General features: G+C 36.2%; 1 protein-coding gene across 1 annotated transcript; it reads right to left on the minus strand.

The window, feature by feature from the left end:
* Positions 1-38,329: 38,329 nt before the first annotated feature.
* On the minus strand, positions 38,330-43,244 carry LOC131051251 (receptor-like protein 52). The gene is made up of 3 exons (XM_057985673.2): positions 43,107-43,244; positions 42,628-43,017; positions 38,330-41,250 (listed from the first exon to the last, which is right to left on the minus strand). The coding sequence occupies exons 2-3, from the start codon at positions 42,992-42,994 to the stop codon at positions 38,414-38,416; spliced, it is 3,204 nt and encodes a 1,067-aa protein (XP_057841656.2). The 5' UTR covers positions 42,995-43,017; positions 43,107-43,244; the 3' UTR covers positions 38,330-38,413.
* Positions 43,245-72,089: the final 28,845 nt, after the last annotated feature.

The raw sequence follows: 72,089 nt of genomic DNA on the forward strand, positions 1-72,089 counted from the left end.
TTTCAGATCTAGCTAACAAAATTGGTGCAGCTTGTCTTGAAAGAAAAATCATTTTGTCGAAGGCCCCTATTTCACAAAGTCTTTTGGATCTAAAATCTACCTAACTTGTGTGCTTGCAGGAAGGGGTGATCATTTGAAACAATCCAAACTACTAACAGATCTGTGTTGCAGGACCTTGGCAAGGGTTTTTTTTAATCTTTATTGTGTGCTTTGTTTTCCTAAGACTAGCAAACACTTCAATTGGTGCACTAAAATTGAACTAGTGTCTTTTGTGTCTTGGGAAATAGGCTCCTTTTGTTTAATCTTTTATTGGGCTTGTCTCCCCGTGTGGTCATTAGGACTACTAGTAAAGAGAGAATGACCTAAGTGGTAGCGAGGAAAAGCCATCCTCTTCCAAACCACTATAAATAACTGTATCCATGGTGAAAACTCTGGATAACGTGTGTTGATTAGTTTATACCAACACTATGTCTCCCCATAAACCCATTTGATCAAATTTATTTGATCAGTTGTAGGGTGTAACCCCTACCAGCTGGGAGCCTTCTATATTTATAGAGCTGAAAGTGCCGCATGTATGCCCACATGAGCGGATGCCCTTACTATCACCTTTTTGTTTTAGAAGCCAAAATCCTTCTAGTTGTTGGGGCAGGAGGTCAGACTTCCAGTAGCAGCCCACACACATACGGTTCTTAGTAGAGATACAAAGTTCACCACGAGGAGTTTTCATGGGGACTGATGCTTGGCTGCCTTGAGAAGTGAGTTCTGAGGGTGGAGCCAGTGGGGTCAAGTATCTAAGTATCCACTCTGAATAGAGTAGCCTCATGTGGGATCAACAACTATTGTCCTGGCCAACCATAAGAATTGTGCTTGTCTTATTTTGAACAATCAAACATTCAAGACCAAACATCAAAACATTGTGTCTTTTGTGTCTTTTGTGTCTTCAAGTGTATGAAAAACAATTTCACAACAAACAACACACTTTTCTTTGAGACATTTTGAGTCTAAACACTTGCAAGCATTGAGTCTTCATCAACACTGTGTCCTCTTGTCACGGAAAATAGTCAAACATTCAAATTTGGTCACAACAAAACAACTTTACAGATTGGAAAAATTGCACTCAATTTTCAAAAATGTGTTTGTGTCATTTAATCGCATCTATGTCTGACAGAGTTGCATCTGTGTCATATAACCATGTTTGTGAGGGGCAGAAATGCATCTGTGTTCTCCTGAGAGACATATGTCCTTATCCATTTGATAAGAGCATTCCAATGCCTCCATTTCCTACATACTTTGTGACACCTAAGTTTGATAAGTACAGAGGAAAAGGGGATCCTAAGGCACATATAAGACATTTTTTCACAGCTTGCATTGAAGTGGCAACAGAAGAGACATATTTGATGAGATTATTCCCATAGAGCTTAGGTGATCAAGCTATGGAATGGTTCTCCCACCTCCCACCTAGAATTAAGTCATGGGGTGACTTAGCAAAGGCATTTATTCAACATTTCTCATACAACATAGAGACAGACATATTAGTCACTACTTTTTGCAACACCAAGCAAAATGGTGGAGAGTCTTTTTCATCATTTTTACAAAGATGGAGGAATCTAGCCAGTAGATGCTCTTGTCAAATCCCACAGAAACAAATGGTAGAGATGTTCACCCAAAATGTTAACAAAGACATTGGTTATGATCTAAGAAAAACTTGTTTGTCCACTTTTAAGGACGTCATTGAGAAAGGCTTAGCGACAAAGAAGGTCCTAATTGAGCAAGGCATTATCAAAATATTCAAAGAAAACAAAGAGGACTATAAAGTAAAAGACAAGACAAGATTTTGGAGCAAAAACAAGAACACAGTCAATGATGGTGTTGTTGATGCTAATACAGTACAACCCAAAATCATTTTTTCTAGATCAAGCTCTACAAACAATCAGGTGAATACTCAAACAACTTCCAAATCATGAAGGAAGTACACTCCATTGGGAGAACCAATAGAGTCCATTTTCAAAAAGCTAGTGGCAAACAAGATAATCACAATTCCAGATTTACCTCCATATGAGCCAAAGGTTAAACCAAATTGGTGGAATGATAATGAGTATTGTGAATTTTGTAAGAGCAAAGGTCATAAAATAGGAAATTGCCATCGACTGAAGAAAATCATACAAGATCTCATTGATAGAGGTGACATTGAGATTGAGGGACACTCATCTAATCAAGAACATGAGATGTTTAAGGAACCATTCCCGAAACATGATAAAGGAAAAGCTAAAGCTATAGATGACTAGACCAACTATACCAGAGCATCTTATAACTATGATTCAACTATCAATCACATTTCGATGGACAATTTTGTCTCTACCATTATCATCATGGACAAAATGCTTAAGAATTCTACCCAAAGACCTAAGATTGTCCTAAAAGGCATCGGATCTTCTTCTGAACCAACCTCAGAATGTAATGTTACAACCCATCAAGGTAAATTCACCTTGCAAGGTGCTCCAGCCAAAAATACCACTTCCTCATCAACCAAACTTGAGTATGACCTTGTAGAACAGCTAGGGAAGACACCCGCACTTATCTCAATCCTTGAGATCTTACGCATATCCCCTGCACATAAAGCCATTCTTGACAAAATATTGAGAGACACTTCTATCCCTACTGATCTGAATGTGGACCAGTTTTTAGCCATGGTGTGATACCTTTCTGTTCCACACTTCGTTACATTCATAGAAGCTGACGATGCCTCCGTGAGCCAACCACATAATGTACCTTTACACATTGAAGCCTTCCTACACAAACATCAAATAAAACAAGTCCTGATAGATGGAGGAGTTGGTCTAAACATTTGTACATTGAGCACTATCAAACAATTGGGATATTCAGATAAGGCTGTGAATTCTACTAACAAAATTACCATCAAGGCATATGATGACGAAGAGCATTCATCCAAAGGCATAGTCACCTTGCCTCTCAGAGTTGGGCCAGTTACAAAGGATGTGGTTTGTCAAGTCCTAGACTTGGATCTCACATACAATATATTGCTAGGATGTCATTGGATTCATGAAATGAGGGCAGTCCCTTCTACGTATCACCAATGCATTAAGTTTCCCCACAATGGAGTTGAAATAACAGTTAATGGTGATCCTAATCCATTCATATATTACAATAACTTAAGACCAAAAACTGAGATGATCATTCCAAGTAATAGGGAGGTTGTCCCTTCTTCTGTATATGTTGATCCTGTGTCATTAAAACCTTTGACATCAAAACAAGGTGAGCTTAAAGGGAAATATCAGGACAAGGGCATGGGTGAATATACTTTGAATCAAACCATGTGCTTACAACAAGTTATAAATTCACCAAAGGAATATGGATGACCACATCCTTCTAAACAGGTAACTGTCATTACACTCAAATGGGATCCTACTATCTTCCAAAGGTGGGGTGAAGTGGAAGAAGAGGACTTATACAAAATGCTTTACAAAGACCCTGAAAATGGTACACAAGATCACATTAGCATACCATGTGAGAAATATGGCAAAGGATTCAAGATTTTACAAAAAATTGGGCATGATGGCAAAAGTCCTCTTGGCTTAAGAAAGGAAGGCATCATGGAACCTTTACAACCTGAATTGACATTCAAAAAGGAATGCTCGAAAGGACTTGGTTTCATGTCTTCCAAGGAAAATACTCAAAAGACAAGAGAATCATTACAAATCAAAACTACCAAAATTCAACAAGAGAACCGTTATTCCACTGACTCCAATGAATGGGAATGGGGTTCAGACAGATCCTCCAGTGACTATGAACTCACCGAGACATTCAGAGAACCAAGTGAACCCACAGAAGAAGAGGAATTTTATAAAAAAATCAAAATTGGTCAAGAAACAACCCTTGAGGATCCCACACAGTCCTTACCTTTAGGTTCTAGGTCGAAATCACATAGAATGAGGACACCTGTCCTAGAATGCGCTACTAGTGATGATAATTTGGATTCGTTCATGAGCAAGATAGATGAGGAGAGTGTCGACGAAGACCTCGATAATTACCTCGACATACCTAAATATAACTGCATTTTCACTCTTAGCCCCGTTAACTTTGAGGACATCAAAGGTCTTCCCCTTGTTCACCACCAAATTATTGACTGGGACCATGAAGGACCCACACAGTTAGACACATTCCAAAATGATGAAGCCTTTATTGACTATCTAGGCATATGAGATGATCTCCCCCTTGGGGACCATAAGGTAGGATACACTATAGAACTCAATAGTGTGGCATATTATGGTGAGGGCGTTGGGCCTTCTAGTTGCAAAAACATAAAAATAAAAATAAATCAAGGGTCTTATGGTGAAAACCACATTATGGCATTGTCTGACCCTAAAAAAGTAAAAAGAAAGGACGTATCTGAGGGTGAAAACCTCTCTGAGGCACTCGAAGATGGAAGGATCGACATTCTCCTAGCATCATATGAAGAAAAATCATCTATGTTAGTAGAGGAGACCATCAAAATAAACATTGGTATGGAAGAAGTTCCACATAACATATTTTTGGCACAATCTCTCATAGAGACAGAAAGATCAAAGTTCATAAGTTTCTTCACAAAGCGATAAATCAATTTTGCCTAGTCATATGCTGATATGCCTGGATTGGATCCGGATTTGGTAATGCATCATTTGACAGTCAAACCGGGTGCAAAACTAGTCAAACAGAAGTTAAGAAAGATGCATCCACAAGTGGCATTATTAGTCAAAGCAGAGCTAGAGAAATTATTGGATGTCAGATTCATATGCCCAATTGATTATCCTGAATGGATCTCTAGCCTAGTACCTATTAGTAAGCCAGATCGTAGCATCAGAATATGCACAGATTTCAGAAACATCAACAAAGCTTTTCCTAAGGATGACTTTCCATTACCAGATATTGACTTGATCGTATATCTCACAGCAGGTCATGCGATGTTATCTTTGATGGATGGATTCTCTGGTTATAATCAAATAAAAATTGCATTTGACGATCAACACAAAACAACATTTACTTGTCCTTGGGGAACGTTTTGCTTGAATGTCATGCCCTTCGAGCAAAAAAATGCTAGTGCTACATATCAAAGAGAAATGACTACTATCTTTCATGATCTCATGCATGTTACTATGGAAGATTATGTTGACAACCTCTTGGGAAAATCAATAGATAGAGACACACATTTGGACATACTTTTAGTCATTTTTGATCAGTTGGAAAAATACAAAGTAAGACTAAATCCCAAGAAATGTGTCTTTGGAGTAACCTCCGAGAAGCTCTTGGGATACATTGTCTCAAAAAGAGGAATCGAAGCTGATACAACCAAGGTCAAGGCCATACTTGAGATGCAACCACCAAGAAATATTAGTCAACTTTGATCTTTGCAAGGGAGACTCTAGTCCATACGAAGATTCATAGCACAACTTGTAGACAAATGTCATCCTTTTTAGTACTTGTTACACAAAAACATCAAATTCAAATGGGATGATGATTGCCAACAAGCTTTCCAGATACTCAAAGACTATATTCTGAATCCACCAGTCTTAATGCCACCAATTCTAGATCACCCCTTATTACTATACATATCCACTACTTCAATAGCATTGGGGGCACTCTTAGCACAACAAGATGTTGAGGGCAAAGAAAAGGTAGTTTACTACATCAGTTGCACATTGGTAGGATATGAACTAAACTACACCCTAATTGAGAAGGCATGTCTCGTTGTGGTCTTTGCTTCGCAGAAATTACGACACTACATGATAACTCATAAAACTAAGTTGGTTGCAAGGATTGATCCATTGAAATACCTTCTCAATAAAGCAACACTTACTGGTTGACTCACCAAATGGGTGATGCTCCTGAGTGAATTCGACATTGAATATGTGGACAGAAAAGCAATAAAAGGACAAGATATCATAGATCAATTAGAAAATGCTCCCATGATAGATGATGCTCCTTTAACTTCAGAATTTCTAGATGAATCCATCTTAACAGTGCCACACACAAAGCCTTGGCATCTATACTTTGACGGCTCATACACACAACATGGTGGAGGAGCTGACATCCTCTTCATCACACCTCAAGGAGGTTCCATACAAAAATCATATCGATTATCATTTCCTTGTAGTAATAACATAGCAGAATACAAGGCATTAACAACTCAATTACGGATTGCAGTTCAGTGGAAAATCCAGGAACTTCATGTTTTTGGGGACTCTCAACTTGTAATTCGTCAAGCAATTGATAACTACCAACCAAAGGATGAAAAATTAATGCCTTACAAAAGAATGGTGGATGACCTGAAACAACATTTCATGAAGTTAGACTTTGAGAAAATACCAAGAGAGCAGAATCGAGCCTTGGATGCCATGGCTATGATTACTTCACTAATCGATCTACCACAGAATGAAACTCACTATGAGTTCTTGGTGGATAACCTTTTGGTTCCCTCGTATGAGATCACTCCTACTGAGATGATATGTGTTGTTGGTCTTGATTCCCAGTTATATGGTTCCATTTTCACATACCTTTGTGACAATACTCTTCCTCCTGACCTATCAAACAATCAACATTGCACTTTCATTCGTCAATCTTTTCGATATGCCATTTTAGCCAATATCCTATACCGTCGAGGTCTAGATGACACTCTTCTTAGATGTTTAGAAAGGGACGAAGCTCAGGTTGCGTTACATGAAGTTCATGAAGGGATATGTGGTCCACATTCTAGTGGTCCTACCTTAGCCAAGAAACTCATCAGGACTAGATATTACTAGCCCAATATAGAAAAAGACTCATATCAGTTTGTCAAGAAATGTAAACAGTGTCAACTTCATGGAGACCTAATTCATGCACCAACACAAGAACTTCAACCAATTGCGACTCCTTGGCCCTTTTGTTAGTGGGGACTCAATCTCATAGGAAAGATTCACCCTCCTTCTTCCAATGGTTATAAATTCATCATCACTGCCACAGAGTATTTCACAAAATGGATCGAAGTCATTCCTCTTACACAAGTTACTAAAAAACAAATTGCTACATTCATTCTCAACTATATCATTTGTCGATACGGTATTCCTGTTTCCATCATCATTGATAACGGGTGTCCCTTCAAAAATCAGGATGTTCATGAACTCTGTGATCAGTTCCATATTACTCATTGTTTCTCCACACCTTATTATCCCTAAGGTAATGGTCAAGCTGAGGCATCTAATAAAACAATCCTTAAAATCTTAAAAAAGACAGTCGATGACGCTGGCCGCAATTAGCATATCCAACTCAATCCCTCACTTTGGGCTTATCGTACAAGCATCCGCACACCTACAAGAGCTACTCCTTATTCACTTGTCTATGGCGCTGAATCTATCTTGCCTATTGAGATCGAGTTGCCCTCTTTATGAGTCTCTTTGCACAACATTATCAGTAATGAAGACTACAGGGTCTCTCGCTTACAAGAACTGGAACTATTGGATGAATGAAGACAAACTGCTCTTAATCATCTCAAGGCTTATCAACAATGAATGAGTCGTAGCTACAATCATAAACTCAAGCCTCACACATTTGAGGTAGGTGACTTAGTTCTCAAAGAAAATCCTAAAAATCAGCAAGACAGAGAGAAGAAGGGCAAGTTTGAACCAAATTGGCTTGGTCCTTACATCATTACAACAACCTATGGATCCAGTGCATATCAACTCTCAACCACAGAGGGTGAACCTTTGGAGGATCCTATCAACAACATGCACCTTCACAGGTTTCACACATAGCTCTTCAGAGTATCCCAATTCAAAAATACAAAAAAATAAAAAAAATTCAAAAATACAAAAAAATAAAAAAAATTCAAAAATACAAAAAAATCATGAAACATAAAAAATCGTTACTTGCTGAAAACCTGGCAAATAGGTGCCTTGTGACACAAAAAAAATTGAAAAATAAAAAAATAAAGAAAACATTTCATCCAACGGTGAAAACCACTTCAGTGACGCCCTGGGCAAGTACCGTGGTGAAAATTGGGTCACCAATGCCATGCGTAGAGACATTGCTCCTCCCTCCTTCAGAATTCCATTTCATCCTTCACTTTCCAGACACTTACAACCTCTTCATCCATAATAAAATTTACACATTCCCATCATGGCTTGTTATTGATCTACCTAAGATTGGTTAGTCATTCATAATAAACCTCCCTTTTCACACCTTTCCATCCATAATAAATCAGCTCCTATCTATGGTTAAGGCAAATCCTACATTTAGTAATGGGTGTGGAACTGAGAACATCACATGTTGCAAGGAGAACAGTTTCTTCCAATTTTTTCAGTCTATCCGCACACAATTCACAATAAAGTAGCATTTGCATCACAATCCGCAATAAAGTTTCGCTTTCTCCACAATAAAGTATCAGTTTCATGGATTTAGTCAGTTTCAGATGAGACATAAGCAACAATGGGCTTCAACAAATTAAATCTTTCAATAGACTCAGACAACATTATGGTTCAGTGCTATCCTTCCTTTTTGTGAAAGTAAACATTGTGACCACAATCAAATAAGACTTATATAAGTGACAAGAGACATTAACCTTGAGGACTACAGTGGATGTTGGTGTCGAGTCTTGGTTTTCTTTTGATTTTATCTTTTTGGTGACATGTCTTTTAGCTTTTCCAGGATGTCTCTAACTAGAGATTCTATCTCTAGGATGTCTTTGACTAGAAAGGCGAGGATGGGGTATCATAACTTATTTTTTATTTGCTGTCTGTGGATTGTCTCTTAGTAATGCTATGACTTGTCCAAGGATATGAGGACACTATGAGTCTAGTATGAACTGGGGCATTCCTTGTTTGCAACTATCTTATCTCCATGCAAACGGGTACAATGATTTTCTGGGTCGAGCATATGCCTAGACTGTCATAACCTATTTTTCCATAATAAAGCTCAATGCTGATAACGCACAAGAAGCTCTTTTCACTTTCATATCTTCTATATTCCATCCCCCTTTCTTGATTGACCTCCATCATCCTTCTTGAGTCCATGTAGCCCACTATCACATGACTGAGTATAATGACACACCAAAAATATTTGCATCTCATATAGTCTACACCTGCATTACCACATATTAGCACTCCATACATACATATAGATATGATAATTGCATCACATCCTGCACACAACACTTGTTAACACATTTTACATTCTCATGACTTGCATTATCATATTTATATGCATTTCATACATTAACATTTGCATTTGCATAACATATATAAAACATAAAAGAACAAAAATATTGCATTTCATCATGTACATATTTTCATCCATATCATAAGACACATAGAAACATCTCATCACATAGGTACACATGCATATAGCTGCCACAAAAATAAATCATCTCGTATATATAATCATAAGTGTCATGATATAATGATGTCAAAATCATGTGGCTATAATCATCTGAAGGTGTCTACATCATCATACAAAATGGTACAAAACTGATACATAGGGAGCCCTCTAAGGCTATGATGAACTCCCTCCCTCGAAGCTGCCTGGCCTCAACGGAGTCTGAGCCCTGAAAGGCCCCGCCTTAGGATCATCTCTCTTGTCCCCTCTGTCTGGTGGTGGTGGAGGACCCATGACCCCACCGCTAGATGCCTATCTCCTGTGGCTCCCTCCAATGGTCGTCACTGTCCGCGATGGTCAATGGAAGCTCCTAGCACTTTGATCTGGTGGCATAGCCCCGTAGTATAGGTCTCGCCAGTAGCCTATCTCCTCTCCTACCCACAGAACATAGGCATATCCAGCCCCTATGTCCTTTGTCACTTGCCTCCTGGCCCTTAGTGCTATCTCACCCTCAGTGTAATGATAGATAGCCTAATCTCTCTCCCACTCAGTCTCCCTAAGTTGTCTCCTTAGTCGATCCCTCTCCCGCTTGAGATCCGGGATCTCATCTGCCTATCCTTAGCAAATCTCCCTCAGCTCTAGTATCTCCTCTTGCTTTTCCTCCTCTCCCCTCTATACCTGTGGCTCTACCTATGCCTATACCTATGGCTGCTCATGTGGCTGCCCCTATACCTATCCCTGCACCTGTCTGAGACCCTGTGCTACTGGCACCTATAATGGCAACCCATCTCAGACTCTCTCCACCTGAGCCTATCTCTCCTCCCCACCCTCCCTCCATGGAGCCACTCTCCTCTCTCCTACTACACCCCGCCTCCTCCATCGGCCTCTACCTCCGCCATCCCCATCATAATCCTCATCCCCTCCACCATCTCCATCCATCAGCTCTGCTAGATTTGTCAACCGTGGAAATGGATGCTCTGCCTAATATGCAGTATACTCTGCATCCATCCCTCCATCCTTGATCTCTGGCCACATATCCCAAGGCAAGGGAATCATCTCTACCAGCTGTATCACAGCCTGATCATATGACAACAATGACCCAAAGTGTGCTTGATCCCTCACTGTCCGAGCATACATCCTGGAACCCCATGGCATCCGCTGAATCCTATCGAACTGCCTGCCCACTCTATCTACCAACTACCTCTCTAGCACATAGGGTGTCCACCTAATCAAATACCTTCTCCTAAAAGTATATGGCAGCTCAATTGCGTCATCCTCCCACTCCTCGCACTCTCGGTATGGTCTCCATACCATAGTGTCTATCTTATTGATGACTTGATGCCAATACTCCAACCTGCCAATCTGTGATTGTGATGTAATCATGTCATACAAGTGAACAAAACTGCGCCCATGCCCTCTACCTTTGAAGTGTATCGGTCATGTCACAAGCAGATGCTCATAAGCCCATACTTGTAACAATGTCACTCTGCAGCCCAATCCTATGGATCCATGGTATACAAACTGATGGAGCTCATAATACAAATGCGCTAGCACACACGATACCCAGGCATATCTGGTATGTTGTGTCACCAATGTCTCCAATGTAATCCCCTAGCCCACAACCAACCCTTGTGTCACCCTATCCAGACACAAGAACTCACTGATCACTCCTCCCAATACCGCTCATAGCACCAATCCTGTCATTGTCATAGTATCCCAAGCCACATGTCCAGCCCTCATCTCCAGTCCTAGATCTTGGAACACTTGTCTCAAGGCATCCCTGTCTCCTTCTCGATTGTAGGGTACTAACTCACTATCAATCAGTATCCGAAGTATCCTATACACATCCTCTAAGGTGACTATCATCTCACCCAACACCAAATGAAAACTACAAGTCTCTGAGTGCCATCTCTCAGCAAGTGCAGTCAACAACCCCATATTTGCCCAAAACTTAGGCCCGTAGCTTGAACCACTGCTCTCTCCTCAACTGTTAGCTCTGCTCGCAAGCTTTGAGTCGATGGGAATCTCTCTCGGGACTCTAGCATAGGTAGGTACTCTTGCAGTCAAGCAAATCAGCTATGTCAGTCAAAGTGGTATTCACTGTTCATCACAAAATGCTGCTTATTATCCTAAGTGTTTATGATACTCTATCCTAGTGACACTCACTGTTCATCACAATGTGTTGCTATTTATTCTAGTGGTACTCACTGTTCATCACAAAGTACTATGTTGTTGCACTTCCTATTCATCACAAAGTGCTGCTCATATTTTGCACTCACTGTTCATCATAAAGTGCTACTAATATTAGTACTCCCTATTCATCACAAAGTGCTGCTCATATTTTGCACTCACTGTTCATCACAAAGTGCTGCTCATATTAGTACTCCTTGTTCATTACAAAGTACTATGTCTTAGTATTCCCTATTCATCACAAAGTGCCTTAATTTATTCTGGTCTTCCCTAGAGGACCTACTTGAGTAAATCCAATTGACAATGTATCTTCATCACAGAACTGTCGATTTGTCCTTGAAGACACAAACACACTTTCATGACATACACGTGCTTACATACTACATAAATGCACCTACTCTACATAGATGCGCCTAAAATACATAAACGTGCCTCTGTTCTGCACAGACGCATCCACATAGCACAAACGTGCCCACATAGCACAAATGCGTCTGCATAATACAAACGCGCTTGCATTTGACAGATACATCTTTTCCAGCATAGACATGCTTGGCACAAACACAGACGTGCCTAGCCAACCTAGACATGCCTTGCACCAACGCAAACGTGCCTCGACATTTTTTTGCATATTGTTTGACATACCTAATGCACATTTATTGCACTACCTAAGATGCATTAATGACAATATTTATTGTGACAAAGTACAAGGAGGTTTTGCGGCACTTACCAGGTCTCTTGCATCTACTAGCCTTTGAAATCGGTGAACATGATCGTATCTATGCACCATTGCCATCGCTGCTGACTGCTACTATCATATTCTCTCTCTGCACTCTGATCTCTTGGATGTGTGGATGACAATGAGGATTTATCCCCCTCATGGTCTATCTTATAGACTGCTCTAGCCCTAGCCCTAACCCTCGTTTCCTGAGTCAGTCTTCTTTATCCCGTGACTCTGTCATTCTTTCTGGTCAATCCATTTTAGCCTTTCTTTCTTATCGAGAGATTGTCTATGATCTTTCCAAACATTTTCAGCCAATCTCTCAAGGGGGCATGTCATTCCCATCTTGAGGGAACTTTGTATCAGTTCATATTATCTTCTTTGAAATAACGTGACAAGCTGCATTGTCTCAAAGAGGTGCAAAATGTAGACACCTAAAATTGTCATGTCTAATTAAATAAATATCTTTATTTATTTAACTATTTTAGCCTAATTCTTCTATTATTTAAATAAATATTTATTTATTTAATTAATTCATTTATCCTCTTCTAGCCTTATTTCTCATTTAAATAAATACATTTATTTATTTAAATTACCTTTTCCTAAATTAAATAAATATCTTATTTATTTAATTGATCCCACTTCTTCTATTAATTAAATGAATCTTTATTTATTTAATTAATTCAATAACCTTTTCTACCCATGACACGTGTCATTCATCTCTTAATTCCTACACTACCTACCCCTTTCATTATTTTATTATTTTCTTTACCTACCCTCTAATCATAGCTGACCTCTTTTACACCTCTCAATCTTATCCCTAGGAGATTCTTCCTTCATTATCAAACCGTCATGAATGCATTCTAACCATTCGACTACACTTTCAAACATACATATGCGATCCTACTTGCAAGCACATTTCCATTCTTTGTTGAGCTCTTGTGCACACATAAAATTTGAGAGCAAATATATCAAGCAAGATCAATGGAGATAGGAAGAATGGAGATCCAAACCCTATTGGACTTGTGATGGTATAATCTTTGTGATTTTATTTTATTTGCATTGTCTTAGGTAATATTCATATATTATGGTGGATCTTTATTAATTGTTAGGCTAGGGTTTTGTGGTTGAATCTATTTAGTCTTTCAATAATGTTGTTTCCACTTTTCACCATATACAATAGGTACAGAGGCAAAGGAGATCCTAAGGCACATATAAGATAGTTTTTTACAGCTTGCATTGAGATAGTAGCAAAAGAGACATATTTAATGAGATTATTCCCAAAGAGCTTAGGTTATCAAGCTATGGAATGCTTTTCCCAACTCCCACGTAGAATTCAGTCTTGGGGTGACTTAGCAGAGGCATTTATCCAATATTTCTCATACAACATAGAGACAAACATATCAGTCACCACTCTATGCAACACCATGAAAAAGGATAGAGAGTCTTTTTCATCATTCTTACAAAGATGGAGGAATCTAGCCAGCAGATGCTCTTGTGAAATTCCACAATAACAAATGGTAGAAATGTTCACCCAAAATGTTAACAAAAACATTGGTTATGACCTAAGAAAATCTTGTTTGTGCACCTTCAAGGATGTCATTGAGAAAGGCTTAGCGATAGAAAAGGTCCTAATTGAGCAAGGCATCGTTAAAATATTCAAAGAAAACAAAGAGGACTTTAAAGGAAAAGACAAGCCATGATTTTGGAATAAAAACAAGAACACAGTCAATGATGGTGTTGTTGATGCCAATACAGTACGACCCAAAATCATTTTTTTGGGATCAAGCTCTACAAATAATCAAGTGAATACTCAAACAACCTCAAAATCATGAAGGAATTACACCCCATTGGGAGAACCACTAGAGTCACTTTTCAAAAAGCTAGTGGCAGACAAAATAATAACAATTCCAGATCTACCTCCATATGAGCCAAAGGTTAAACCAAATTGGTGGAATGATGATGAGTATTGTGAATTTCACAAGAGCAAGGGTCATAAAATAGGAAATTGTAATCAACTGAAGAACATCATACAAGATCTCATTGATTGAGATGACATTGAGATTGAAGGACACTCATCCAATCAAGAACATGAAATATTTAAAGAACCATTCCCAAAACATGACAAGGGAAAAGCTAAAGGCACAGATGAGAAGACCAACTATACCAGAGCATCCTATAACTGTGATTCAACTATCAATCACATTTTGATGGACAATTATGTCTCTACCATTATCATCAAGGAAAAAATGCCAGAAAATTCTACCCAAAGACCCAAAATTGTCCTAAAAGGAATTGGATCTTCTTCTAAACATACCTCTAAATGTAATGTTACAACTCATCGAGGTAAATTCACTTTGCAAGGTGTTCTAGCTAAAAACATTGCTTCCTCATTAACCAAACCTGAGTATGACCTTGTAGAATAGTTCGGGAAGACACCCGCACTTATCTCAATCCTTGAGATTTTACGCATATCCCCTGCACATAAAGCCATTCTTGATAAAAATTTGAGAGACACTTCCATCCCCACTGATCTGAACGTGGACCGGTTTCAAGCCATGGTGGGATACCTTTCCGTTCCACACTCCCTTACATTTACAAATGTTGACGATGCCTCCATGAGCCAAGCACATAATGCACCTTTACACATTGAAGCCTTCCTACACAAACATCAAATAAAATGATTCCTGATAGATGGAGGAGATAGTCTTAACATATGTACTTTGAACACAATAATACAATTGGGATATTCAGATAAAGTTGTGAATTATACAAACAAAATTACCATCAAGGCATATGATGATGAAGAGCATTCATCCAAGGGCACAATCACCTTGCCCCTCAAAGTTGGTCCGGTGACAAAGGATGTGGTTTGTCAAGTCCTTGATTTAGATCTCACATACAACATACTTTTGGGACATCCATGGATTCATAAAATGAGAGTCATTCCTTTTACATATCATCGATGTATCAAGTTCCCACACAATGGAGTTGAAGTGACTGTCAAAGCTGACCCAAATCCATTCATATATTGCAATAATTTGCGACCTAGATCAGAAATAACAATCCCAGTCAATCGATAGGCTGTTCCTTCATCATCATATGTTGATCCGGAATCCTTGAAAGATTCTACATCAAAACAAGTAGAGATCAAAGAAAAGTTCAAGATTAAAGACTTGGGATGTGGTATATCTTTCATGTTGATCAACTCCCACTATCTCCTAAGGTATTCAGTCAACAGGAACAATATATAAACAATTTGTAAGGAATTGGGTATGAACCACCTAATGTTGTGGCTACTAAGTCTGAATGAAAATCTCCTCTAGTGGTGGAAGTGTCTCTTGATATCAATAGTCCTAAGAGTGGTTCCAGTGAAGAATCTATTAAGTGTATCACCAACCCTCTTGAGAAATCACATAGCTTTACCAATTCATTCACTCATTCTATTTCCACTCTGGTCCTAGACTTGGATCAACAAGAATTACAAAATCCCTTAGTCATTAGGGATCAAAAATCAAGCTTTGAAAAGAAAAATATTAAAGTCAAAAATAAAGAGAAGTCCTTTAGTCCAAATCAAAATCAGAAGCTATTGGACTCTGAAAAAATAAAGGTCAAGGATAAAAATCCTATGAAAGAAAAAGAACAAGAGTTGATCTCCCCTAATACCAAAATAACTGGGGGCAAAAGTTCTACAATTTTAAGTCAAAACGCATACTTGTTGATCCTAAGTCTCCATCATGCCATCTTAGTTTCACTTCTTTTCACAATCATAAGCCTTCATAACTCATCCATTTGTTCTACACATCCTTTCCCTTTTGGTGATACATCATGGACCTTTAATGGAGCTTCCTCAAGAGAATTTGTTATTAGGGATGCCCAAACTTCTTTAGGTGACACGCATATGGGCCTACGTAGTCCGCACACTAGTAATTCTATCTTAGTTCCTTTATCAAGGAAGACAGTCACTCAAGCAACATATCATTTAGTCAAGGAACAATGCAACTACAATAATAAGGTAAAGCCTTATACATTTGAGGTGGGTGACTTAGTTCTCAAAGAAAATCCTAAAAATCAGCAAGACAGAGAGAAGAAGGGAAAATTTGAACCAAATTGGCTTGGTCCTTACATCATTATAGCAGCCTATGGATCTAGTGCATATCAACTCTCAACTCTAGATGGTGAACCTTTGGAGGATCCTATCAACATCATGCACCTTCATAGGTTTTATACATAACTCTTTAGAGTATCCTAATTCAAAAATACAAAAAAATAAAAAAATATCAAAAATACAAAAAAAATCATAAACATAAAAAATCGTTACTTGGTGAAATCCTGGCAAATAGGCACCTTGTGACACAAATAAAAATTGAAAAATAAAAAAAGTAAAGAAAAAAAAGCATTTCATCTAATGGTGAAAACAACTTCGGTGGCACCCTCGGCAAGTACCATGGTGAAAATCGGGTCACCAACGCCATGTGTAGAGACATTGCTCCTCCCTCCTTCAAGATTCAATCTCATTCTTTCACTTTTGCACACATTCACAACCTATTTATCCATAATAAAACTTATCCAACCCCATCATGGCTTGTTATTGATCAACCTAAGATTGGTTAGCCATTCATAATAATCCCTCCTTTTCACCCTTTCCATCCATAATAAATCAGCTCTTATCTGTGGCTAAGGCAAATCCTAAGTCTAGTAATGGGTGTCGAACTGAGAACATCACATGTTTTGAGGAGTACAATTTCTTCCAATTTTCTTCAGTCTATTCATGCACAATCCACAATAAAGCAGCATTTGCATCGCCATCTGTAATAAAGTTTCATTTTCTCCGCAATAAAGTATCAGTTGCATGGATTCAATCATTTTCAGATGAGACACATCAACAACAATGGGCTTCAATAAATCAAATCTTTCAATAGACTCAAACAACATTATGGTTTAGTGCTATCTATCCTTTTGTGAAAGTAAACATTGTGACCACAATCAAATAGACTTATACAAGTGACAAGAGACACTAAACTTGAGGACTATAGTGGATGTTGGTGTTGAATCTTGGTTTTCTTTTTGATTTTATCTTTTTTGGTGACATGTCTTTTATCTTTTCCAGGATGTCTCTAACTAGAGATTTCATCTCTAGGATGTCATTGACTAAAAGGGCAAGGATGGGGTATCGTCGCCTATTTTTCTCTGCCATCTGTGGATTGTCTCTTAGTAATGCTATGACTTGTCCAAGGCTATGAGGACACTGTGAGTCTAGTGTGAACTGGGGCATTCCTTGTTTGTGACTATTTTATCTCCATGCAAACAGGTACAATGACTTTCTGGGTCGAACATATGCCTTGATTGTCATAACCTATTTTTCCATAATAAAGCTTAATGATGATAATGCACAAGAAGCTCTTTCACTTTCATATCTTCTATCTTTCATCCCCCTTTCTTGATTGACCTCCATCGTCCTTCCCGAGTCCGTGTAGCCTGCTATCACATGATTGAGTATAATGACACACCAAAAATATTTGCATTTCATGTAGTTGCACCTGCATTACCACATATTAGCATTTCATACATACATATAGATATTACAATTGCATCACATCCTGCATACAACACATGTTAGCACATTCTACATTTTCATCATATAAATAGTTATTTGCATTATCATATTCATCTGCATTTCATACATTCACATTGGCATAACATATTAAAAACATAATAGAACACAAATATTGCATTTCATCATGTACATATTTGCATCCATATCATAAGCATCATATAGAAACATGCATCCCATAGAAGCATCACATAGGTAGACATGCATATAGATGCTACAAGGATGAATCATCTCATATATATATAATCATAAGTGTCATGATACAATGATGTCAAAATCATATGGCTACAATCACCTGAAGGTGTCATCATACAAAATGGTACAAAACTGATACATAGGGAGCCCTCTAAGACTATGATGAACTCCCTCCCTCGGAGTTGGCTAGCCTCAATGGAGTCTGAGCCCTAGAAAGACCTACCCTAAGATCATCTCTCCCTCCAATGGTTGTTGCAGTCCATGATGGTCTATGGAAGCTCCTAGCCCGCTGCTCTAGTGGCACCACTCCATAGTATAGGTCTCTCTAGTAGACTATCTCCTCCTCGGTCTGCAGAACATAGGTGTATCCAGCTCCTGTGTCCTCTGTTTCTTACCTTCCTACCCTCAGTTCTATCTCAACCTCTGTATAGCGCTGAATAACCTGATCCCTCTTCTGCTCAGTATCCCTCAGCTGTCTCTTGAGCCTAGTTGTCTCCCTCTCCAGATCCTGGATCTCATCTGCCTGTTCCTGGGAGATCTCCCTCAAATCTAGTAACTCATCCTCCTCCTCTCCCCCCGCACCCTATCCTTGTCCTTGTGGCTTCTCTTGTGGCTACTCCTGTCCCTGTCCCTATCCCTATACTTGTGTTGTTGGTACTTGTAACACAATCCACCTCTGTCCCTCACTACATGAGCCTGTCTCTCCTCTCCGCCCTCTCTCCTCGGAGCCACTCTCCTCTCTCCTACTGTGCCCCATATCCTCCATCGGCCTCTACCTTTGCCATCTCCATCATCATCTCAATCACCTCCACCATCTCCATCTACCGGCTCCCCTAGATCCATCAGCCGTGGAAACGGATGCTCTGCCCAATATGTAGTATACTCTACACCCATCCCTGCATCCTCTATATCTACCCACATATCCCAAGGTAAGGGAATCATCTCTACTAGCTATGTCACTACCTAATCATAAGAAAATAATGGACCCAAGTGCATCGGATCTCTCACTATCTGTGCATACATCCCTGACCCCCGTGGCTCTGATGTATCCTAGCGAACTGCCTGCCCACCCTATCTACCAACTGCTACTCAAGAACATAAGGTGTCCAACCAACCTGATACCTGCTCCTGAATACATATGACAGATCCACTATGTCATCCTCCCACTCCTCACAGTCCTGGTATGACATCCATACCACATTGTCTATCTCGTCAATCACCTGACACCAGTACTTCAGTCTCCCAATCCGTGGCTGTGAGGTAATCATATCATATAAGTGAACATAGTTGCGCCCATTTCCTCTGCCTCTAAAGTGGATTGGTCATGTAACTGATAGATGCTCATATGCCCATACCTGCAGTAATGTCACCCCGCATCCCAATCCTACTGACCCATGATACACAAACTGATGCATCTCATAATACAGGTGTGCCAGTAGACATGGTCTCCATGCAAACCTGGTGTGCTCTGTCACCAATGTCTCCAGTGTACTCCCCTATCCCAAATCCAACCCTCATGTCACCCTATCCAGATAGAGGAATCCACTGATCACTCTTGCCAACACTGGTGGTAGTGCTAATCCAGTCTGTGTCATGGTATCCCAAGCCATGTGTCTAGCCCTCATCTCCAATCCTGGATCCTGAAAAACTCATCTCAGTGCATCCTTGTCTCCCTCTCGATCGTAAGGAACTAATTCCCCATCGATCAGTATCCTATATACATCCTGTAAGGTGACTATCATCTCACCCATTGACAAATGAAAAGTACAAGTCTCTGAGTGCCATCTCTCAGCTAGCACAATCAGCAATCCCATGTTCACTCGAAACTCAGACACATACAAAATATGTCACAAGCCCATAGCCTCAATCGCCACTCTATCCTCGATTGTCAGCTCTGGTCATAAACTTTGAGTCGATGGGAATCTCTCTCGTGACTCCAGCATAGGTAGTCCTGCAGTCAAGCAAATCGACTATGTCAATCCTAGTAGCATTGCTTGTTCATCACAAAGTGCTGCTCTTTTTAACACTCCCTGTTCATCATCAAGTGTTGCTTTCTATCCTAGTGGTACTCCCTATTCATAAAAAACTACTGCTCTCTATCCTAGTAGCATTCCCTGTTCATCACAAAGTGCTACTCTTTTTAGTACTCCCTGTTCATCACAAAGTACTACGTTTTGGCATTCCCTATTCATCACAAAGTGCTACTCTTTTTTTTTGGTACTCCCTGTTTATCACAAAGTACTTCTTTTTTATCCTAGTAGCATTCCTTGTTCATCACAAAGTGCTACTTTGATCCTATCCTAGGGCCTCTTCTTGAGTATATCCTCTTGAGTAGTTTCCTGATTGGCAACGTATGTTCTATCACAAAATTGTCAATCCTAGTCCTATTTGCTCTTCTAGTCTTCCCTAGAGGACCTACTTGAGGGTATCCTCTTAGCAACTTATCCAATCAACATCGTATGTTCATCACAGAACTATTGATTTGGCCTTGAAGACATAAACGTGCTTACATACTTCACATACTCATCTGCTCTACACAGATGCGCCTGAATCACACAGATGCACCCCTACTCTGCGCAGATGTGCTTGTCTTGTACAAATGCGCCTGTACAACACAGATGTGCTTGCGTTGAACATAGACATTGTTGCATTCATAGATGCACCTGACACAAACACAGACATGCCTAGCCTACCTAGATGCACCTGGTACCAATGTAGACATGCCTTACCATTTTTACCCCGCTTGACATTTTTCTAAGACATACCTAATGCACATTTATTTCTCTACCTAATATACATTTATGATAACAATTAATGCACCAAGGTACAAGGAGTTTTTGTGGTACTCACTTGCTCTCCTGCATCTACTAGCCTTTGAAATCGGCAAACGCGATCGAATCTATGCACAAATGCCATCATTTTAGACTTCTCTCTGCTCTCTCTGCATTTTGATCTCTTGGATGTGTGGATGACAATGAGAATATTTTCCCCTCATAGTCTCTCTTATAGACTACCCTATCCCTACCCCTAGCACTACCCCTAGCCCGAGTTAGTCTTCTTTATCCCATGACTCTGTCACTCTATCCCATCCAGTTAGTCCATTCTACACTTTCTTTCATATTGAGAGATTGTCTGGGATCTTTTCAGACATTTTAATTTAATCTCTCGAGGGGGCATATCATTCCCATCTTCGGGCAACTTTGTATCAGTTCATCTTATCTTCTTTGAAATAACACGACAAGCTGCATTGTCTCAAAGAGGGGCAAAATGTAGATACCTAAAATTGTCCAGTCTAATTAAATAAATATTTTATTTATTAAATTATTTTAGCCTAATTCTTCTATTAATTGAATAAATCTTTATTTATTTAATTAATTCATCTATCCTCTTCTAGCCTTATTTCTCATTTAAAATAATAAATTTATTTATTGAAATTCCCCTTTTTCCTAAATTAAATAAATACTCTTATTTATTTAATTGATCCCACTTCCTCTGTTAATTAAATAAATATTTATTTATTTACTTTTTTCATTAGCTTTTTCCACCTATGACACATGTCATTCATCTCTTAATTCCTATACTACCTACCCTCTCATTATTTTCTTATTTTCTCTACCTACCCTCTAATCATAGCCAACCATTTATCTTTACATTGCTTAATCTTATCCATCCATTTCTTATAGTGTCTTCTATATAAGGAGATGCTTGCTTCATTATCAACCCTAATCATTCTAATCAGCTAATCAACCTGACTACTCTAGCATTTGAACTTTCATATGCGATCAAGCCTACTTGCAACCACATTTTCTTTCTTTGTTGACCTCTTGTGCACACATAAAATCTGAGAGCAAATATATCAAGCAAGATAAATGGAGATAAGAAGAATGGAGATCCAAACCCTATTGGACATATGATGGTATAATCTTTGTGATTTTATTTGATTTGCATTGTCTTGGGTAATCTTCATATGTTATGGTGGATCTTTGTTGTTGTTAGGCTAGGGTTTTGTGGTTGAATCTATTTAGTCTTTCAATATTGTTTCCACTTTCACCATAAAAATTTTGGCACGCCCGGTGGGACTCTTTTCCCTTTTGAATTTAACATCTTTTGTTGTATATTTTGTGTTTTTGAAGTTGCAGATCTGACATTTCTGACAAACTTTCGACATTTTCGCGTCTGTCCATCCTGGAACCACGTTTTTGCTTTCCTACCGCATCTGTGACCTTTGAAATCACATCTGTGTTCGCCATTATTTATCCTATTTTGCAGATTGTAGGATTGTGTCTCTGTTGGCAAATCTCGTCTATGCAGCTTTTGGATGCGTCTGTGTTCGAGAGTCACGTCTATGTTTAGAAGTTCTGTGATGAGTTGAGGTGCGTTTGTGTCTTAGATTTTGGCATTTCAATTTTTGATCCAATTTTGAGGCTTTATTTCGTCATTTGGATTTTAGATCTGGTTTATTTTGAGCTAACAGCTTGTGATCTAGCTAACATAATTGGTACAGCTTGTCTTGAAAGCAAAATCATTTTATCGAAGGCCCCTATTTCACAGTCTTTTTGGATCTAAAATTTACCTAACTTGTGTGCTTGTAGGAAGGGGTGATCATTTGAAACAATCCAAACTACTAACAAATCTTCGTTACAAGACCTTGACAAGGGTTTTCTTTTGATCTTTATTGTGTGCCTTGTTTTCATAGATTATCAAACACTTCAATTGGTGCACTAAAATTGAACCAGTGTCTTTTGTGTCTTGAGCAATAGACTCTTTTTGTTTAATCTCTAGAGGGCATGTCTCCCTTTGTGGTCATTAGGACTACTATTGAGGAGAGAATGACCCAAGTGGTAGCAAGGAAAACCCACCTCTTCTGAACCACTATAAACAACTGTATCCATGGTGAAAACCATGGGTAATGTGTGTTGATTAGTTCATACCGACACTTTGTCTCCCCATAAACCTGTTTGATTAAATTTATTTGATCATTTGTAGGGCGTAACCCCTACTGACTGGGAGCCTTCTATATTTATAGTGCTGCATTTATGGCCACACGAGTGGAAGCCCTTACTAGCACCGTTTGGTTTTAGAAAGCCAAAATCCTTCTAGTTGTTGGCACAGGAGGTCGGACCTCTAGAGCGACCCACACACATACGGTTCTTAGTAGAGATACAAAGTTTTCCATGGGAAGTTTTCATGGGGACTGATGCTTGGCTACCCCAGTGAAGTGAGTGCTGAGGGTGGAGCCAGTGGGGTCAAGCATCTAAGTATCTGCTCTGAATAGCATATCCTCGGGGGAAACCCCATGTGGGATCAAAAACTATTGTCCTGGCCAACCCTCTGTTTCCTACCTCCCTCACTCATACTATCTCTTTTGTTTATTCCTCTTTCCCTCCCCATATTTATCTCCTTTCCCTCTCCCTCTATCTCCCTCTCTACCTCCCTCCCTCTCTTAGGTCTCTATCCCTCTTTCACATATCCCTCACCCCCTCTCTCTCTCTCTCTCTCTCTCCCTCTCTCCCTCAGGTATATTTATCTCCTAGTATTTTCCTCCCTATATCAAGTCACTTTTTTTCATTATTTCCATCCCTATATTCTCCCCTCTCTCTTTCATGTATCTCTCTCACTTTACTCCCTGGTGTCTACCTCTCTTTTCCTCCCTTTCTCAAGTATCTCTCTCTCTGTTTCTCTCTTTCACTTGGGCTCTTTCTTTCTATCATTCTCTCAAGTATCTCTCTCTCCCCATCTCTCAAGTGTCTCTCTCCCATTATGTTTGTCCCCCTCACTCTCCATTTTTCTTTCTCTCTTAAGTCTCTCTATCTCATGTCATTTTATATCTTCCCCTCTCCCTTTCTCTCTCTCCCATTATTTCTCTCTCTCTCACATTATGTCATCTTTCTCCTTCTCTTTGCATCTCTTTCTCTCCATCTCTTTCCTAACTCCCTCATCCACTCTCTCTCTTTGATCTCTCTCTCTCTCTCTCTCTCTCTCTCTCTCTCTCTCTCCCTCTAACTCTCCTTCCCTCTTCATCCTACTCCCTTTGTCTTTCTCTCTCAAGTCTCTCTCTCCCTCTCTCTCTCTCACTCTCAAGTCTCTCTATTAGGCCTCTCTCTCTTGAACTCATATCTCTATCTCCCATCCTTTCCCTCCCTATCTCATGTCTCTTTCTCCAATTCTTTCCCTCCTTACCTTCTCCTCTCTCTCCCTTTCTCTCTCTCTCTCTCTCTCTCTCTCTCTCTCTCTCTCTTAGGTATCTCTTTATCTTACCCCAAGTGTCAGCCTCTCTTTTCCTCCCTATCTATAGTATCTCTCTCTCTCTTTCCCTCTTTCACTTCTGATCTCTCTCTCTCTCTCTCTCTCTCTCTCTCCAACCCTCTCTCCACCTCTCATGTCCCTCTATACCTCACTCTCTTCCTCCCTCTCTCTCTCTCTCTCTCTCTCTCTCTCTCTCTCTCTCTCTCTGGTCTTTCTATATGTACCTCTATCCCTTTATCTCTCTTAGGTCTATGATGTAGGAGCATCCTCAATTCTTGGCAATCTTGTATCAACCAAAAAAAATTATTTTCTGTTTTCTAGTTTCAACATTCCTTTCTACATTTTCCTTGCATTTGCTCATCGGATCTTGCAGAGATGGATTTTTCTTGTGAACATGATCATCTTCCTTAGTCCTAAATCACAGAGCATTTGGATCATTTATCGGCATGCTATCGCTTTTGGATTCCAAGATAGTTTCTGGCACTGAAAAAGATTAGACCCATTTGCTATTGGTGAATCTTGTGGATCCTTTCCATGGCTTGCGAAGCTTCAGTTTGTTGATTCCAATGTTTCTTGGCATGTGGCCGACCTTCCCTTTGACCCACACTTCTTCCTTTGGATTTTTATAGAGGAATCTCTTTGGCGGAGGTCAACCTAGTGTTTTACACGTTTGATCTTGTTCTTCTATATTTGACCCCTCTTGGGCCGACCAGATCCTTCTAGACCATATAAATCAATATAATTAAGCATCATAATTTAGTTAGGTAGAACATAGAAGATATATCGTAAGATTTAGAGGTCTGAATTTGATCGATTCTATATTGAGCATGTATGTAGCAGGCCAGTGAGCCAAATCTTTTAACGCGGATGTTACCAGTTATTTGTAATCAATTTTCAAGATCTAATTCATTCAGTTCTACATTGCCTCCATCATAGCCTCTTGTTTCCATTGTGTTTACTCTTGCTGCCTCGTCCAAATTGATCTCTTTGAGGTCCCTCCTAACTGGTGACAGCACCAAGTGGTATCAAAGCCAGATTTTTTTTTGGAGATTGTTTTGTCCTGAAAATTTTTTCGTGGGGTGGCGGATTGTGGATCCGACTTGTAACTACAGAGGACTGGCATGAAGATGGTGCAAAGAGGAATTAGGAATGGTCAAACGTGTGGGAATGCAGACCCTGTTGTGATGGAAATGTTGAGAGGAATTTCAGCCCGGTTGGAGGCTATTGAGAGAGCCTAGGGAAGAGGTAGACATATTGAAGATGTAAGTGAAGATGATGAAGAAGAAGCAATAGTAGAACAAGTATCAAACCCGCCAGTGATAGATCTAGATGAAGAGAGGTTCTTGAAGGTTTTGAGTAGGGTGAACACTAAACCATATTTTACCACATCAGAGTATGATGGTAAGTTTGATTCAGATGAACTAATGGATTGTATCTCAGAGATAAAAAAGTATTTTGATTTTGAGAACACCGCAGAGGAAAGAAAGGTGAAATATGCTTGTACCCAGTTGAAAGGTCACACATCTCTTTGGTGGGATCATTTGCAAGTTGATCGACAAAGAAGAGGTAAAGAGAAGATCAAATTATGGGAGTAGATGGTTGCCAAATAAAAATTGAATTTTATGTCGATTGATTATCAAGTAAATCTGTTCTGGAAGTTGCAGAACTTGAAGCGGAAGGAACTAGGGTTAAGGAGTATACTGAAGCATTTTACAAGTTGAATATTAGATCTATACATGTTGATGATAAGGTTAAATAAGTTGTGAGATATTTGAATGGATTACAGGTGTCTATACAAGATGAACTCAGTTTGATCAAATTGCAGAGTATTGAAGAAGCTTACCAATATGCCTTGAAAGCCGAAGATAAGTTGAACAAAAGACATGAGGAGAGACAAAGAGGTAGAGGTGAAAGGTTTTCCGGAGGAAGATTTCAAGGAGGTAGAGGATTTTTGGGAGGAAAAGGAACCTGTATAGATCAGAATAAGGATAAGGAAGTAAGAAAAGATGGTATTTCATACTAGAAGGATGATAATAATTTCTACTAGAGGAGAGAACCTAATAGTTATCAAAATGAAAGTATGAGAAAAGATGACAAAAGACAAGATAAGAGAGTGTTTAGAGGTACTTACTTTAAGTGTGGAGGAGAAGGACATCATGCTTTCGAATGTAAGAAGATAGAGAACACTAAGAGAAAAACATTGGTAGAAGAAAGCCCCACTGGATCATCTAACAAACTAGAAGATGGAGAACTATTGATGATGAGGAGAGCTTTGTGTTATCCCAGACAGGACGAAGAGCCCTTGCAAAGGAGAAATTTGTTCACGACTAGATGTAAGGTATCCAATAAGTGTTTTATAATAGTTATTAATAGTGTTAGTTCAAATAATCTTGTTTCAGAAGAAATGGTGAATAAATTGAAGTTGGAAAGATTGAAACACCCTAAGCCTTATTAGATAGCATGGATTCGGGACGATCATAAGCTGTTTGTAAGAGAGAAATACTTGGTGAAATTGAAAATTAAGAATTATCAAGATGAAGTTTTGTGTGATATCATGCCTATGGATATTTTTCACCTTTTGTTGGGTAGACTATGGCAATTTGATAGATAGGAAATACATGATGGAAGAAAGAACATATACACATTATAGAAAATGAGATGAAACAAACCTTGTTACCATTGGATGAGTCCCCGAAGAGTGAAGTCTATATGAATGCTAGAATCTATTTGGTGGATGGAAGGAAATTCTTGGATTGAAGGATACATGAAAATGTGTGTTTTGCCTTAGTTCCTAAGAAGACTAAGAATCTGGAGCATAAAGAAGAACAACTGGAGGAGATAAAAGAATTGCTAAAAGAGTATGAAGACATCATTTTAGATAATGTGCCTGAAGGATTACCACCTATGAAGAGTATCAGTCATTGCATGGACCTGATTCTTGGAGCTAGTTTTCCGAACAAATCTGCACACCAGATGACACTAATAGAGAATGAAGAGTTCAATAGATAAGTGCATGAATTATTAAAGAAATATTTGATCACAAAAAGTTTGAGTCCTTGTGTAGTACCAGCATTGTTAGCACCTAATAAGAATGGAGAATGGAGGATGTGTACCAATTAGATAGAGAAATAAACAAGATCATAGTGAAGTACTGGTCTCCTTTACTGAGGATGGATGACATAATAGATTGTTTGAGTGGAGCCAAATACTACACAAAGATAGACCTGAAGAGTGGATATCATCAGGTTAGAATTAGAGGAGATGAATGGAAGACAACATTCAAGACAAATGAGGGATTGTATGAATGGTTGGTGATGCCTTTTGGGTTGACTAATGCACCGAGTACTTTCATGAGATTGATGAATGATGTATTGAATAAATTATTGGTTAAGTTTTTTATTGTATATTTGGATGACATTTTGATTTTCAATAAGAAAAAAAGGCTCATTTTTTGCATTTAAGACAAGTTTTGCATTGGTTGAGAGAAGAGAAGTTACTAATAAATCTAAAGAAGTGCAATTTTATGAAATAAGAGTTAGTCTATTTAGGATTTGTGATATATGCGGATGGATTCAAGATGGAACCTACGAAGGTAAGATAAATTGTTGAATGGCCTACACCGGAAAGCATCAGAGAGGTAAGATCATTTCATGGATTGGCTAGTTTCTCCCAAAAGTATCAGAAATTTCAGTTCACTTTGTAGCCCTATGATGAAGACAATGAAAGGAGACAGGAAATAATTCAAGTGGACAACTAGAGAAAATAAAAGTTTTGAATTTCTGAAGCAGTTGGTCATTGAGTAGCCTATGTTAGCTTTACCAAATTTCTGCAAAGTATTCCAAGTGGACTGTGATGCAAGTGGGAATGCAATTGGAGCCATGTTAAGTTAGGAAGGGAGAGCAGTAGCTTATTTTAGTGAAAAGTTGAATGATTCCAAGAGGAGATATTTAGTGTATGGTCTGAAATTTTATGCCATAGTTGAAGCCTTGAATAAGTGGAGACATTACCCATTGCTTTGAAGTGAGTAGGTTGAATATGAGACATATGAGATGGGTAGAGTTCTTGTAGAGTTACACCTTTGTGTTGAAGCATAGAAATGGAAAGTCAAACAAATTTATTGATGCATTAAGTCGGAGGAATCTGCTGACAAAGATGAGAGTGAAAGTATTAGGATTTGAAGAGTTGAATACCTTGTATGATGATGACCAAGATTTTGTAGATGCTTAGAAAGCCTGTAGAGAACCGGTTATGGTGGACAGAAGTCAATAATTGGATTATTTCATTCAGGATGGGATGTTATTCAAAGGAGTTCAGTTGTGTATACCTAAGAGTTCTATGAGGGAGAATCTGATAAAGGAGAAGCATAGTGGAGGATTAGTCAGACACTTTGGTGTTGATAAAACAGTAGCATTGGTGAGTGAACATTACTTTTGGGCCCAGATTCATAAGGATGTCAGGAAATTTGTGTAGAGCTATAGAGTTTGTCAAGTTGCAAAGGGTAATAGTCAGAATGTGGGATTATATAAGCCTTTGATAGTACTAAAGATACCTCGGGAGGACATAAGCATGGATTTCATACTTGGATTACCTAAGACATAGAGAGGAAATGATTCTATATTTGTGGTGGTGGATGGATTCTCAAAGATGACTCATTTCATACCTTGTAAGAAGACATCACATGTAGTACATGTAGCTGACCTATTTTCATGGATTGCCTAAGAGCATAGTTTCAGATAGAGACACTAATTTTGTTGGTTATTTTTGGAGAACGTTTTGGAAGAAGATGAAGACAGATTTGAAATTCAGTTCTACTTTTCAGCCACAGACTGATGGACAGACAAAGGTAGTAAACCAGAGTTTGGGAAATTTGTTGAGATTCTTAGTTGGAGAGAAAATCGAAAGTTGGGACTTGATTCTTGCACAAGCAGAGCTTTCCTACAATAATTCAATGAATAGGAGTACCGTAAGAACACCTTTTGAGATTGTTACCTGAGCACGCCCTAGAGTTATATTAGAATTGAGAGATATCAGTAATGAAGACAAGCAAAGTGCAGAAGTAGAAGAGTTTGCAAATCACATGGAAACCTTACATATTTAGTTTAAGTAACATTTGGAGGATATGAACAACAAGTATAAGGAGAAAGAAAATGAGAAGAGGAGACATAAGGAATTTGAATTTGGCAATGAAGTGATGGTATATCTAAGAAAATAAATATTTCTAGTTGGAACCTATAACAAGTTGCACATGAGGATGTTTGGACCTTGCAGGATCTTGAGGAAGTTTAGTTTTGGAAATGCATATGAAGTCGAGTTACCAGATAGTTTGAGTATTTCACCTATATTCAACATTGCATATCTACATCAGTATCATGAATCAGAATTCAGAAAAGAGAGTATTGCAAACTTAGAGAAAAAGCTACCCTAGATGGAGCCAAATCATATTGAAGACATTTTGGTAGTAGGATTGGGTGTAGTACCCGGAGCAGTCAATACAAGGAGTATCTTGTGAAATGGAAGAATAGAACAGTTGAAGATTCATCTTGAATTTCTCAGGCAGAGGTGGACCACCTTGGTTTTCCTCTAACCCTAGCAAAGTGAGGGACTCACTTTTTCAACAACCTCAAATGTCTGATGAAAGAGAATCCTCAGTTCTTGGAAATCTTACATCAACCAAAAACATTTCTTTTCAGTTTGTTTTATGTTTTATAGTTTCAACATTCCTTTCTGCATTTCCCTTGCATTTTCTCATTGGATCTTGCGGAGGTGGATTTTTCTTGTGAACATGATCATCTTCTTAGTCCTAAAGTGTGCATCATTTGGATCATTTACTAATAAGTTATCGCTTTTGGATTCTGAGATAGTTTCTAGCACCAGAACCACTTGGACCTATTTGCTATTAGCAAATCTTGCAAATCTTTTCCATAGCCTGTGGAGCTTCAGTTTGTTGATTCTAATATTCCTTGGCGTATGCACGACCTTTCCTCTAACCCACACTTCTTCCTTTGGATTTTCTAGAAGAAACTCTTTGCCGGAGTCCGAATTGGTGTTGTACACGTCTGATCTTGTTCTTCAACATTTGATCCCTATTGGACCGACATGATTCATCTAGACCATATAAATCAATGTAATTAAGCATCATAATTTGGTTAGGAAGAACATAGAAGATATATCCTAATATTTAGAGGTCCAGAGTTGACCAATTCTATAATTGAGCATGTATGTAGAAAGCCAATGAGCCAAATCTTGTAACTCGAATCTTACCAGTTATCTGTAATTAGTTTTCATGATCTAATTCATTCAGTTTTGTATTACCTCCATTATATCCTTTTGTTTCCATTATGTTTACTCTTTCTGGCCAGTCCAGATTGATCTCCTTGAGGTCCCTCCTAACCAGTGACTCTCTCTCATATTCTACTCCCTCTCTTCAAAGGATTCCCCTTAACTCTCTCTCTCCCTCTCTTTTCATAGTTAAACCCTCTCTCTCTCATTCTCTCTTCCCTCTCCCTCTCTCCCCCTCTCTACTTCCCTCCATCATTGAGGTCTATGTCTCCCTCTCTTTCCCATCTTCCTCACCCACTTTCTCTCTTTGGCTTATTCCTCTCTTTCCCTCCCCAATATATCTATGTATGTTCCCTCTCCGCCTCTCTTCCACTCTACCTGCCTCCCTCTCTTAATTATATCTCCCTTTGTTTCCCATTTCGCTCACCCTCTCTCTCTTTGGTTTATCCCTCTCTTTCCCTTCCCTATATATATCTCTCTCTCTCACTCACTCTCTCTCTCTCAAGTATCTCCATCTCCCAGTCTTTCCCTCCATGTCCTAGGTCTCTTTCTTCCATTATTTCCCTCCCTACCTTCTCCCATCTCTCTCTTTCCCTAGGTATTTTCCACTCTTTTCCTCCTTCTCTTAGGTATCTCTCTCTCTCTTTCAATTTTTCACTCGGGATCTCTTTTTCTATCCCTCTCTCAAGTATCTCTCTCTCTCCCACTCTCTCGCCCTCTCTTAAATTTGTGTGTGTCTCTCTCTCCCATTTTGTCCCTCTATGTCTCACTCCCTTTCTCTCTCTCTCAAGTCTCCCTTTCTTTCCTCATCTCTCTCTTAGGTCATTTTATATCTCCCCCTCCCCCCCTCTCTCTCTCCCATTCTTTCTTTATCATGTCTCTCTCAAATTCCACTATCTCTCTTCACATGCTTCCCCTTAACTCGTTCTCTCCCTCTCATTGCATACTTCCATTTAACTCTCTTTAGAGGGCTCTCTCTCTCTCTCTCTCTTCCCTCTCCCTCTCTCTCCCACTCTACCTTCCTTCCCTCTTTGAAGTTTCTCTATCCCTCTCTTTACCACCACCTTGACCTTCTCTCTCTCTCTCTCTCTTTGATGTATTCCTATCTTTCCCTCCCCCATATCTCTCTCTCTTCCCTTTCCCTATTTCTCCTTCTCTATCTCCCTCCCTCTCTTTCCCATATCCCTCACCCACTCTCTATCTTTGGTGTATCTCTCTCTTTCCCTCCCCCATCTCTCTCTCTCTCAAGCATCTCTATCTCCCAATATTTCCCTCCCTATCTCAAGTCTTTTTCTCCCATTCTTTCCATCCCTACCTTCTCCTCCCTCTCTCTCAAGTATTTCTTTCTCTTTCCCCCTAGGTTCTTCCTTCTCTTTTCCTCCCTCACTTAGGTATCTCTCCTACTCTTTCCCTCTTTCACTTGGGGTCTATCTTTTTGTCCCTCTCAAGTATCTCTCTCTCACTCTCTCCTGCTCTCAAGCAATTCTCTCTCTCTCACTCTCTCTTACTCTCAAGCAATTCTCTCTCTCTCACTCTCTCATGCTCTCAAGCAATTCTCTCTCTCTCACTCTCTCTTACTCTCGAGCAATTCTCTCTCTCTCACTCTCTCTTGCTCTCAAGCAATTCTCTCTCTCTCTCTCTCTCTCTCTCTCTCTCTCTATCTCTTCTCCCTCCCTCTCACCCTCTATATCTCTATCTCTCTCCCATTCTTTCTCTCCTTCTCTCCCTCTCTTCCTCCCACTACGTTCTTCTTTTATCTAAAGTCTCTCTCTTTCCCTCTCTCCCTCATACTCCCTTTCTCTTCCCCCCCCTCTCTCTCTCCCATTTATTATTTGTTAAGTCTCTCTCCCTCTCAACCTTTATCTCTCTATCTCTATCTCCTTCTCTCTTAGGTGTATCCCTTTCCCATTCTCTCCCTCTCCATCCCCCTTCCTTTTTTTTCTCAACTATCTCTCTCTTTCTCTCTAGCTCTCTTTCCCTCTCTCCCTCTCACTCACTTTCTATTTCTCTCTCTATTCTCTCTCCCTCTCACCCTCTATCTAGATCTCTCTTGGATGTCTCTCTCTCCCACACTCTCCCTCTCTTTCCATCTTTCCCTCCCCCTCTCTCCTACAAATTTTTTCCCTCCCTCCCCCTCTCTTAGGTCTCTCTCTCTCTCATTATCTCCCTCTCTCTCTCCCCTCCCTTTCTCTTTCTCTCTCTCCCTCCCAGTCCCTTTCTCTTTCTCTCTCAAGTATCTCTTCCTCTCACCCTCTATCTCTCTCCATCTCTATCCACCTCTCTCATATTCTCTCCCTCTCTTTCCCTCTTTGACTCTCTCCCTCCTGTATCCTCTCTCTTCCCTTTCCCTCTCTCCCTCCCATTATTTCCCTCTCTAGGACCTCTCTGTCCCCTTCTCACAAGTGTCTTTCTTGCATTATCTCTCTCTCTCTCTCTCTCTCTCTCTAAACACTCTTTCTTTCTATGTCTTGCTCCCTTTCTCTGTCTCCCTCTCTCCCTCTCTTTCCCTCTCTCCTTCCCCCATAATCTCTCTTCCCTGTCCCTCTCTCCCTCCTAATCCTACCCTAAGAGAGAGAGACCTAAGAGAGAGATATAGAGCTTGAGTGGGAGGGAGGAAGGGATGGAAATGAGTAAGAGACTAGATAGAGATCAAGTGAGAGAGAGAGGTTGATGGAAAGAGAGGAAGAGACAAGAGATAGAGATAGAGAGAGCCCATGTGAGAGAGGAGGATGGAAGTGATGGGTTGAGAGAGAGATAGCTGAAGTGAAAGAGAGACACACAAAGGAAGGGAGGGGTTGAGGGAGGGAGAGGGAGAGAGAGAGAGAGAGAAAGTGAGAGAGAGGGAGGTAGGAAGTTAGGGATATCTCTCTCTCAAGTCTCTCCCTCTCTTTTTCTCAATGCCTACCTTCCCCCCTTCTCTCTCTCTCCCTCTCTCACTTACGCTCTCTTTGATCTTTCTTCCTAGTATATCTCTCTTTCCATCAACCCCTCTCTTCCTCCCTCCATCTCTCTCACTTGATCTCTCTCTTAGAGGTCTCTCCCTCTCTTTCCATCACCCCTCTCTCACTCAACCCATTCCTCTCTCTCTCTCAACCCCTACCTTCTTCCATCTCTCTCTCTTACTTGGGCTCTCTCTTCCTTGGGCTCTCTCTTTGGTCTCTCCCTCTCTTTTCACCAAACCCCCTTCCTTTCACTCTCTCTCTCCCTCTTTTTTCATGAACCCCCTACCTCCCTCCCTCCATCTCTCTCATTTGTGCTCTCGTTTCCTTAACCCCTCCCTCCCTCTCTCACTTAATCTCTCTCTCCCTTTCATATCTCTCTCTCTCTCTCTCTCTCTCTCTCTCTCTCTCTCTCTCTCTCTCTCTCTCTCTCTCTCTCTCTCTCTCTCTCTCTCTCTCTCTCTCTCTCTCTCTCTCTCTCTCGCAACCCATTCCTTTCTCCCTCCCTCTCTATTTCACTTTGACTATCTTTCTCTCATGCTTGGGATCTCTCTATCCTTGGTATTTTCCTTTCTTTCCATCAACCACTCCATTCTTCCCTCCAACTCTCTCACTTTCTCTCTCTAGTCTAGTCTCTCTCTCTCTCTCTCTCCTGATATTTGCATTTATTTTCATCAATCATAGAGAGGGAGAGAAAGGTGAAGAGAGAGATAAGGAGTGAAAGAGAGGGAGACACTTGAGAGGGAGAGAAAGAGAGGGGGGAATGCAAGGAAAGAGAGGGAGAGACTAAGAGAGAGAATGTTGATATCAGCATGTTGATTACTAAAATTCGACTATTTGAAATTTATATGAATACTCTAAAAACTAGAATCTACATTATAACTCCTAGAATATAAAACCATTCTCAAACATCCTGCTAATATATACATAAAATGTAACTTTAAGAAATAAATTATACTTAAATTCTATATTTTATGTATATATTTGGAGAGAGAGAAAGTGAAAGAGAAAGACAATTTACAATTTTCAAAATGGAACTACACTTGGCAAAATGAAATTCCATTTGGCACACACCAAATTTGGTGCTTTCCTTATTTGGTGTTTTCCTTATTTAGCACACGCCAAATAGTTTTGGCATGACCAAACCTTAGGTTCAACATGCCAAGCCTATTTGGCGCATACCAAATAGGGCATGCACCTTATTTGGTGTACACCAAAGGGCCTAATGGGGGCCCAAAAAGTTTTTGGCACCTTTCTGGTCCCCCATCTTTGTGCACTCGCCCATAGGTAAGTATCGTTGCTTGCAATATCTATGTCCAAATCTATCATGGTTCCCAAGCATTGCCCAATTTTTTCTAATGCCTCTTTTGACCGGTATTCCATGAGGAGATTATTTAACCTTATCCATACTGGTAGATTGTATGGGTCTGTTTTTAGTAGATTAAAATTTTGTTGGCACTTATGCATGTATAGGGGATGTGTATCTAGTATCCGTAAACCTCCTTCTGATATACTTTTCCTCCCTTCTTTTCTCATTAATATTACAATGGAGAAACATCTTGGAAGAAATTTGGGAATTTGTTGTATTTTGAACCATTTTTCTTCAATTCACTTATGAATTTTAGATCACTAAAGCCTAGGACCGATAAACCTATACATAACAACAAGATTCTTTAGGAACCCTAGGAATGCTTCTATTTCCTCTTTTAGATCAATAGTTTGAAGATCAATGAATCCAATTTCATCTTCCTTCTCTTTTTTGATCTAATGTGGATTTTCATCTTTGCTTCGAGGGTTTCTTTTGAGTGAATTCTACTATTTTTTCTCAGTCATGGCCTTTTGCTTTTCTCCATGGTTTTTAATAAGTTTAAAGTTAATTTGACTAATATTTTGTACATCTTGGAATATTATATTTTTTCTCATTGGATTAATAAGGAGCAAGTATTTTGTCTTATATTTTTTTGTGTTGTTGAACATGCATTTTTGTTGGGTGGAGTAGCCCTTCACCAAGTTTTATTCATTGATTTTGTTGTCATTGACTCACAATGTAATAAATTTAAATTATTTTGGGTTTTTAGGTTCATAATTATCCTTTAGCACAATATATCTATATGTTTTATTTATTGAAGGGGTTTTCAATCTCCTTGTGAATGTCATTACTCAAAAAAAAATTTTTGACATCTTCCCCACAAGTGGTAATTCTCCCCATCTTGTTGATTTTCATTTTATTGATGATTATTCCTCACTATGATTGATGAATAATATAATATCAAAAAATCCTTGAAGTGATTTCACACTCCTTCAGCTTTAATTTCTATTTTTTAATGCCAGAAGACATGATATTATAAAACATATATTTCATTCCTTCCAAGATAGTTATTTGATTTTACTTGAATTGGAAATGGGAAATTTAAATTCTAGGATTGCATTATACTTTATAATATTCTTATTCCTCCTTATGAAAATTTATTATTGATAGTTTAAAAGACCTATCATATTAGATCACATGAAGTCCTCATTAAATTTAAAAATATAAGATTTATTGGTCAAAATTTTCTTTATTCTATAGCATACTATCAAACGTTATATAAACTTATTTGAGATTTACTTTGGGAGATAGTTTTGAGAAAGGTAAGAATTTTCACTAGGTATCTTGACTTTCACTTCCTCCTCAATGAATTAAATAGTTTAGGTTTATTGATAGGTAGTAGTACAAAATTTCTCTTTGTTCCAAATTAGTTGTAGTAACCATTTAAGATAATAGTAGATGGGTGATTCCTTTCAAGAAATATACTTTATCTACCAACACTTTAGTCTTTCTCATGGTCACAACACTTGGGAGGACCTATGATTTTACACCCTTCACATCACTTCACTACCAATTAAGATTACAATTTTTTGGGATAAATGTATAAATAAATCTTGTGAATAAATTAAGCCTTGACTCATCTATAATGGTATGATTTCATGTGATGGGCATAATACTAATCAACATCCATGTTCCATTGGTCAAGATTACTTGGACATAATCTCTTTACCTTTCTAGAAAGGGAATCATGACTACATAGGAACTTTGTCATAAATATGCTTTCCTTTTATTTTTCTTTTCATGGGTGAAAAAAAAAAATAGTCTGAAAAAGTAAGATAAAAAGTTATTTTGCAAAATTCTAATGGGTATGTCAATTTATATTCAAACAAATACTATCATCTAGTAATATTTGTTATGGTCTATTTTGTAGATATTCTCCCAAAAAAGGTTATAGTTAGATTTCTCCTAATTTTCCTATGCTTCACAAGTTGAGCAATACATAGTATTTTCATTGTTTAATACACGATTGAAGCAAGATATTTATACGATTTTAAAAATTATTATGAATCCTAATCTTGCTCATATTGATTTAAGAATTTTAAACAACATTCTTCCTATTAGCAATCAACTTGTGCCCCTAAGAGTTTATAATCCCAAGTACCCTTTCTATGAATAATTTGATACTTTTGAGTTATTTGTTTTTCTTTCTTCTAGCATTGAAATAGGTTATCCATTGATACACAAATTATCTAATCCATTTCAATCATAATTCTTGGCTTCATACAAAGTCATTTTGGAGGAAATCACTAAAATTCTAGCTATATTTGCTAGATATAACACACTTTTAGAATCTAAATGAATTCACTATTTGGAAAGATGGAAATCTTATTAGTTAGTTAACAATTTAGTCAAAAAATAGTTTTCTATATTATCTAGTCTTTGGTGACACCAAATGTGCTCATGTAGATTTTGGTGTAGACTAACAATGTGAATTTAGGGGTGGCCCACATTTAATATCAATTAAAAAATTGGCATAATTCATCCTTTACATTGGATGTTATGACTCATTTACTAGCTTATATGGGAATTTCCCATGTCAATGCCAAAGATAAGGATACAAAAATGTATAACAAAACTCTGGAACTCACTATGATTGCTATACACTTGTTTCGGTTAATCAATAAACTAGGTGTTCTCCCCAATAATGTGTTCCATACTCTTCTTTAGTGTCCTCTCAATGAATTGGATGGGATTTTGTATTAGCCAATGCTTTAAATGGTCTATCTTAGCACTTTCGATTTATTTCAAGCATGAAATTCCAAATGGATTTTCATTCAAATATGAGAAAAAGAAGGTATGGAAGTACTTCACATGTAATGAATCCCTTGTACAGTCTTTAAGTTGGCATTATAAAAAATAAATTTACTATTGTTTCCAAATGTTTTGATCATCATCAATGCACCAATTATCTACAAAAAATAAAATACAAATGGAATATCAACTCACACATTGAATGCATAGAAAATGGTGTGTGATCTTTAATTTGAGTTAAATAAGAATTATATAAATAATAAGATTTTATGTAACAATAGATCCATAGAAAGGAAAATATGATAGATCTTGAATTGTTAATTTAAATTTTGATATCTTAAACAAAAACTATATATTATTATATTTTATATATCAATAACTAAAATTTATTATCAAATTATATAAAACATTTTTTATCTTTTAAAAAATAAAAAATAAAAAATATATTTAAACTTTAAATTTAAATATATCATTTAGAACATAAAGAATAAAATTCTAATATTTTGTTGATACAATACTTTAAACTTGTTAATTATCATAATAAAAATTATATAGTAAAAATAATTTACTATCACAAAAATTCAAATTGCATGATACTTAATCAAACGTGAAACCAATAAAGTATATATATACATGCTAAGATTTATTTACTATCACAAGAGTTCAAATTGCATGATACTTTCTCAATCAAACATGAAAGCAAGAAAGTATATATATTAAGTAAAAGGGAAATACAATATAATCACATTAATGTGATGATTTTACATCTACACTTAATATCTAGTTGTGAATCTACTTAATAAAGAAATTGCCATCTCATCCAACATTAGAACAAATCTTTTCCTCCAATGCCTTTTTACAGCCAAGATTCCAAATACTCCCCAAAATCCAACCCCAACACTTGAAATCCACTCTACATACCAATGCCATGGAATTTGTTCTCTCTCATATTCATCTTTCCTTGGAAGAGGAGCTGATATTCTAGAATTTGATTTCTCTCCACATCTACATGATCTATTGTTAATTGGAAATCCACAAAGATTAGGGTTCCCTGAAAAATAAGCAGAACTAAAGGTATTAAATTGACGTCCTGCTGGTATCTTTCCACAAAGCATGTTATTAGATACAATGAAAAAACTCAAAGAGAAAACTTGTAGTATTTCATCTGGAATCTTGCCATGCAACTTGTTGTTTGAAAGATCAATTGACTCTAGCTCCTGTAGCATTCCAAAACTGATTGGAATCTCCCCAGTAAGACTATTCTCTGATAAGTTCAATACATGGAGACCTTTAAGATTTCCAATTACTGGAGGAATGTAACCTGATAGATTATTTGCAGATAGATCAATGCAAGTTATAAGTAACAAAACTGATTTGGCATACTCCAGCTCGGATCCTTTGTTAAAAACTTTGATCTCTTCTTTGTAATAATAGAAGCTACGGATATTGACATTTGAGCTTTCCACTTGGGGATTCCTCATGCCTTCCAACATGGCAAACTGTTGTGGGATGGCTCCAATCAAACTATTGTGTGAAATATCTAAAACATGGAGATTTGATAGATTGCACACTTGATGTGGAATGTGTCCATAAAACTTATTTGATCTCAAAACAAGTATCATCAACTCAGATAATTGACCCAACCAAATGGGTATGTTTCCAGAAAAGATATTACTAGTTAGGTCTAAAATTTGTATGCTGGAACAATTCTGAAGACTTGATGGCAATTTTCCCTTCAACAAATTGTGATTGAGGTGAAGTGACAGAAGTTGGCTTAGCATTCCTATCTGGGATGGAATCTCTCCTGCTAAACCATTATTTGCTAGATTTAATCTTGTCAATGAAGAGCAATTAGCTAGGCTTGATGGTATTTTACCAGATAATTTGTTCTTTGACAGGTCTAGAACCTCCATCCGCTGTAAAAGGCCAATTGAAGAAGGCACATCACCACTTAGATTGTTTGCCGAAAATGATAAAAACTTTATGAACGGTAGAAAATTACCGACATCCACTGCAAGAAAACCTGTAAATCCATTCTGGGACAAGTCCAACAGTTCCAAAGCTGATGCCGACATTGAAAGAATTGGAAGGGAACCCTGTAATGCATTACTATGTAGGTCTAAAGCTGATAAAGAGCTTACATTCAAGCTAGAGGGAATAGGACCCTGCAAGTTATTGTATGACAAGTTCAGATATCTTAGATGATGGAGCATCCCTATCCAATCTGGAATATTTCCAAACAAATTAGTATTGGAGAGATCTAGATACTCCAATCTATACTGTGTTGAAAGAAATGGTGGAATGATTCCCCCAATACTACACGAAGCTAAAAAGAGTCTTTCAAAGAAAATTGTGGGTATCCAATCTGATCCAATGATAATAGTCAATCGATTGTAAGACAGATCAAGACTAACCAGTCTAGTTGCATTTTCTAAGTAGATGAGAGAAAGGTTGCCTCGAAGGTTGTTGGAAGATAGGTCAATAGCTGTAATGCTTGAAAGACTTCCAATTGAATTGGGAATGATACCGCTTAGCAGATTGTCACTAAGATAGAGACCCTGTAGATATGTTAGTTTCCCTAGCTCAAATGGTATACTTCCGCTCAGCAGATTTGAGGAAAGTTGTAAGTAAGTCAAAGAAGAAAGGTTTCCAAGCTCGGAAGGTATATTGCCGCTCAGCAGATTAGAGGAAAGTTGTAAAGAAGCTAAGGAAAGAGCATTACCCAATTCAGAAGGTATATTTCCACTCAATAGATTGGAAGAAATATCCAAAGACGTCAAAGATGAAATTTGACCAAGTGACCATGGAATCTCTCCGCTCAAAGAGTTGCTACTAAGATCCAGGTGTTGAAGAGCCAAGAGATTGCCAATGGAACGAGGAATATGCCCTTCCAGATTTATTGATCCCAAGTCAAGATAGATGAGGGTGGAAATATTTACAATACAAGATGGTATACTTCCTGCCATACTTGTATCGAATAGAGAAAATACGGTGAGCTGGGACCATTCACCGCATAATATTTGACTTAGATTTCCATTCAATAACTCGTTCTCCCCCAACTTGAGCTCCTTTAAGGTAGGCAGACGAGAGAGACTTAAGGGGAATGAACCACTTAATTGACACACTTCCAATGAAAGAGAGACTAAACTAGTCATATTTGCTAACCATAAAGGCACTGACCCTTCAAGGGCGTTCAGACCCAGTTGGACGTGGGAGAGACGAGATAGGTTTTGGATAGCATTGGGAATGTGCCCTGAAAGCATGCAATTTTCAAGGTCGAGATGTTGGAGATTGTGAAGATGAGAAAGGGGTGCTTCCAATTGCTTTCCTGTCATACTCAGCAGTGCTCCATTAAGGGACAAGTATTTTAAGGCCCATAGCTTCTCTATCCACTCTAAACTCTTACTATATAAGAGAGAGTCAGAAGATAGGTCCAGAAATTGCAGCTGAGAAAGATTCCCCACTTGCCAAGGAATTATACCACTGAAGCCGGCCAAAGACAAATTGAGATAAGCTAACTTGTGCAAGTAGGCAAGATCCTTTGGTATTTCACCTTCAAAATAGTTGTAGCTCAAATCTAGATGTTTCAATTCTCGCAAGTCAAACAGACCTGCACATCAAACCACGAAAAAATATTTATTATCATAAGAGTAAGAGTAAGAATTGAATGAAATATACAATTGAAAAACAAATAAACTATTTTATTGATTGAAGAGATTACAAGAGCTTCTTTATCGTTTGATCAAAGATCGGACTAACTGATAGAGAATGAATTACAATTGGCACATTATATAGAGGTCTTAGATACATCTAGATATTGGAAAATTTGTATTATTGAAAATAAAGCAAAAAACTAAAATTAAAAAACTAAAACAGTTTTTGTTGTAGTCATCCCAAATAAAGATAAAAAATAAAAAACATAAAACTATGCAAGTGGGAGGAATTACTAATCAATATTCCAACTATCTCCCCCTTAATTTCAACCACTAATCAATGTAAAACAAAGAACAATTGTATTTTCCTTTGGCTTCAATGGGCTCAACTCCTACCACAATCCATCATGTGGCGATCTCTGTTTAGACTACAAATTTTTGACTTTTAACTCCTTCAAGCCTTTTCTAAGACTTGGATTTGACTTTCTCACATGATTGCATATCGGTGGCTTAAAATAATTTCTCAAGTTTTCACAAAACTTGTGATCTTCTCTCCTCTTGTAGAAGGCTTCTCTCCTTCCTTTTACAAAAAACACTATGACCTCTTCAAACACCATGATCGGGCTTCTTCAGAAATTTAGGGCTTCACCATGCATAGGTGGTTTTAAACTTATAGTCTATGCCAAACTACAATCTCCTCTTTCAAGGGTTGACTTCACCTCGTTGAGGAGGTGGCTTCTCCATTAAAAGCAGGCTTTGATATTGCTGGCTTAAAAATACTTCACCATTTGAACATGGGTGGCCTTCTAATGGAAAAATATCATGAAAATGGTTTGTGATCGTGGCCGGTCTCTTCTGGTGGCTTCCTACAGATAGCTTATTTTGTCTTCAGCTATGACTGGATTTAATAATTTATTCAGTGCTTGACTGATTCTTCAACCCATATTCTCTTGCTTCTTTCATGAACTTAGAAAACTTTGTTGAACCTCTTCTAATATCAAATGAATGAAATATAAAATTGAAACACAAATAAACTATTCTATTGATTGAAAAGATTACAAGAACTTCTTGATCAACTGATCAAGGATCAGACTAATTGATAGAGACCACCTCATTATATAAATGTCTTAGATAGATCTAGATATTGGAAAACTTGTATTATTGAAAATAAAACAAAAAACTAAAACTAAAAAACTAAATCAATTTTTGCTGTAATCATGCCAAATAAAGCTAAAAATAAAAAAACATAAAACTATACAAGTAAGAAGAATTACTAAACAAGATTCCAACAAGAATAAATCAGAAAACTGAAAATATTGCTTTGTAAAAAATACCTTTACGTAGAACACCACTCAAAAAATTGTAGCTTAGATCTAAATACTGCAGCTGTTTTAATTGAAACAAAGCTCCAGAAAGTTCCCCGTTTCTCTCTTCCATCATGTAATCACGGAACCGGAACCGTGAGTGATTGGGAAGATCGAGTTTGATAACATGTGAGTTCTGCGAGCTACATTCCACTCCCCTCCACACACAGCAATTAAAGCCGTTCCATGAATTCAATTGAAGTGCAGGATGTAATTGATCTTTGATAGTAAGAAGAGCATCTCTTTCATGAGGCAGACATGTTATATTACAATTTATCATCTGGAAACAAGATGCGAGTGCAAACAAGCAGCATATCGTAGACGAGAATTGATCCATGAAAAGCAATCGAATTATTTGATCTGCAAAATCATTAGAGATTAGAGTTTTCTAGATTAAATAATTATATATATACTTTTAAAAAAGCAGCAGCAGGTAAGAAAGAAGGTACCTGAGCTTGAAGTGATAGATTCACTAATGGCGAGAAGAATGAGTAATGGTGCGTGTGAGAGAGGAAGGGCAAGTGAGGTGGTATAAGTAGGGATAACGTGTGTATTACGTTTTCAACACAGAAGAAAGTCTTGTGAAATGATGGATTGGTAAAGGGAAAATGTGAATTCCTATGTGGGCGAACAATGGGTATAAGTAGGGGTAACGTGTGCATTACGTTTTCAACACGGAAGAAAGTCTTGTGAAATGATGGATTGGGTAAGGGAGAATGTGAATTGATGGATTCGGTAGTGGAGAACGTGGATTCGGCAGTGGGCGAACAATGGGTAGTACGGGTCAAGTCTTATGAATTGATCGACTCGGTAGTGGAGAACGTGGATTCATATGTGGGCGAACAATGGGTATTACGGGTCAAGCACGAAAAGGAATTTTTCCGTCCACTGAATATGGTCATTCATTATGTATTCCATGTTTTTCTATTATTTTGTTGGTAAAAATTGAAATAGAATTTAAGAAAGTCTCACTAAATATGATTATATGAATATGTTTAGTCAAAATAATTTTAGATAATTGCGTTTCAATCTCGTAATTTTTTGATGAAAATTGAAATACAATTTAAAGAATGCTTTCTAAAATTAGTACAGAATGATAGTCTTGCATTCTTATTGATATGATTATGTGAATATGTTTAGTTAGAGGAAACATTTGTATTCTCATGTATTCTGTTATGTGTTCTATCTTTTTCTTGTCACTTTGCCCACAAAAAATGAAAACTAAATTTAAGGACACTCTCTAATTTTAAATTAGTTAGAAAATTTCCCTAATTTAAAAAATTTCCTAACCCAAAAAGAAAATGTTATATTCTCATTGAATATGAAAGCATCTACTTTATGTGTTCTGTCCTAATCCAAAAAGAAAATGTTATATTCTCATTGAATATGAAGACATTTACTTTTTGCTCAGTGCTTTATGATAGACCCAATAAACTTTTTATATGAATCTTCCTGGGAACATATTTATAAATCACAACAAAAAAGCCACGTGGAATTCAATAGTATGAAAAGAATGAAACATACTTTTTCTATTGAGCTCTAAAGTGAAGGTCTCTATCTCCCTCCAATGTTTGTTAATCAGTAGACAAATTTGAGTCGAATTTTTTCCTAAATCTTTTTGACATCCATTGGCATCATATACAATATTCGTTTGTGGCATGGAATGTATAATAGAAACGATAGTTTATTTTCATTCTTTCTATTATCAGGTGTAATGGTTAGGTGGATAGTGAGATGTATTTTGAGTTGGGTATTAGAGGGTTGAAGAGTCGTAAGAATTGAATATTGGTCAAGAAAAGTAGCACTAAATTGATTACATTTTTGTGTATTGTCTTTCTAGTTAACTTACTATGGGCCACTTGACACGGGGCAAGTATATCCCCTCTAGCATATTATCGATCCAAGCATAAGTTCACAATACCTAATAATGTGCACTTACTTCTTTGAATGCTAGATAAATGTTATGCCTAATATATAATAATTTTTAAACTTTCTATTAACTACCCTCTTCTTTGTATTAAATAAAATTAATTTTATTTTATTTAATATTATAATTATATTGTTATACTAATTTATTTGAAAATAATTATTTTTAATATTTTTGATCTTTTTCATAAACATCTTTAATTAATTTTACAAAGCTAATCTAAAATGAGATGATACCATTATTAATCAAAATACAATAATGTAAACCCAAATTGCTCTCCATAATAAAAAATAGTTTATGGCACCACTGCCATGTTACTAAATCAAATCAAAACCAATGGTGGATTAAAAAAATACAACATTATTATTCAAAATATTATTTCCTTTCACTAGAGTTTAACATTACACATGAGATTTAAAACCATTTTTCATCTAAAATTGGAATGCTTCTAAACTAAGGTAAAGGCTGAATTTCCAAATTTGAAAGGTGTAAATTCACACCACAAAGCTTGGAGTTCATGTACAGTACTAGGTAAACTATCTTGGCCACACAGTTTTCTCCACTTTAGGGATTTCTTTCTAATATTTCGTACAATATGCAGTTTGGTAGTTTTTGGCTTGCCTTTAATGGAAGCAGATGTAATTTTATTTAGTAAAAGGGAATTAAACATTTTTTTTGTTTCTTTGTTTGATAAAATGCTACAAATTTCTCAGATAAGATTAAAACTTAAAATCAATACAAAAGCACAAATTATTGAGTGCAATTTTGGAAAAAGGAATCGAAAAAGGGCAGGACAATTACAAAGAAAATGCATATAAAATAGTATACCCGAAGACAACTAGATTATGAAGAAATTAGTGATATAATCCACGGTTTGAATAATGGTGGAAAGACTCAACCTACATTGATTTATGATCTATAGGAACTAAGAAAAATGGAAAATAATGAATGCAACTTAAAAAGATTCAGTGCAATGAGTTTATGCATTTATAGTGCCCAGTGGTTATAGAAATAGTTGGTATTGAATGAAGCAAACTGCAAAAGATTAGGGTGATCTTATTGCTCAAAAAAATGTCTTTCACCCCCTCTATTTTAAATAATCAAGGAGGGGTAAAATTTATTCAAAGCAGAAGAATAACAAAGGAAGGGCATCAAACAACCCTGTCAAGATCCACTAAGTGATCCAACTGATGAGACAAATCTAAGGGTAATTGACCCTTATCTAGGATATACCAATTATGCATGTGCTCAGAGGCCCATTTGGCCACGAAATCGGTGTTTATGGTGAAAATGGATACAACAATATTGAAAGACTAAATAGATTCAACCACAAAACCCTAGCCTAACAACAACAAAGATCCACCATAACATATGAAGATTACCTAAGACAATGCAAATCAAATGAAATCACAAAGATTATACCATCACATGTCCAATAGGGTTTGGATCTCCATTCTTCCTATCTCCATTGATCTTGCTTGATATATTTGCTCTCAGATTTTATGTGCACAAGAGCTCAACAAAGAACAGAATGTGGTTGCAAGTAGGATCGCCTATGTTCAAAAGCGTAGTGTAGTCAAGTAGTCAATGAGGGGTTTGATAATGAAGGAAGCATCTCCTTATATAGAAGACACTATATGAAATGGAGGGATAAGATTGAGAGGTGTAAAAGAGGTCGGCTATGATTAGAGGGTAGGCAAAAGAAATAATAAAATAATGAGAGGGGTAGGTAGTGTAGGAATTAAGAGATGAATGACATGTGTCATGGGTAGAAAAGGTTAATGAATTAATTAAATAAATAAAGATTTATTTAATTAATAGAAGAAGTGGGATCAATTAAATAAATAAGATATTTTTTTAATTTAGGAAAAGGATAATTTAAATAAATAAATGTATTTATTTAAATGAGAAATAAGGCTAGAAGAGGATAAATGAATTCATTAAATAAATAAATATTTATTTAATTAATAGAAGAATTGGGCTAAAGTAATTAGATAAATAAAATATTTATTTAATTAGACTGGACAATTTTAGGTGTCTACATTTTGCCCCTCTTTGAGACAATGCGGCTTGTCACGTTGTTTCAAAGAAAATAATATGAACTGATACAAAGTTGCCCCAAGATGGGAATGATATACCCCCTTGAGAGATTGGATGAAAATGTGTGAAAAGACCACAAACAATCTCTCGATAAGAAAGACGGGATAGAATGAACTGACTGGATAAACTGACAGAGTCACGGGATAATGAATACTAACTCGGAAAATGAGGGCTAGGGCAGTCTATAAGATAGACCACGAGGGAAATACATCCTCATTGTCATCTACACCTCCAAGAGATTAGAGTGCAGAGAGAGAAAAGAGTAGCAGCAGTCAGCAGCGATGGCTTTGGTTCACAGATTCGACCGCGTTCACCGATTCCAAAGTTTAGTAGAGGCAGGAGAGCCAGTAAGTACCACAAAACCTCTTTTCACTTTGATGCATTTATTGTTCTCATTAATGCATGCTAGGTAATGTAATAAATGCGTGTTTATGTAAGGAAAGCGCGTTTGTGTCCAAAAATGTGAATTTGTGTCTTCTAGGTCAAATCGGCAGTTCTGTGATGAACATACGCTGTCGATTGGATAAGCTGTTGAGAGGATACACTCAAGCAGGTCCTCTAGGGAAGACTAGGATAACAAATAGGGCTAGGATTGACAATTCTGTGATAGAACATACACTGCCAATTAGGAAACTTCTCAAGAGGATTCACTCAAGCAGAGGCCCTAGGATAGGATAGATCAAGGCACTTTGTGATGAACAGTGAGTACCAAGATATAGTACTTTGTGATGAATAGGGAGTACCAAATGCGAGCAGCACTTTGTGATGAACAGTGAGTGCAAATGTGAGCAACACTTTGTGATGAACAGGGAGTGCCAAACACATAGTACTTTGTGATGAATAGGGAGTACCACTAGGATAGAAGCAACACTTTGTGATGAACAGTGAATGTCACTAGGACTGAGATGATTGATTTGTGTGACTGTAGGAGTATTTGCCTATGCTGGAGTCACGGGAGAGATTCCCATCAACTCAGAGGTTGCGACCTGAGTTGACAGCCGAGGACCGAGCTCCGATCGAGGTTATGGGCTTGCGCCATATTCTGTATGTGCTTGAGTTTCAGGTGAACATGGGGTTGCTGACTGCGTTCGCTGAGAGATGGCACTCAGATACTTGTAGTTTTCATTTGTCGATGGGTGAGATGATAATCACCTTAGAGGATGTATATAGGATTTTGAGGATACCAATCAATGGGGAGTTGATACCCTATGATCGAGATGGAGACAAGGATGCACTGAGACAAGTGTTCTAGGATCCGGGGCTGGAGATGAGGGCAAGACATGTGGCTTGGGACACCATGACAGCTACAGGATTAGCGCTGCTAGCAGTGCTAGGGGGAGTGATCGGTGGGTTCTTGTGTCTGGATAGGGCGACATGAGTCGTGGCTACAGAGGACATAGGGGCTAGGAGAGATGATCTTGGGGCGAGTCCTTTTAGGGCTCAGACTCCATCGAAGCCAACCGGCTCTGAGGGAGGGAATTCATCATAGCCGTAGAGGGCTCCCTATGTATCAGTATTGTACCATTTTTGTATGATGATGTAGACACCTGCGGGTGATTGTAGCCATATGATTTTGACATCATTGTATCATGAAATTTTATATATATATATATATGAGATGATTCATCTTTGTAGCAGCTATATGCATGTGTACCTATGTGATGAGATGTTCCTATGTGATGCTTATAATATGGATGCAAATATGTATATGATGCAATGCAATATTTTATTTTATTTTGTTCTTTTATGTTTTATATGTGTATGCATGATCCAAATGTGAATGTATGTAATGCAGATGAATATGATAATGCAAATGTAAATTGTGCTAATAGGTGTTGTGTGCAAGATGTGATGCAGTTGTGATATCTATATGTATGTATGAAATGCTTATATGTGGTAATGCAAGTGCAACTGCATGAAATGCAAATGTTTTTGGTGTGTCATTATACTCAATCATGTGATAATGGGCTATGCAGACTCGAGAAGGATGATGGAAGTCAATCAAGAAAGGGGGATGGAAGACATAAGATATGAAAGTGAAAGAGCTTCTTGTGCATTATCATCATTGAGCTTTATTATGGCAAGTAGGTTATGACAATCGAGGCATATGTTCGACCCAAAAAGTCATTGTACCTATTTGCATGGAGATGAGACAGTCATAAACAAGGAATGCCCTAGTTCACACTAGACTCACAGTGTCCTCATATCCTTGGACAAGTCATAGCATTACTAAGAGACAATCCACAGACAACAAAAGAAAAATAGGTGACGATACCCCATCCTCACCTTTCTAGTCAAAGACATCCTGGAGATAGAATCTCTAGTCAGAGACATCCTGGAAAAGCTAAAAGACATGTCACCAAAAGATAAAATCAAAAGAAAACCAAGACTCGACACCAACATCCACTGTAGTCCTCAAGTTTAGTGTCTCTTGTCACTTGTATAAGTCTTATTTGATTGTGGTCACAATGTTTACTTTCACAAAAAGGATAGATAGCACGGAACCATATGTTGTCTGAGTCTGTTGAAAGATTTGATTTTGTTGAAGCCCATTGTTGCTGCTGTCTCATTTGAAACTGACTGAATCCATGAAACTGATACTTTATTCTGAAGAAGATGAAACTTTATTGCGGATTGACGATGCAGATGCTGCTTTATTGCGAATTGGGCGTGGATAAACTGAAGAAAGATGGAAGAAACTATACTCCTTGAAGCATGTGATGTTCTCAGTTCCACACCCATCACTAGACGTAGGATTTTCCTTAGCCACAGATAGGATATGATTTATTATGGATGGAAAGGGCGTGAAAAGGGAGGTTTATTATGAATGGCAAACTAATCTTGGGTAGAACAATAACAAGCCATGATGGGAATGTGTAAGTTTATTATGGATGAATTGGTCATGAGTATGTGCAAAGTGAAGTGATGAAAGAGAATCCTGAAGGAGGGAGGAGCAATGTCTCTACACATGGCGCTGGTGACCCAGTTTTCACCATGGTACTTGCCCAGGGTGCCACCGAAGTGGTTTTCACCATTGGACGGATTTATTTCTCTTTACTTTTTTCGATTTCTCAATGCTTTTTTTTTTTTTTGTGTCACAAGGCGCCTGTTGTCAGGTTTTCACCAAGTAACGATTTTTTTGTTTTATAATTTTTTTTTTTGTATTTTTGAAATTTTTGAATTTTTTTGTATTTTTTGAATTAGGATACTCTAAAGAGCTATGTGTAAAACCTGCGAAGGTGCATGCTGTTGATAGGATCCTCCAAAGGTTCACCTTCTGTAGTTGAGAGCTGATATGCCTGAAATCCATATGCTGCTGTAATGATGTAAGGACCAAGCCAATTTGGTTCAAACTTGCCCTTCTTCTCTCTGTCTTGTTGATTTTTGGGATTTTCTCTGAGAACTAAGTCACCTACCTCAAATGTGTGAGGCTTGACTTTATGATTGTAGCTGCATTGTTCCTTGATTGAATGATGTGTATCTCGAGTGACTGTCTTCCTTGATGAAGGAACTGAGATAGAATTACTAGTGTGTGGACTACACAGGCCCATATGCATGTCACCTAAAGAAGTTTGGGCATCCTTGACAACAAAGTCCTTCGAGGAAGCTCCATTAAAGGTCCATGATGTATCGCTAGAAGGGAAAGGATGTGAGGAACAAGTGGATGAGTGATGAAGGCCTATGATTGTGAAAAGAAGTGAAAGTAGGATAGCATGATGGAGACTTAGGATCAACAAGTATGCTTTTTGGCTTGAAATTTTAGAACTTTTGCCCCCAGTTATTTTGATATTAGGGGAGATCAGCTCTTGCTCTTTCTACTTCATAGGATTTTTATCCTTGACCTTGATTTTTTCAAAGTCCAATAGCTTTTGATTTTGATTTGGACTAAAGGACTTCTCTTTATTTTTAACTTTTAGATTTTTCTTTTCAAAGCTTGATTTTTGATCCCCAATGAGTAAGGGATTTTGTAATTGTTGTTGATCCAAGTCTGGGAGCGGAGAGGAAATGGAATGAATGGATGAAATGGTAAGGCTATGTGAGCTCTCAAGAGGGCTAGCGATACACTCAATAGATTCTTTGTTGGAACCACTCTTAGGACTATTGATATCAAGAGTTGCTTGCACCGCTAGAGGAGATTTGCATTCAAACTTAGTAACCACAACACTAGGTGGTTCACACCCAATTCCTTGATATTGCAACTTGTTTGTAGGTTGTTTCTGTTGACTGAATATCTTAGTAGATAGTGGGAGTTGATCAACATGAAAGATATACTCACCACATCCCAGGTCTTTAAACTTGAATTTTTCTTTGATCTCTGCTTGTGTTGACATAGAAGCTTTCAAGGATTCTAGATCCACATATGGTGAAGATGGAATAGCCTCTCAATTGATTGGTATTGTTATTTCTAATCTAGGTCTCATATTGTTGCAATATATGAATGGATTTGGGTCAGCTTTGACGGTCACTTCAACTCCATTGTGTGGAAACTTGATGCATCGATAATATGTAGATGGGACTGTGCTCATTTCATGAATCCATGGGTGTCCCAAGAGTATGTTGTATGTGAGATCGAGGTCTAGGACTTGACAAACCACATCCTTTGTAACTGGCCCAACTCTGAGAGGTAAAGTGACTGTACCTTTGGATGAACGTTCCTCATCATCATATGCTTTGATGGTAATTTTGTTTGTAGAAATCACAGCTTTATCAGAATATCCCAATTGTCCATGATGATAATGGTAGAGACAAAATTGTCCATCGAGATGTGATTGATAGTTGAATCATAGTTATAGGATGCTCTGGTATAGTTGGTTTGATCATCTATGGCTTTAGCTTTTCCCTTGTCATGTTTTGGGAATGGTTCCTTAAACATTTCATGTTCTTGATTGGATGAGTGTCCTTCAATCTCAATGTCACCTCTATCAATGAGATCTTGTATGATGTTCTTCAGTCGATGACAATTTCCTGTCTTATGACCCTTGCTCTTATGAAATTCACAATACTCATCATCATTCCACCAATTTGGTTTAACCTTTGGTTCATATGGAGGAAAATCTGGAATAGTGATTATTTTGTTTGCCACTATCTTTTTGAAAATTGACTCAAGTGGTTCTCCCAATGGGGTGTACTTCCTTCATGATTTGGAAGTTGTTTGAGTATTCACTTGATTGTTTGTAAAACTTGATCCCAAAAAAATGATTTTTGGTCATACTGTGTTGGCATCAACAACACCATCATTGATTGTGTTCTTGTTTTTATTCCAAAATCTTGGCTTATCTTTTCCTTTAAAGTTGTCCTTGTTTTCTTTGAATATCTTAATGACTCCTTGTTCAATTAGGACCTTTTTTGTCGCTAAGCCTTTTTCAATGACGTCCTTGAAGGTGGACAAACAAGCTTTCCTTAGATCATAGCCAATGTCTTTGTTAACATTCTGGGTGAACATTTCTACCATTTGTTTTTGTGGAATTTCACAAGAGCATTTGCTAGCTAGATTCCTCCATCTTTGTAAAAATGATGAAAAAGACTCTCCATCTTTTTGCTTGGTGTTGCACAAAGTAGTGACTAATATCTCTGTCTCTATGTTGTATGAGAAATGTTGGATAAATGCCTCTGCTAAATCACCCCATGACTTAATTCTAGGTGGAAGTTGGGAGAACTATTCCATAGCTTGATCACCTAAGCTCTATGGGAATAATCTCATCAAATATGTCTCTTCTGAAGCTACCTCAATGCAAGCTGTGAAAAACTGTCTTATGTGTGCCTTAGGATCCCCTTTGCCTTTGTACTTATCAAACTTAGGTGTCACAAAGTGTGTAGGAAATGGAGGCATTGGAATGCTCTTGTCAAATGGATAAGGACATATGTCTCTCATTGTGTATGTTGGCTTCAGTGTATTTATGTCCTCCATTTTCTTTTTTAAGTCCCTGATTTGTTGCTCCAAATTGTTCTTAGGTGGAGATCGACTTCTTGGACCATACCCTATGCTTGAGGGACCAATTGGAGGAGGAGCATGTTGCATATATGGATGATATTGATCATACACATGTTCATATGGAGGAGGTCTATAGTGATGCTGCATATATGGACCACTTGGTATAGATTCATGTTGAGGAACGAAATATCTATTTTGTCCATGTATACCATACTCTACAGGCATGTCATGTTCTAATGTGTTGCCCCCAAATTTGACACGGGGTTTCCTTGTGTCCAAATTTTGAGCATGCCTTTGAATATCCAATTGCTTTGGTGGTTGATCCGTAGCATTGATATGTGATTGAGCATATTTCTCTGCATAAGACTTCCATAATGGTTGGCGAAGGTGAGTATCATATGCTTGACCATGTGTATGTGGGACCTCTAGTTTTTGAAACAAAGATGATGGTGATTCAGGCACAAGATGTGGTCTTCTATTGCCTCCACTATTAGGCCTCCTTTGATCCATGTTGGAGTGAGGTTGTTGCAAAGGTCAATTTTCCATTATTTGAGACATGTCAAAATCATGAGGTATCTTGGCTCCACTTTGTGCCATCATTTGTAAGAAGTATTGTCTATCCCTCATTATTTCCTCAACCAATCGATTGAAACGGGGATCCATAATGGATTCTTCCACATTTGCTAAATGTACTGAAAAGTTGTCCATATCATCATTGTGTGTATCATTGTTGTTTGTAGTGTCCATGTTCTCAACATTTGGAATGTTTCTATAGGCATCCATGTCAGGTAATGTAGTATGATCAGAATTGAAAAGGATATCATTGTCATACTCATAAGAACTCATGTTTGCGGACTTTTGAGCCTCTTTAGTTTCTCTCCTAGATTTTTGAGGACGAGTTTCAACCATGAACTAGGTATTGACTGAGATGTGTGAGACTAGATGAAAATGGAAAAAGTATGGAAGACCAAGGGTTGGATGGAATGTAAATGAATCTGAAGTGTACTTGCAATGTCCAAAGTGTAAGACCAAGTATGTAGGTAGTAGAGTAGGTGCGACTTCCAAAGAAAGGATAGTTTCTCTTGATGAGGTAAGTTGACCTTGACTCTAAGTAACACCAAATGAGACCCAAAGGTGATAGACCTTGATGAGGGACCACTTAGCAAAATGTTGTTGTATGTAGTGTGTTGACAAAGTATGATCAGGACAAGCAAGTGACCTTTTGACTCAAGTTTAGACAAATGTAAATTTAATGCAAGATGTAAAGCAATGATGGACTTTGTGAGACCCAAAGACAAGTTGAATGCTAGATGAAAACCTGGAGAAACAACCTAGGAAGCTCAAGAATTTCGAAACTGATTGCTCTTGTTTGCTGGACTATAAAATTTTTTCAATTTGTGAAGTTGTTGGTTGTGACCAAATCTGAATGTTTGACTGTTTTTCGTGACAAGAGGTCACAATGTTGATGAGGACTCAATGTTTGCAAGTGTTTAGACTCAAAATGACTCCAAGAAAAGTGTGTTGTTTGATGTAAAAATGTTTTGCATACACTTGAAGACACAAAAGACACAATGTTTTGCTGTTTGGTCTTGAATGTTTTGAATGTTTAAAATAAGTCAAGCACAATTCTTATGGTTGGCCATGACAATAGTTGTTGATCCCACATGAGGTTTTACCCCCGAGGCTATGCTATTCAGAGTGGATACTTAGATGCTTGATCTCACTGGCTCCACTCTCGACACTCACTTCTCAGGTCAGCCAAGCATCAGTCCCCATGAAAACTCCCCGTGGCGAACTTTGCATCTCTACTAAGAACCGTATGTGTGTGGGCCGCTACCAGAGGTCCTACCTCCTACCTCAACAACTAGAAGGATTTTGGTTTCTAAAACAAAAAGGTGCTAGTAAGGGCATCCACTCATGTGGCCATACATGCAGCACTTTCAGCTCTGTAAATACAGAAGGCTTCCAGCTGGTAGGGGTTACGCCCTACAACTAATCAAATAAATTTGATCAAACGGGTTTATGGGGAGACATAGTGTCAGTATGAACTAATCAGCACACGTTATCCATAGTTTTCACCATGAATATAGTTGTTTATAGTGGTTCGGAAGAGATGGGTTTTCCTCGCTACCACTTGGGTCGTTCTCTTCTCACTAGCAGTCCTAATGACCACACGGAAAGACAGACCCTCTAAAGATTAAACAAAAAGAGCCTATTGCTCAAGACACAAAAGACAATGATTCAATTTTAGTGCACCAATTGAAGTGTTTGCTAGTCTATGAAAATAAGGCACACAATAAAAATCCAAAAACCCTTGCCAAGGACCTGCAACAAAGATTTATTAGTAGTTTGGATTGTTTCAAATGATCACCTCTTCTTGCAAGCACACAAGTTAGGTAAATTTTAGATCCAAAAGACTTTGTGAAATAGGGGCCTTCAACAATGTGTTTTGTTGACCAATTCAAAGATCTGATTCATCATAAAAAAAGACCACCTGTAAAATTTTAAGAGATTTCTAGAAATGTATGAAAATCCAAAAAATTTGCTAATTTGCTCCAAAAATTAATTTTTTATGAAAAATTATAAAAAATTCATATAAAATGCAAAATCGATCCAAAAAATCTGAAATTGTTACTGGAGAGTCTTGATGGTCTTCCAAACTTGCGTAAAAAAATTTCTGCAACAAATCCAAGCAATTTGTGAGATATGAGTAAAATAATGCAAAACCCTAATTTTCAAAGATCCAATTTTTGAGGAATTATTTTGCATCAAATTTAATATAAAAAAGAATAGAACCTATGTATAATTCTAGGAGATTTCCAAAAATGTAAGAAAATCCATAAAATTCGCTAATTTCCTCTCAAAATTAATTTTTTATGAAAAAACATAAAAAGCTCATATAAATTGAAAACGTGATCCAAAATATCTGAAATTTTTACCAAATCCTTATGAGACTTTTCCTGACTTGCACGAAAAATTTGATGTCAAAATTCGAAGCCGTTTGTGAGATCTGATCAAAATAAGAAAAAACCCTAATTTTTAAAGATCCAATTTTTAGGGAAATATTTTGCATCAAAAATTAAAATCACAAAGAACAGATCCTATGTATAATTTTGAGTGATTTCCAAAAATGTAAGAAAATCTGAAAAATTCTCTCATTTTCTCTCAAAAATAATTTTTCATGAAAAATCATAAATAATTCATAGAAAATGAAAATGTGCTCCAAAAATTTTGAATTTTGTATTGAGAGCTCCTGATATTTTCTTCAACCTGTGAAAAAAATTTGGTGCAAAATTTCCAAGTCGTTTGTAAGATATGGTCAAATCTCTCCAAGATCTAGATTTTGTGTCCAAAACAATAATTGCACAAGGTTATTCTCCAAATTGTTTTACAAAACAACAATATAGGGTTAGAAAAATCTTCAAAAAACACAGATCTAACAAAACTTCATATCCCATGTGGTGTGCCAAAATGTATATGGTGAAAATGGATACAACAATATTGAAAGACTAAATAGATTCAACCACAAAACCCTAGCCTACCAACAACAGAGATCCACCATAACATATGAAGATTACCTAAGACAATGCAAATCAAATGAAATCACAAATATTATACCATCACATGTCCAATAGCGTTTGGATCTCCATTCTTCCTATCTCCATTGATCTTGCTTGATATATTTGCTCTCAGATTTTATGTGCACAAGAGCTCAACAAAGAATGGAATGTGGTTGCAAGTAGGATCGCCTATGTTCAAAAGCGTAGTGTAGTCAAGTAGTCAATGGGGGGTTTGATAATGAAGGAAGCATCTCCTTATATAGAAGACACTATATGAAATGGAGAGATAAGATTGAGAGGTGTAAAAGAGGTCGGCTATGATTAGAGGGTAGGTAAAAGAAATAATAAAATAATGAGAGGGGTGGGTAGTGTAGGAATTAAGAGATGAATGACATATGTCATGGGTAGAAAAGGTTGATGAATTAATTAAATAATTAAAGATTTATTTAATTAATAGAAGAAGTGGGATCAATTAAATAAATGAGATATTTATTTAATTTAGGAAAAGGATAATTTAAATAAATAAATGTATTTATTTAAATGATAAATAAGGCCAGAAGAGGATAAATGAATTAATTAAATAAATAAAGATTTATTTAATTAATAGAAGAATTAGGCTAAAGTAATTAAATAAATAAAATATTTATTTAATTAGACTGGACAATTTTAGGTGTCTACAATCGGCAACACCATTCCAGTCCCTAGGGATATGCATGAAAGAAACAGAAATCAAAGAATCAAGCAAATGAAGAATCTGGTTAACAACTGAACTCAACTGCCAACTAACATCTGTAGATTGTTGCCGAGTCAACAAATTCACCACCACCTCAGAATTTGATTTGCAAATGAGCCTGCTCCATCCAAGAGCACAAGCACTCTCCACAAAAACCCAAGGCATCAATTGAGTATTCCATTTTATCTCTACAAACCATAAAATAATCTCATGAACTACTAAAAATAAATCTCAAATTAAACATTCTTAATATAAAGACTACCTTGAGCATCTGGATAAAGATCATAAACCTAGATGAGATATTGAAATTACTAATTCAGGAAGTGAGACTTTGATCATAATGAATTGTTAGTGATCACTAGGTTTCAGTCTTGGGTTCGATCCCCATAGGTTCACCCGACAAGCCTCATTTGGGTAAAAACAGAGCCAATGAAGTGTTCAGGTTTTCTAGCAAAAAGGGAGTCAATGGAGAAGTTCAAACAGATATATGAACACATCCTTGCAGAAGAATGACAATTCAAAAATTGTCACAAAGATTTTTTTTTATAAAACAAAGAGTTAGCAATTTAGATAATCTTCATATACATAAACCCCAAGACATAATATTAGTAATTCAAATAGGTACTGCACACACATCATTGTAGTTGTTGCGATGTGAAGCCTAACTCTTCATTTCATCTTCCTCATCTTTGTCCTTTTGTCTTTTGTTGAAGATTATTGTATAAATATGAGGGCAATGCCCTATGTATGTAAGTTGCAATATTAATAAAGATCTTTGCTCTTTTTTCTAGTGGATGTAGCCAAATTGGTGAACCACGTTAAATATTGTAATGTGTATAATTTGTGTATTCCAAATTTGTCTTTTGTTTTAACATTTGGTATCAAAGCTTAGGAGAAACAAGAGAGCAAGTTAGAGAGGGAAAAAAGATTAAGTACATGTTAGACAATAGTCACATCCAAGGCAGAGAAGCCAATTGAAAAGAAGGTTGCAGAGGGAGAGGAAAACAGTGGGACAAGAGACTCCCATAGTCGTGGCCGAAGTGAAACCCTAGTCATCCTAGAGATAAATGAAGCTAAAAATAGAAGCAAAGTAGATCTATAACGAAGGGGAATGATGTATGGAGGTGCGATTGTCTCACAGTTTATACCCACAAATTGGTGAGCCACAATCAAGGATTTATGGCTCAATTTTGATAAACTTGGAGACCATGTCAATGCAAAAGATGGAACAACAAGTTCCTTCAATGATGTCGATAGATATGGCGATGATTAAAAGATGGAATTTGAAGATTATTAAGTAAGATTGGTGGATTCAATTCTTGTCACCAAAATTTATGGATTATAAACCAAAAAGTCAGATATTCAATATGGTATATGAATTATTTGATAAAATGTCTTTGAAATTTTAATATTTTAGGGGAAACATAGCTGGTGAACATGTCTGAGAATGAGATAAGGTTGCGCATCACATGCGGTAAAAAACAAGTTGCCACCAATATTAGAGGGGTTTTGTTTTTAGCCCAAGCCTTTTGTCAACCCTGTGAGGTGCGGTTATTGGCAACAAGATTGGGATGGTGCATATTATACCGTGTGAGGTCATGGGCAATAATAGATCCAAGATTGTCAGGATGGCTCTGAATTGTGGCCACCTATGTGCCTATGACTTTGCATATAGAGAATGCACACAATTTGTTTGCCAAAATGCCTAAGTGAGATGTATTGTTGGTTATGTGCAGGAAGGGGATGCTAACAAAGATTAATTTCAAGGATGTTGGGTGTCAGGAGATGGGCCAATGATGGCAAGGAGATGTATCAAGATCTTCTTGAGGCTAATCATGGAGTTGCTAAAACAATTGTATCCCTAGCTGAATAAGACCATCATGTTTCTCAATGTTGTCATGTTGTAGAAATCAAACTGTTCAAAAAATTTGATTGGATTAATTTTTTGTTACATCTAGATATTAGAAAACTTGTATTATTGAAAATAAAGCAAAAAACTAAAAAAGGTTTTTGCTATAATCATCCCAAATAAAATTAAAAGATAAAAATATAAAATTATACAAATAAAAAGAATTACTAAACAATATTCCAACAAGAATAAATTAGAAAACCGAAAATATTGATTTGTAAACAATACTTTGCCCACTCAAAAAATTGTAGCTTAGGTCTAAATACTGCAGCTGTTTTAATTGAAACAAATCTTCAGAAAGCTCGCCGTTTCTCTCTTCCATCATGTAATCACGAAACTGGAACTGTGAGTGATTGGGAAGATCGAGTTTGATAACATGTGAGGTCTGCGAGCTACATTCTACTCCTCTCCACACAACAATTAAAGCCGTTCCATGAATTCAATTGAAGTGCAGGATGTAATTGATCTTTGATAGTAAGAAGAGCATGTCTTTCATGAGGCAGACATGTTATATTACAATTTATCATTTGGAAACAAAATGCGAGTGCAACCAAGCAGCATATCGTAGACGAGAGTTGATCCATGAAAAACAATCAAATTATTTGATCTGCAAAAGCATTAGAGATTAGAGTTTTCTACATTAAATTTTAAAAAATAAAAATTAAATAAGAAGCAGCAAGAAAGAAGGTACCTGAGCTTGAAGTATTAGATTACTAATGGCGAGAAGAATGAGTAAGGGTGCGTGTGAGAGAGGAAGGGCAGGTGAGGTGGTATAAGTAGGGGTAGCGTGTGTGTTACGTTTTCAACACGGAAGAAAGTCTTGTGAATTAATGGATTCGGTAATGGAGAATGTTAATTCGTATGTGGGCGAACAATGGGTATTACGGGTCAAGTCTTCTGAATTGATGGATTCGGTAGTCGAGATTGTGAATTCATATGTGGGGCGAACAATGGGTATTACGGGTCAAGCACGAAAAGGAAGTTTTCCGTGTTCACTTAATAGGGTCATTCATTATATATCCATCTTTTTCGATTAATTTGTTGGTAAAAATTGAAATAGAATTTAATAAAGTAGTATTTCAAATTATGGAAGTATTACACAGAAAGTCTTGTATTCTCATTAAATATGATTATATGAATATGTTTAGTCAAAAGAATTTTAGATAATTATGTTGATAGGCATCTACAATGACTTCAAAATGTCGGTAAATCTATTTTTGAAACAATTTGGTATGCAAATGACAAATAGATACATGAAATATTCCAAATAAAATAGAACCCTCGCCACTTGTCTCCAACTAGATTCATAGCAGGACTTTAATGGATTTGTATTCTTCGTGTTTAGCAGTTTAGAAGAACTTTTATTTAACAGATGATTCTCTTCTATTATAAGATATCTCTCGACATATTTTATATATATTATTTTTAATATAAGTATACTAGTTGTGTTTCAATCTAGTAATTTTTCTCGTGAAAATTGAAAAGCAATTTAAGGAGATGCTTTTTAAAATTAGTAGAGAAAGAAAGTCTTGCATTCTCATTGATAAGATTATGTGAATATGTTTAGTTAGAGAAAACATTTGTGTTCTCATACATTCAATTATGTGTTCTGTCATTTTCTTATCACTTTGTCAACACAAAAATGAAAACTAAATTTAAGAAGGATACTCTCTAATTCTAAATTAGTTGGAAAGATTCCTAACCCAAAAAGAAAATGTTATATTCTCATTGAATATGAAGACATCTACTTTAAGTGTTATGTCCTTTTCTTATCACTTTGCCAACAAAAAATGAAAACAAAATTTAAGGAGGACACTCTCTAATTCTAAATTAGTTGGAAAGATTCCTAACCAAAAAAGAAAATGTTATATTCTTATTGAGTATGAAGACATTTACTTTTGCTATGGAGCTTCCTGCCAACATTTTTATAAACAGCAACAAAAAAAGCCACCTAGAATCCAATAGTATGAAAAGAATGAAACATACTTTCTCAGTTGAGCTCTGAAGTGACAGTCTCTACAATACTTTGTTTTCATTATTTATATTATCAGGTGTAATGGTTAGGTCAATAGTGAGATATATTTTGGGTTGGGTATTAGAAGGTTGAAGACTCATAAGAATTGAATATTGGTAAAAAAAGTAGGACTAAATTGATCTCTTTCTGATTAATTTATTGTAGGCCACTTGACATGGCGCAAGTATATTCCCTCTAGTATATTATTGATCCAAAACGTATGATAGATAAGTGTTATGCCTAATATATAATAATTTGTAAACATTCAATTAATTATCTTGGCTGCAAAGTTTTTTCCACTTAAAGGATTTCTCCCTAATATTTCATACAATATGCAGTTTGGTAGTTTTTGGCACTTTTTAATAGAAGCAATGAATTATATTGTATTGTTTTTCTATGAATTTATGTGAATTTATTTAATAAAAGAGAAGATGAAACATTTTTTTCTATTTTTTTGTTTGATAAAATCCTATGAATTTTCCAATCAAATTTTGTAAGGTAAGATTATAACTTAAAAACATTACAAAATTACAAATTTTTCAACGCAATTTGAAACAAAAGAATCAAATGAGAATATTATAGCCCAAGAGAACAAGATTATGAAAAAATTAATGATACACATCCAAGGTTCGGATAACGGTGGAAATAGTCAACCTACGTTGATTTATGATCTGTAGCAACTAAGAAAAATAAAAAACAATGAATGCAACTTGTAAAAGACTCAGTGCTATGAGTATATGCATTCATAGTGCCTGATGGTTATAGAAATAGTTGGTACTGAATGAAGCAAACTGCCAAAGATTAGGGTCCTCTTATTGCGCAAGAAATGTCTTTCACCCCCTCTATTGGCATTGCGTCCTAGTGAAAATTAGTGTTGGCAAGGGATGCATCAAGTCCATGCTCGCCCCAAGGCAACAATTTAGGATTCCATTTTATCTCTGCAAACCACAAAATAATCTCATGAACTACCAAAAAAAAATCGCAATTAAAAATTCTTAATATAAAGACTACCTTTAGCGTTTGGATAAAGATCATAAACAAAAATGAGATATTGAAATTATTAATCCAGGAAGTGAGACTTTGATCATAATGAATTATTAGTGATCACTAGGTTTTAGTCTTGGGTTCGATCCGCATCAGTTTACCCGACAAGCCTCGTTTGGGTAAAAACACAGCCAATGAAGTGTTCAGGTTGCCTAGCAAAAAGGGAGTCAATGGAGAAGTTCAAACAGATAGATGAACGCATCCTTACACAAAAATTTCGTCACAAATGTTTTTATTTTTTAAAACAAAGAGTCACCAATTTAGATAATCTTGATATACATAAACCCCAAGATGTAATATTAGTAATTCAAATAGGTACTGCACACACATCATTCTAACTTCCCATGTGCCTACCACTAGTGTTGGTTTTTCAGGCAATGGCTATGGCTACGCAGCTGACAAAATGGCCCGCTGCCATGCCTTCTCTATCGGACGCCGCATGTCATGCCATGGCCGTCCAATCAAACGCAAACGGTCTCATCAACCCGTTACATCCGCCAGTTATAAATAATAAATTATATATTTAATTTTTTTATAATAATTTATATGTTTAAATTTTTAATTTATTTTAATAGAAAGTATATTACAATATATAATTAATTGTAAGATATATATTATATGTAAATTTTAATAATATTATTTTACAAATATAACTAAATAATAGTTTATTTTTTCTAAATATATTTACTTTTTAAATTAAAATAATTAATAGATTTTAATATAAAAAATAAATAAGTAAATTTAAAATATAAAATAATTAAATGATTTTAACATAAGAAATAATTATATGGTGTTTAATATATATTGCCATCGAAATCAATAGTAAGTATCAAATTAGTTATTTGTTACGTTATTTGTTAGGTTAAAATCACTCACTTAGTTATTTGTTAGGTTAAAATCATAAATAAGTAAATTTAAAATAAAAAATAATTAAATGATTTTAACATAAGAAATAATTATATGGTGTTTGATAAGTATCAAATTAGTTATTTGTTACGTTATTTGTTAGGTTGAAATCACTTAGTTAAAATCACTCACTTAGTTATTTGTTATGTTAAAATCATAAATAAGTAGATTTAAAATAAAAAATAATTCAATGATTTTAACATAAGAAATAATTATATGGTGTTTGATATATATTGCCATCGAAATCAATAGTAAGTATCAAATTAGTTATTTGTTACGTTATTTGTTAGGTTAAAATCACTTGGTGAAAATCACTCACTTAGTTATCTATAGGTTAAAATCACTTACTTATTTGTTAGGTTAAAATCACTTAGTTATTTGTTATGTTAAAATCATTTAATTATGGTGTTTGATATATATTGCCATCAAAATCAATAGTAAGTATCAAATTAGTTATTTGTTACGTTATTTGTTAGGTTAAAATCACTTAGTTATTTGTTAGGTTAAAATCATATAGTTATTTCTTATGTTAAAATCATTTAATTAAAATAAAAAATAATTAAATGATTTTAACATAAGAAATAACTATACGATTTTAACCTAACCTAATCAATAAGTAATTTTAAAATAAAAAATAATTAAATGATTTTAACCTAAGAAATAACTATACGATTTTAACCTAACCTAATCAATAAGTAATTTTAAAATAAAAAATAATTAAATGATTTTAACATAAGAAATAACTATATGATTTTAACCTAACCTAATCAATAAGTAATTTTAAAATAAAAAATAATTAAATGATTTTAACATAAGAAATAGCTAAACGATTTTAACCTAACCTAATCAATAAGTAATTTTAAAATAAAAAATAATTAAATGATTTTAACATAAGAAATAACTATATGATTTTAACCTAACCTAATCAATAAGTAATTTTAAAATAAAAAATAATTAAATGATTTTAACATAAGAAATAACTATACTTATATTAGTAAAATCACTTATTATTTGTTAGGTTAAAATCATATAATTATTTTTTATGTTAAAATCATTTAATTATTTTTTATTTTAAAATTAGGTATTTATTTCTTATATTAAAATTATATTTTATAAATATATTTACTTTTTAAATTAAAATAACTATTTAAAATCACTATTTAAAATTTACATATAATATATATCTTACAATTAATTATATATTGTAATATACTTTCTATTAAAATAAATTAAAAATTTAAACATATAAATTATTATAAAAAAATTAAATATATAATTTATTATTTATAACTGGGGGATGTAACTGGCGGATGTAACGGATTGATGGGACTATTTGCGTTTGATTGGACGGCCATGGACGGGCGTGATGGGATGGCATGGCATGCGACATTTGTTGTAGAAGGCATGGCAGCGGGCCATTTTGTCTGCTGCGTAGCCATTGCCGGTTTTTCAAACGTTTTCCTTCATGTAGGTGCAACAAGAAACTAAAGGTGCATTTTATTGCCTCTACAGTAATTTAGCCTCATTATGTTTTGGGCATTAAATTATTAATGCCTTTAACTTGACAATTAGGGAGAAACATAAAAAGTAAGGATTAAATCACAAATGATTATTGCAGTAAGAATCATAAGAGTTTAATTTGTAATTATTTATCTAAATCAATCTATTTCACCTATTTCTACTAACTATCTTTGATTTTAGGGAGATGAATTTAATGAATGTCTATATTAGAATTGTTGCCACTAAAAAACATATCAATATAAAAATCTTAGAGTAATCAAATAAATCAATTTAAAAAATTTCATTGTTTTTAGTAATTTTACATTTAAACATAGATGAACCTAAAAATTATACCATAAACTTTGAAGAATTAAATGAGTCTCAAAAGTGACTTGCAACCAAGGATCACTACAGACACTAAATTATTAATTTTGAGAAAATATTAAATTATAAATTATGGGCTTTAAATGGTTGGATTTAACAAAATAAATGTTGAGACAAGTTGTTAGTAGTTAGGGAAAGTTATAATGTTGTGGAGCTCTTTGATAACTTTAGTATGAAAAGGGTCTCAACAATCTCCAAGATCAAAAGTTATTATCTACAAGTTTTGGCTACCATATTATCCTTGCTAGTTTGATTTTGCAATTTCAAGTTCAAATTTGTGTACCACATTAATTACACAAGTATAGAGAAAGATTGCATGTGTATATCAAATCTAGAGTAGAAAAGAATCATTTTGTGCTGCCATTTAAAAGAAGCTCAAAATCATAAGCTCTTATTATTTTAAATAATTAACCATTGTAGAACATTTATGAAAGTGGTGTATGTGTGTATTATATTATAAATTTAATTTCCATGTATTATTTCAAACTCAAATCTAAATTGTATATTCTTATTATTGTTCAATTAACTACCCTAGAACATTTATGGCATAGACATTGGTACATTTACTATATTTAAAGTAGATTGCAACATGATGAGGACACATAAATCTAAATTAGAAGTCATCCTTTGATTAAGTTGAACAAGAAAAGAGAACCAGATTGTCAAAATCATGTAGGGGTTGGACTCTAGTCCAATCATGTCTCTCAAACTTTAAACACTGGTAAATAAACTAATATTTAATATTTACTCCTTTATAGAATGATGAATACACATACATATAAATTGAAGTATTTTAATTAAATTATCACACTTAATAGAACTAATCCATCAAAATGATTCTTTCCTATCTATAAGGTAGGATTACTCTTTTGATCTCTTTTGTTTCTTTTACGTGTGTAGTTCCTGCTCAACAAGAAGAAGCTCTACTAGAAGCTCAAGCAAATGTTTGAGAAGGATCAAGATTGTTTTTTTCTACTGGTATGGATGAGAATCTGAATCTAGTTCAATGTGTAAAGAGAAAAATTACCTATAAAAAGTTAGATCATTTACTTGAAATAGATGTGGAGAAATTGAGATATTATGCTGAAAAACCTACACATACTAAGAAGACAAAACTGAATAGAAAGTCAAAGGAAATACTGGATTTGAAAATCTTGATACACTTGAAAAAGTCCAACTATTATCAATTCAATTTCTTCATAATGTGTTAAAAGAGCCATTAAAATTGTTGGGTGTAGATACAACATTGAAAAAAATGAAATTTTCTCACCTAAAAAAAAATATTGTTGAAAATGTTAAGAAAGGTTTGGGTTCCATTGAGAAATAATCTAGATTTGCAGATAAGGCCATTTCAAGAACAGTGATATTGAAGTCTATTTTAAATAAAAACATGTCCCAAAGAAGACAAATCTCTTCATTTTCATCTGAGATTGGGTATAGTAGGAAGACAATATCACATTATGCGAAAAGGAGAATCAATTTAGATGATAGTACATTGGAAGAAAATTGGACAATAATGTGTAGAGCTCTTCATTCTGATAGGATTGAAGATGAAGTTAGAAACTTGATCACAACATTCTAGAATGATCATACCCGTCCTTCATCAAATAGTAGAGATGTTATCAAACATAGGACCGAGCCCAATGAATATGTGCTACATACAAAACATTGGTTGGACACAATACAACATGAAATGTATTTGTCATTTTCTAATTCAAATTTCAACATAAAGATTGGACAAACAATGTTTGAAAAATTAAAGCCATATTATGTGAAGATAAACAAAGCTTTTGAAACTTGTTGTTATCATTATCATATTGAATTTGATTTATACTATCAAGTGTTTTGAGAGATGATTCTAAGAAAGTGATGGTTTTGAAAAATGCTCCCCCTAAATAAGCAAGACAATTCATAGCATCAATTTTATGTGATAAATTAGATGATAATGCAATAGTTCAAATAAATTGCATAAAAGGACTTTGTGAAACATATGGTAATCTCGCTAAATTCCCTTTGAGAAATGAAGACACAAAAATGACAAGAATGGTAAAATGTAAGAGTTACATGACATAATGTCCAAAACAAAATTTGAGAAAGAATCGACAAAGTTAAAATATGAAGAAGAGGAGATACCTATTGAAACTTTTATGAAGAATTTTTGTAAATTTATCATGATTTTTTTGCTAAGTGGCAAGCACAATAGTTCCAAACACTAAGAGACACTTTCCCACGTGGAACGATTTTATCAATTGTCGACTTTGCAGAAAATTACTCTTTTGTACATAAAAAAAATTCAATTAGAAAACTACTTTTTGGAGCAGATCACTATTATGGTGTAGGTATGTTATTGACATGCACAGTTAGATTTGGATGGTGTTGATAGTACATTTGAAACACGAGTCATTAAGAAAGAATATAAATTTTAGGCTAGTGATGATAAAGAGCATGACACACATATTGTAGAACATTGTTTTAAGAAGTTTTTTTGGATATTTGGAAAATAAAGACATAAATATAAATATTGAAAAGCATTCTGTTTGATTAGATGGACAATTCAAATCTCAATCACGAGTTAATTTAAAAGTGCGCATTTTTTTTCATGACTAGGATAATTTTATGAAAAACACTTGTTGATTTCAGCTATCTACTTCTCTATCATTGACCAATACCTCTATTATTTCTATGTAAAATTTTTATCGTGTAGTTTGGGAGTAATACGGAAGTTTCCTGCCATTATATATTAATATAGTGATTCGTGGTAACATTTCTTATCACCATCAAAGTTTTTCATTGTGCAGATTCAATGATGGTACATGTACGAGAGACAGATGATAAGAAAGGAGTGAAGCAGATACATTTGTTTTAAGTTTCCCGCGAGGAAAAGGAAATTCTGCGTTTCCATTGAATCTAGAGAGATAATACGAAATGAGTGAATTAAATCATGTCAAACTAGCCTGCCAAGGAAAGTAGAAATTAAGAAATGCAATCAGATTGATATTCCATTTCCATCACGACTTTAGTGAATTTGAGCCTATCGTTTCCAAACACGCAAATATACCATCCAGAAGTTTGTAGATTTGCGATATTTATAATAGGAAGAATTTTTAACTTTTCCTTCCAGTACGCTAAGTAGATTAGAGTGAGAGAATCACAACACGTCAAACTGTCCTGCCTGGAACAGAGGAAATATTTGTTTTCTCGTGAAGTGGATCTTCCTATAATAGTTGTTGCTACTACATCATTCGAGGAGGAAAATATATCCTTTGAGGACATTTAATGTATATGTAGCGTAATGAAAGAAATATGGTTTGACGATTTTCTTGATTATTGCTATCCTTGATGTTAAAGGATGAGTATTGTTTGAGTTTGATTTTCTATTAACTGTCAATTTTTTTTTTAATGTTGTTGAATGTATATGTTGATGGATAATATTTAGATATTAATATTGTTAGTATTATAAATTGTAAGGATAGGTTTCAGTTGGTATGTTAAAATAGTCAATAATATATTAAATAACAAATTAAAAATTTCAATTTTATTAGTTATTATTTCTTATGTGTCTAATGTCAAAAGGTTAGAACACTTGAGACTGACATACACTAGTATTCATTTAAGAACATATTCAATAAGAATGATACCCAATATCACTTTGCATAGATTATTAGTATCATAATGGATAAAATGCATGCTCAATTGTGATTCCTATAGAAAAACCCACAAAATAGAGTATGTGAAATGTGAATGAAATAAAATATTTTGTTGTTGGAAGATTACTTATGTGTTAATGATGCTCTTGCATTAGACACCTTATGTAGAAATTTTGTGAGATTAGTGATCTCAAGTAAAGGCACAATGGCATTAGAATTCTTTTGACAAGTAATCCAACCTTAGAGCAACTTACATAAAAGAATAGGATCTAGTAAAAAACATGCTTGGATTGAATATCCTACAGTAAATTTGTAGTGATAATCATGCTTGGATTGATCCCATTCCTTCAAAGTTGAACCCCGTTTCCTTTAACTAGAGTTTTTAATTAGTCTATTGTTGAGCTACTACCTTCTATTGGCTCTTGAATCTTTCTTCTCTTAGTATTATTGTCTATCATTGCATCCCAATTATAACATTTAAAACTCTCTAAAACTTTTGTCTGTCCACCATTAGGCACAAAAAATTCATTGATCTATTTTCATAAAAAAAAACTATAGCTTCCATGCTCATTGAAAATTATCCTAGAGGATGTCTTTTTTCATTTATTTTATAGCTTATGTCATTAGTCGCTCAATGATTTTGATAATTCTCTCCATAATGTAGCTAGATACTTTAGTTCGTGACACGTATTAATTACCATTCTTAATCAAAAAATATGAACACAAATAGTTAATCAATCAGTGAATTAGTTGTCTATAAAAAAAAAAATCTTACTTAATCAACAAAAACTCTTAACCTATGACACAAAGAATTATAGCAAATCATAAATCTTAATGCAATAGTATCAAAAGAATGTTTGCACCAATCAATATTGCCAAGACACAGATGTAATACTCATAACACCAATATTTGAGAGGAAAATCCTTAAAGGGTGAAAACCCACTATGAAAAAGAATTATATTAGGCCTCACTAGCTAAACATCACTGGTTATAATCTATGGTCTCATTGACCAAACCCTCACTTGGAAGAAATAATGCCTCACTAGCTTTATGAGTGCCAACTCACATTTGTGTGTAGAAGAATTCACTCTTTGCACATTCATAAAGAGCATACTACAGAGGGTTACTCTATTTTTATGTTAATATTTTATCATATACTATCATCCATATAAGAATCCGCAAACTGTTTGTGTCAGAGAACAAATCTCTGTATTACAACTATTTGTATTAACAAACCGACTTTCAAGAAAAATTTTAGTACAACCACAACTCTATTTGTACAATTCTCTAATCTTCATGACAATGTTTTCATTCATTCAAAATATTTAAAAATATAGTATTTGTCTCATTGTTCACTATCCAACCCTTACTCAATGAACAATTAATATCTTTGTGACAAGATTGCACAACATGAATAAAACATCTTATAGTAGTCTTTCTTCTCTAATCATATCAACATATTAACGTGCTTCTCATTCTCTTTGAACAATATATTTTTCTTTCTAATTACGCTCATCTACCTCTGTAACAGTAGTCATTCAAAATATATTTTGCATCCTTCATTTACAGTTACAAACTATCAACATCACATAACAGGAACTAGTTGTTACAATTTTAAAACTAATCTTTATACTCAAGTCTTAAAGAATTTAGAAGTCAACCTTTATCATACCCATCATGAGCATTTTTTAATGAGTAATATTAAGGCTAGTTCAATGATAGGGAGAGTCCTAAATTACCATGAACTAGAGTTCTTTGATGGTGTAATCATATTCACTATTAGGGCCCATAGTATTCTCCTATGTACTCCCCTACCAGTAGTTTGCTTGTTTTACCTTCCTCAAGCTCACAAGGTAAGCTTGCTCACTATATCGTTGCAAGGGTGCAGGATAGTCGACACTTGTTCTCTCTTTTCTGCAAAACCACCCTTCATGTTTGGTTTGGCAAACTCTCTCCTTTCGGTTACAAAATGACTAGGTTCAAGGGCTTATAGCCTTCTAGATCTTCTTCCAGTTCTCAATAGATTCCTCCCCTGCAAATTATCTCCTTCACACTACTAACACCTAGCCAGACTATCACCAAGCTCGCCTAGGGCTATTTTGTAGGAATAGCTAATGCAATCTCCTGGACTTCCACAAATGAAAACCTACTGTACATGATTGGTTGTGCTTGACCACCTCCAATGGTCATGTGGAGTTTCAAGCCAAAGCTCTGCTATTATTTACAAACAAAGAACCAAAACTGAAAAAGGAAAACTTATTTACAAATTCTGAGCTTATTCTCGGGTTCAACCCAGTAACTCATAGAATAGAGAAATGAAGCATTTACATTGACTGCATAAGTGTACTTAAAGATTCTAAAACATTAATGCAATTCACAAACACAAATCCGACACTAAATGGAAACCAGAAAATAGATGTGTTCTCCATGGCAATCAAGAATTCACATTCAAAACAACCCTTTTACAGATGCCCGTTGGGTCTTTTATGAATTCCATCCTTTGTCATGAACATATCTTATTGGACAAGATTGATCTCGTTACCAACAGTTTCCAGTGGCAACTATCGGGCAGATTCTATCGAAGCATTGGGGTAACATCCAAACAAGGTTACTGATGTCCAATAACAACCTCCAACTCTTCGCACTTCCTATCAGGTCTTCAGTGTAACATCAGAACGACTATCGATGACCGACGTCTTCATACTTCTACTTCGCACTTTTCATCGAGTCGCACTTGTGTTTTGTCATCGGGCCATCAGTGTAACATTGAAGCGTTCCATCTGATAGCCGATGACATACTCCAGTCCGTCTACTTTCCTATCAAGTCTATGGGATAGCTTGAAACCACTCTGCTTTGTCATCAGACCATCGATGTAACATTGAAGCATTCAATCCGATAGCTGATGACTTACTCTAGTCCGTCCACTTTTCTATCGGGTCCTCAGGATAGCTTGAAACAACTCTCCTCGATAGTTGATAACGATACTTTGCGCCTATGTTTGCTCATCAGTTTGTCAGGGTAGCTTGAAACCCCTTCCACCGATATCCAATGCCTCCAATCCAAGCCAATACTAGCTCATCGAGTCATCGGGGTAGCTTGCAACCACTTCCGCTGATACCTGATGGCTTTGCTCCAAGCCAATACTAATTCATCGGGTCATCGGGGTAACTTGAACTAGCTCCTTTCGATACCCGATGACTCAACAATAAACAACCCATCAGAATAGGTTATCCTGATGCACTTATGGGATGCTAATTTAAACTGAGAAAACACACATTTCAACCTAATCACACCAAAATTGTTGAAAACTTTAAAAATGCAACCAAAACTAGGTGCTCCTGCACCATACTCCCTCAATGAGAAAGAAGTCAAGTGACTCCTTGGGGAAACACAGAGGAGGTAGATCCGATCTTTGAAAAGTCTACCTCAAGGACCCAAGTGGCCTCAGATTCTAGAAGATGCTGCCATTTAACTAAATGCTTCGTATAGGTGGTATGCCTGGTCTTCTTGAGGACTCATGAATCCAACACCCTTTCGGCTTATGGCCTATTTGCCAATGGTAAAGGCAGGTCTGAAAGTGCTTGTGAGACCTTTGAAAATTGCTGATATTCTTCTGGAAGTGTACCCTTATACAACACTAGGTCTGCAACATTGAAAATAGGAGATAAAGTCATGTCTCCAGGTAGGTCAAGGTTGTAGGCATTGTTTCCATACTTGGCCAGGATCTTACAAGGTCCAATTCTCCTCATTTGAAGTTTGCTAGGGACATCATTT

The sequence above is a fragment of the Cryptomeria japonica genome, chromosome 7 (genome assembly GCF_030272615.1).
Source record: "Cryptomeria japonica chromosome 7, Sugi_1.0, whole genome shotgun sequence".
In the NCBI taxonomy this organism is placed as follows: Eukaryota; Viridiplantae; Streptophyta; class Pinopsida; order Cupressales; family Cupressaceae; genus Cryptomeria; species Cryptomeria japonica.

Coding starts and splice junctions, on each gene's coding strand:
- LOC131051251 (XM_057985673.2), bottom strand. CDS start 42,994: ATGGATCAATTCTCGTCTACGATATGCTGCTTGTTTGCACTCGCATCT. Junction 41,251..42,627: donor GAGTGGTGTTCTACGTAAAG/GTATTTTTTACA, acceptor TTTGATGTGCAG/GTCTGTTTGACTTGCGAGAA.